The sequence below is a fragment of the Leptidea sinapis genome, chromosome 40 (assembly GCF_905404315.1).
Source record: "Leptidea sinapis chromosome 40, ilLepSina1.1, whole genome shotgun sequence".
Lineage (NCBI taxonomy): Eukaryota > Metazoa > Arthropoda > Insecta > Lepidoptera > Pieridae > Leptidea > Leptidea sinapis.
The window spans coordinates 8,777,069-8,843,944 of NC_066304.1; the positions used below are offsets into that span (position 1 = coordinate 8,777,069).

General features: G+C 38.8%; 3 protein-coding genes and 3 long non-coding RNA genes across 6 annotated transcripts; 1 reads left to right on the forward strand and 5 right to left on the reverse strand.

Annotated features, from left to right (window-relative positions):
- The first annotated feature begins 1,089 nt into the window (after positions 1–1,089).
- Positions 1,090–26,972, forward strand: LOC126976352 (very long-chain specific acyl-CoA dehydrogenase, mitochondrial). Its single transcript, XM_050824649.1, has 6 exons — positions 1,090–1,423; positions 6,103–6,286; positions 6,644–6,981; positions 7,779–7,920; positions 8,001–8,592; positions 26,437–26,972. The coding sequence occupies exons 1-6, from the start codon at positions 1,356–1,358 to the stop codon at positions 26,970–26,972; spliced, it is 1,860 nt and encodes a 619-aa protein (XP_050680606.1). The 5' UTR covers positions 1,090–1,355.
- Position 26,973: 1 nt separating this feature from the next.
- On the reverse strand, positions 26,974–31,228 carry LOC126976357 (probable malonyl-CoA-acyl carrier protein transacylase, mitochondrial). Its single transcript, XM_050824660.1, has 3 exons — positions 31,085–31,228; positions 30,739–30,810; positions 26,974–27,369 (listed from the first exon to the last, which is right to left on the reverse strand). The coding sequence occupies exons 1-3, from the start codon at positions 31,115–31,117 to the stop codon at positions 26,974–26,976; spliced, it is 501 nt and encodes a 166-aa protein (XP_050680617.1). The 5' UTR covers positions 31,118–31,228.
- On the reverse strand, positions 30,519–41,083 carry LOC126976355 (probable malonyl-CoA-acyl carrier protein transacylase, mitochondrial). The gene is made up of 4 exons (XM_050824654.1): positions 40,576–41,083; positions 33,226–33,631; positions 30,897–31,033; positions 30,519–30,622 (listed from the first exon to the last, which is right to left on the reverse strand). Exons 1-4 carry the CDS (start codon positions 40,923–40,925, stop codon positions 30,598–30,600), a joined length of 918 nt encoding a protein of 305 aa, XP_050680611.1. The 5' UTR covers positions 40,926–41,083; the 3' UTR covers positions 30,519–30,597.
- A 3,027-nt stretch (positions 41,084–44,110) lies between these two features.
- On the reverse strand, positions 44,111–44,659 carry LOC126976364 (uncharacterized). The gene is made up of 2 exons (XR_007731896.1): positions 44,540–44,659; positions 44,111–44,463 (listed from the first exon to the last, which is right to left on the reverse strand). It is a non-coding gene; the product is annotated as an uncharacterized LOC126976364 (long non-coding RNA).
- A 3,087-nt stretch (positions 44,660–47,746) lies between these two features.
- On the reverse strand, positions 47,747–51,595 carry LOC126976363 (uncharacterized). The gene is made up of 3 exons (XR_007731895.1): positions 51,345–51,595; positions 49,554–49,740; positions 47,747–48,686 (listed from the first exon to the last, which is right to left on the reverse strand). It is a non-coding gene; the product is annotated as an uncharacterized LOC126976363 (long non-coding RNA).
- Positions 51,596–57,614: 6,019 nt separating this feature from the next.
- On the reverse strand, positions 57,615–62,922 carry LOC126976361 (uncharacterized). The gene is made up of 4 exons (XR_007731893.1): positions 60,290–62,922; positions 59,489–59,557; positions 58,936–59,025; positions 57,615–58,219 (listed from the first exon to the last, which is right to left on the reverse strand). It is a non-coding gene; the product is annotated as an uncharacterized LOC126976361 (long non-coding RNA).
- Between the last annotated feature and the right edge of the window lie 3,954 nt (positions 62,923–66,876).

Consider the following 66,876-nt stretch of genomic DNA (forward strand, 5'->3'; position numbering starts at 1 on the left):
TCAAAAGAGGTAAATGGGCGCCGATTGTATTATCCATGGAATACTAGATATATCTATTAGAAGCAGTGCACAGACAAAGACATGTTGCGAACCAGAAGACTTATTGAATTTTCTAAGCTCCCAACGTACCATAATATGAGAAAATAATAAATTCAATAAAATATTTACTATTTCCATTCAATAGGAAAGTAGTGATAACATGATAGCTCGAACGGGTAACAATGCTACACCCTCAAGTGAAAGTTTGATGACTTGTTTTTATTGCCTTTCAAAGGGCATTGAGAGTAAGGGTGTCCACTCTAAATGCCCTAAACCCTCACTAATTGCTTAAAATGTCATCGGGCTGACCATAAAAATCATAATTGTAAACTAGAGCCATTGATCTAACAAAACGAATCTAATGAGACAGCAGTATCGATTTGACTATATCCAACTGCAATAACAACAGCGACAAATTTTACAAAACCGTGAAGGTAAACGATAAATATTTTATTGATTTCATTGATTTCGGCAGCGAGCGTAGTTTTAGTTTAAATCAAAGAATCTGATGCTCAAAATCTAAATTTTAAAATTCCACAGAGTTGTCAGTAACCAAAGAAAGAAAGATCAATATTTATTTGTGACGTTATAGTACAGTACATCTAAATACAAAAATTAAAACTTAAAAAATTAAACGTAAACAAAATTGAGGAATATTGTTTTATAAAGGTCACAAAGTGGTCCCAACTCAGCATGACTGCTGGAAACCTGCGCTGGTGTAGGCCATTTGGTAATGTCGCCTTAATGATAATATAAAATAATAACTAAGTTTAGGTTGTAAGCTAAAACTATTCGAGAACAAAAAAAAATAGTGAAATAATTAAACAAATTTAAAGAAACTTACACGCAATTAATTTAAATAACATATTATAACATCGCAGTGTATCTGGGTCTCAGGAGACAACGACTAACGAGTGGTTGTGGTTTTAGATTTAGAACTGGTTTACTCTGTGGGCGCAGGTGAAAATATTGTATGGCCGCTAAAAGTCACAGAGTACTTACTAACTACTTACTACCTTTGTAAGCTAAGCCTTTCAAAGCTAGGATTATTAATATTCTGTAACCTTTATTATTATTCTTTGCTTTCTAGTTTTCCCAGGTTTTTTATTTTTTTTCCTTACTTTTACATACTTTTTTTTTATTTTTATTTAGTATTATATTTTTGCCAGAGTTTCGTTAGAGTAAAAATATTATTTGAATTTTGGATACCTAGTTAGTAGCTGCCTAATAACGATAAGCAATTGTAAAGTTTTATTAGATACTTTTTTCGTTCAAGAAAAAAGTTTTTAATTTGAATACCTAAGTGTTATCTTAAAATGAACGGAACAAAGTTTGTTGGATATGCTAAGAGATGTTTGAACGTGAACTTTATCAGTATTCGTAGGTAAGTATAGAGTTGTTATACCTAATATTATTTTACATCCTTGGACTTTGTACTGTTTTTGAAATATATATTATAAACAGTTTTGTAAGTGCAAAGTGGTACAAAGTCTAAAGTCATTAATTATTTTAATTGAAGTAATTACATAAAATATACCTTTTTTATGTATACATACTATAAATATGGACTGAAAATATCTGAACACACAGTCAAATTAACATACTTCACACAATATTAAAGGAAATATCCTCATTGAAATTTCTTAACTAATTGTCTTACTAACACAATTAATTAAAGTAATTACATAAAAGATACCTTTTTCTGTATACACACTTTATGTATGGACTGAAAATATCTGCGACCAATTAGTGGTGCAATTTGAACACACAGTCAAATTAATATACTTTACACAATATTAAGTAAATATCTTCACTGTAAATTTTTTAACTGTCTTACTAACACAATCTATCTGAAAGATATTTAAATGTTGGTATTTTCACCTTACCTTACTTAACATGTAGGAATAAGTTACATCTATGTTACAAAGTGATTTTATTTTGATTTACAAAAAAAAACCAGTTCTTTGTTTCATCACTAATCTATTCATTTAAAGTTAACAATAGACATTTAGAATATTTTAAAATGTTTAACACACACACATTAAACATTTTAGGAGTGAAATAGGTACCTAGGTACATTCAGATTGATAAACACACAAGATAATGATTATGTTCTTACATTAGATCTCATCACATCACCTAACAAATTTTTATGGTTGTTTTTTGTATATTTTGTAAAAACTACAAGTTATGATGTAAAATACTGATTATGTAATCTAAATTTAGAAGAAAAGTTTTGTGTTACAACAGCTTATTTGGATAAACACAGACCCTTGGAATGTGTTAGGTGCCAGGGGTATTAAACTAGGTATAATCATAGTCTAGGTATAAACTTAGTCTGTTACAATTAAAAATAAACAAAATATTACATTTAAATTTTGAATCTGTCATTTTTATATGATTTTTCATTGAGTTTTCTCAAATTGCCACCAATATATTGTTCTTTCTTTTATGAAAATAAGGGACAAGACGAGCAGGATGTTCAGCTGATGGTAATTGATACACGCTGCCCATTTCAATGCAGTGCAGCTCAGGATTCTTTGAAAACCCCAAAAATTCTGAATGGCACTACAACTGCGCTCATCACCTTGAGACTTAAGATATTAAGTCTCATTTGCCCAGTAATTTCACTAGCTATGTCACCCTTCTACTGAAACAGTAATGCTTAGACATTACTGCTTCACGGCAGAAATAGGTGCCGGTGTGGTACCCATAATCTAGGCGGCATCCTGTGCAAAGGAGCCTCCCACTGGTATGGAGCTGTTCAATATTTTGCGATATTAAAATGGATTGGGGTGATAAAGGAAACCGAATCTCTGTGATTGCATTATACAAAGTAGGCACGGAGCCAAATGCAATTTTTAAAACTTTTCATATGCTTGGTATTAGGAAAATGTTTGTGTGCCAGGTTATTAATACCTTTATCCTCATTGGCTATATGTGTATTTTGATTCCCGACATGACTTGGCCTCATGATCATACTTAAAGCATCTTGTGATAAAAGTAAAGTCTCTCACAAGAGAAGATGACCAATTAACAAACACTCAATCCTTTGATATGAGGGCTTTGCATATGGTTGTGGTAACTTCAATAATATAATTGCAGGTTTCGGCATCTTTCCTGCCTCATTTATGGCTTAAATTAATTGAGCTTAAAAATGACTCGAGATAGGAATCTTGAAGGTCATTGGCTAGATTCTTAAGGAATAAAGGTCAACAAGTCTTTTTCCTGCAAAGATGTAGGCAATTAAATGACTATAACTAGGCTTATGTGTAAAAGGCTAATTGATTATAAGTCCTGAGTGCTTTAGCTGTTCTGATTGTTTGAGCTTCTGGATGACCTTCTTACTATCTGTGCTGATTATGACACCCCTATTCCTTGTCTTGTGCAGGCCATGTAATTTCATTTGTTCTGGGCAAATAATTTTTCTACAAGATATTTCGTCTCTTTGCTTGACTTCAATTTGTCATTGGGATAAATGGCAACTGACTTCACATTATTTGGTTGGATTAAATTTTTAGTGCCTTTTTTCACCATCTTAGCAAATGATATCCCTGGGGCAAGTTTACAAGACTCCTCAATGCTCAGCTTTAGGTCTTGAAGCCGCTGGGATAAGTCAAATTGGCTTTGGAGGGTTTGTGCTGAAAAGTTTTGGATTAGAGAGACTGGTATTGCAGAGCCCTCTGCAAAGTACCATGACTCTTAAGCAATAGAACATTTATTCAGTTCATGTTTGATTTGAACAATGACAGTTGACACACAACTAAGGAGAAAAGTGTGATTACATTGTATAATCACTTTGTATGATGCAAATGATATGTCCTTACAGACGACTTACGGCAGATCACAGCCCTGGTTCGATGCGTCAGTTAAAGCAGCATCTGACTGCAAAAAACAGGCGTATCGAACTTGGGTTGCGGCGCTGGGCACAAAGGATCTGAACTGCATAGTTCTTAAGAGGAAATACAACCGTGCTTCCAGATTTTTTAAGCGGCAAATCGCCCGTGCAAAGTCAAAACACGTCGTCAAAATCGGCGAGCAGCTTTCCAGTTACGCGACCGGAACACGCAAGTTCTGGTCGTTGTCGAAAGCTGCTCTTGGTAACTTCAGCCAGCCGTCCATGCCGCCGTTGCACGTGAGGAATGACACCCTGGCCCATACGGCAAAAGAGAAAGCCGATCTCCTGTGCGCTCTTTTCGCCTCCAACTCGACTCTTGACGACAACGGAAAAACACCGCCGACCATCCCGCGGTGTCAGAGCTCTATGCCTGAAGTACAGTTCAGACAGAAAACTGTTAGGCGAGCTCTGTTTTCGTTGGACGTCGGGAAGTCGAGCGGGCTGGATGGCATTTCTCCAATCGTGCTTAGAACGTGTGCCCCTGAGTTGACACCGGTGCTAACGCGTTTATTCCGGCACTCTTATTCCAAAGGCGTAGTCCCTGACTCATGGAAGTCAGCCCTTGTCCATCCGATCCAAAAAAAAGGAGACAGTTCGGATCCGGCAAACTACAGGCCTATTGCTATTACCTCCCTGCTCTCCAAAATCATGGAGAGCATAATTAGCCGTCAGCTCTTGGTATACCTAGAGGGTCACCAGTTGATCAACGACCGACAATACGGGTTTCGCCATGGTCGGTCGGCAGGTGATCTTCTGGTATACCTAACACATAGATGGGCTGCGGTTATTGAAAGCAAGGGGGAAGGCCTGGCAGTTAGCCTGGATATAGCGAAGGCATTTGATCGTGTATGGCACAAGGCGCTCCTCTCTAAACTTCCATCATTTGGGCTTCCCGAGAGCTTGTGCAAGTGGACCTCCAGCTTCCTCACTGGGCGCAGCATACAGGTCGTTGTCGACGGACATTGCTCGAACCCGAAGCCCGTGAATGCTGGAGTGCCTCAAGGCTGTGTGCTATCTCCTACGTTGTTTCTTCTGCATATCTATTATATGTTGGACACCTCCAACATTCATTGCAATGCGGATGACAGCACTGGTGATGCCGTATACACGGGCCATGCACGTCTCTCTCGGGAAATCGTAGACCAGTGCCGGGAGAAACTTGTGTCTTCTATCGAGTCCTCCCTTGAGAAGGTCGCGGAATGGGTTAAATTGAACCTTGTCGAATTTAACCCCCAGAAGACTCAAGTTTGCGCGTTTACCACTAAAAAAACCCTATTTGTCGCATCACCGCTCTTCGACAACACTTCCCTAAAAGCCACGCCTAGTATCGGAATACTGGGTCTCGAAATCTCGAGCGATTGCCAATTCCGTGGCCATCTGGAGGGCAAAGCCAAATTGGCTTCAAAGAAACTGGGCGTCATTAATAGAGCACGGCAATACTTCAAGCCGGCCCACATACTAGCGATCTACAAAGCGCAGGCCACACATGGAGTATTGCTGTCATCTCTGGTCTGGCGCACCCCAGTATCAGCTCGATCCATTTGACCGCGTGCAACGCAGAGCAGCTCGAATTGTCGGGGACCCAGTGCTCTGTGAACGGCTGGATCACTTGGCGGTGCGTAGAGACGTTGCTTCATTGTGTGTCTTCTACCGCATTTATCACGGGGAGTGTTCCGAAGAGCTGTTTAACCTGATTCCTGCCGCCGAATACAACCTTCGCACGACACGCCACAAGTTAGGATATCATCCTCACCATCTGGATGTGTGGCGGTCCTCCACAGTGCGGTTTTCAAGGAGCTTTCTTCCACGTACTACAAAGCTGTGGAATGAGCTTCCTTGTGCGGTGTTTCAGGGACGATACGACATGGGTACCTTCAAAAAAAGCGCGTACACCTTCCTTAAAGGCCGGCAACGCTCCTGTGATTCCTCTGGTGTTGCAAGAGAGTATGGGTGGCGGTGATCACTTAACAACAGGTGACCCGTACGCTCGTTTGTCCTCCTATTCCATAAAAAAAAATGTTGAACCAGCACAGAAATGAAGTCGATATTGGGACCAATATTGGCGTGTGATACAAAGTAAATTGTAACTGCAAGCGATCAGCGCTCCCGTGTTCAACGTGCTTGCTCCGTGTAACACTACGATACTACTAGGACCGTTGTTACAGCGCGGGCTCGGCGGCCCCGGCGGCCAAGGCGGCGGGCGCTCGCGTCAGCGCATCCTTCACCTTGAACTTGTTCCGGGGCCAGCTCGAGACCTCGCAAGTGTTCCCGTTCCCTGAACCGCTCACGGAAGACCAGAGGCAGACTCTGGCAGAGTTGGTGCCGCCTGTTGAGAAGTTTTTTCAAGAGGTTTTTATATATCATTTCGTTTATATCACTAGAGAACCTATGGAAACTTATTGGATAATCCAATCACAATGTAAATAATTATGTTCCTACTTCCATTAATAAATAAATGAAACATACCAATATAAAATTAAAAATAAGACATCATTACACAATCAATTGTAACTTGCTGAAGCTAGAGTACTAGTAGTAGAGACTCTGCTCATCAACAAATATTTCCATGCCCAGCTTTGGCGAGGGACGTAAGAGTTCCCGTGGAAAGGCACCCAAGTCTGCACGATTCTGCCTGTAGTGTGTGCTTCGATTTCGCCTCAGCAATAACTCTCGAGGAACCTGGAGCCATGATTGTACTCTCGGCAGGTGAACGACCCGGCCAAGAACGACGCGGACGCGCAGGTGGACGAGCGCACGGCGGCGGGGCTGTGGGAGCTGGGCGCGTTCGGGCTGCAGGTGCCGGTGGAGCTGGGCGGGCTGGGGCTGTGCAACACGCAGTACGCGCGCCTGGTGGAGGTGGTGGGCGCGCACGACCTGGGCGTGGGCATCACGCTGGGCGCGCACCAGTCCATCGGCTTCAAGGGCGTGCTGCTGTTCGGCTCGGAGCGCCAGCGCGCGCACTACCTGCCCAGGGTCACCGCCGGCGAGTACGCCGCCTTCTGCCTCACCGAGCCCTCGTCGGGCTCCGACGCCGGCTCCATCAAGTGAGTTCTTGTATTGACAGACTGTTGTTCATTGGCCAACTAACTGGTCATCCTGCAGATATATCAAAACGACGTTGTGAATGCTATTAGGGGAAGGGCGGGCAAATTGGAAGGCTTAATCTTATGAAAAAAAATATATTGAAAACACAAATTTATTTTGATCAGTCTTGAACGTGTTAAGCATGAGGACACGAGTGAAACAACTGCTTGCTCGGGACGCACAGCCGTTTAATTAAACATTATGCGAAGGCAGACGCCGCATACACAACAGAAAGAAAGCTTAGCTTATAAAGTGATGTACTTCAAAAGAATTAACAAGTAGAAAATCTGTGAATACTCATGAAACAAAGTCGTCAAAAATTCCATCTTGCCCTTACTCTGTTGGCAGAATGGAAACCATGTTCAGGCAAGATGTTATATTAGGAATCCTTATCTAATATGTAAATTATTCTTATATTTTACAATTTACATATAAAATATAACCATTTTCTGTATTTACAGGTCGTGTGCCCAACAACAACATACTGGACACTATATTAGCAATCATATCCAAATAATTTTTCCACATAATATACATAACAATATACATAACAGTCATTTTGTGGGCACTGTTCCAAAATCTACTAAGTATATTCCAGGGGCGTGCATACCATATAGGTATTAGGCAATATTAGGCAATGCCTACCGCATCGAGAGCCGTAATAAACTGTATCACTAATATACACTAGATTTCACTGGAGGTCAGTCTCGCACCGACAAGTAAACACATTAATAACGAAAGTGAATTCTGTATGTAGATCGCGAGCGGTGCTGTCTCCCGACGGTAAGCACTACATCCTCAACGGATCCAAGATCTGGATCAGTAACGGCGGCATCGCGGAGATCATGACCGTGTTCGCGCAGACGCCCGTTCAGAAGGACGGCAAGACTGTGGACAAGGTAAGCGCGGGCCGCGGGACGGGAGCGGCGCGGAGCCTCAGTCCGGTGGCGGTGGTACATCCGATGTGTCTGTTCCGCAGGTGACCGCTTTCATCGTGGAGCGCGGCTTCGGCGGCGTGTCGTCGGGCCCGCCCGAGAACAAGATGGGCATCCGCTGCTCCAACACGACCGAGGTGTACTTCGAGGACGTGCGCGTGCCCGTAGAGAACGTGCTGGGCGGCGTGGGCAACGGGTTCAAGGTGGCCATGAACATCCTCAACAACGGCCGCTTCGGCATGGCGGCCGCGCTCGCGGGCACGCAGCGGGCCGCGCTGCGCCAGGCGGCCGAGCACGCCGCCACGCGCCAGCAGTTCGGGCGCCGCCTGGCCGACTTCGGCGCCGTGCGGGAGAAGCTGGCGCGCATGGCCATGCTGCAGTACGTCACGGAGTCGCTGGCCTACATGGTGAGCGGCAACATGGACGCGGGCGCCGCGGACTACCAGCTCGAGGCCGCCGCCGCCAAGGTGTTCGCGTCCGACTCGGCCTGGCTCGTGGTGGACGAGGCCATCCAGATCCTGGGCGGCATGGGCTACATGAAGGCCACGGGCCTGGAGCGCGTGCTGCGCGACCTGCGCATCTTCCGCATCTTCGAGGGCACCAACGACATCCTGCGACTCTTCATCGCGCTCACCGGTGAATATCGTATTGTTAATGTAAATTATCCTTATCGTGTCTGCCAGTCTGGCCCCCTATCAGCCGCCTGGGCATTGCTTCTAGCTTTCTTCATATTGTCCACAGCTGTTGGCCCTAACAAAAAAAGAAAGTTTCATCCAGGACCCATCCAGCTAGGTTTCGTGAAGTTGGTACTCAAGGGGTGTAGGTTACTGTCCAACTAAGAGAAGTTAACCCTAGGTGGTACAGTAACTATATATGTATAGGTGGCTATACTGCCGCAGGTGTCCGTGGTGCTCCACACCGTTGTCGCCCGAACACCGTGTCTCTATCTATCAAGCCGGGTGACAGCCGACAGGTTGGCCGGTGCAACATGCCACACTTGAGCCGAGACAAGCTAATATTGAAGAGACCTTGTGTCAGTCTGGATATAGCGAAGGCTATTGATCGTGTAGGGCACGAGGTGCTTCTTTCAAAACTTCCATCGTCGTTGTCGACGCTTATTGCTCGAACCCGAAGCTCGTGAACGCTGGAATGCCCCAAGGCTGTGTGCTATATCCTACACTTTACTCAAGTCAAGTAGGATTTGATAATTCGTGTTAATTGAGTACAGATTCCCATTGAAACCAGCTTATGCAGAAGGCCTTGGTGCCAGACCGTGTCAAAAGCTTTTTCAATATCGAGTAGGAACATTCCTGTAGACTGCTTTAGATTAAGATTGTAAGACACGGTTTCTGCAACTCGGACAAGCTGTTGCACTGTAGAATGGGCCTAACGGAATCCAAATTGTTCGTCGATCAGGAGGTTTTCTGAGGCTCTCGTTAAGCGCTTGTATATAATTTTTTCGAAAAGTTTCCCAATGCATGGGAGAAGACTAATGGGGCGATATGAATATGGGTCTGATAGATCTTTGCCGGGCTTAGGTATAGCTATTACTTTCGCTGTTTTCCACGGCGATGGAAAATAGCGAATAGTAAGGCATGCATTAAACATTTTTACCAATAAAACGATACATTTTCGGGGGAGATTTTTGATTAGTAAATTTGAAATTTCGTCCGATCCTGGAGACTTTCGAATTTTTAAGGATGAAATAAATTTTTTCACTTCCTTCGGACGAACTAGCATGAAGTTGCTATCGGAACTGATATGGTTATTAGTCAGTAGCGATATAGATCGCTCGACTGCTTGTTTTTCAACGCTATCCCAATCATGGGTCAGTAGCATGTTGTTTAAGAAAGCATTAAGCTAAGACATTACACTGTTCTTGTGGGTTAGTGGTATGGGACAAAATATCCGCCTTGAGAGGAGGAATAGTGGATTGCTTGGGGTTTAAATTTTTTACAAGACGCCAAAGGTCGTTACCAGGGTTGTCAACTTTATTAAGTTTATTATTCCATACTTTGTCATTGTGTCGACTGATAGCGTCATTGATCCGTACTTTTAAGTGGTTAATTTTGCTGAGTAAGAGTCTGCGAAGGTAATAATTTGGTTCTTTTGATAAATTTCTACGTAAATAGTTTTTTTGATTAATCATCCTTTTAAATACATCTAGGTAAATGACAACTGTTCCAAGGCTTAAGAGTTGAAATTGGCACACTAATGTCTCTTGCCTCTAGCATTGAACGTTGCAAGTCTATAATAGAAGAGTCAATATCGTTTATAGATTCGTAGACTTTGGAAGAAAGTGTGATATTGTCGTTAAGAAAACTCCGATATCTCGTCCAATCGGTTTTTGCATAGTTAAATTTTTGCATAAAATCACGAGAGGGATTACTATCAAATTTGACAAGGACAGGGAAATGGTTAGAGGATTGGATGGACTTGGTTTCAATGTCGCTAGGTGGAAAGTTTTTGCTTAAAAGTATATTTATCTTTGACAAAGATAAATATTTCGTATATATACATACAGGGAAATGGAAGAATACGTAATTCTTTAAACAGTGGTTCACACGAATCTATGTAAAAAGCTCCTGTCATAGCTGTTAAGCATCACTTTTGGGCTATGAAATCCCTATTAGCCTCGCTAGAGTGTCCCCACAAGATGAGTCCATATCGAAGTACTGATGCGACATAACCATGATAAGCTGCCAGGACTGTACTTGGTAAAGCCGTTTTACGCAATCTATATAACACATAAACATATCTATCAATTTTTTGGCATGTCTACATGCTCTTTCCATTTTAGATTTTTATCTAGAAGTACTCCTAAAAATTTAACATGCAGAGCTTCTTCTATTTGGCTATTTGTATAATTTATCTTAAGGTTATAGATATTATTTATTTATTTAGATAGTTACACCAACAACACATCATTATAAAATAAAAATTTAGCAAGTACACAAGGGATAGTACAATATGACATGTCTTAACAGGCGTAAACAACATTTACAACAGTGCGAAAACATTAACATAGTTGAACAATTAAAATTAAAGAAATGAAGAGTTAAACAAAAATGATGATATTAAATGACTTAAATACATTACTACTTTCAAAAAAGAGATTTATAAAATTTATAACTATACAACAATACATTAATTTATTTGTTATATTTAACTTACATAACTAAGATCTTAATATTTAATGCAGTCGGTTTTAAATTTATTGATAGTCATATGAAAAATATCTATATCACCATTTTTTGCAGTGATATCGTTATAAGAGCTCACAATTCTGTTTAAGGGGGCGTTTTTACCTATATTAGTTCTGCTGATTGTTGGGCTGAAAATATTTTTAATAGGGAATCTTGGTCTATTTCTAGGGACTGTAAGATTTACATTTATAAGACATTCTGGGGATATGATTCTACCATGTATAATTTTATGTAAAGTGGACACATCAGTTATTTTTCGTCTTATCTCCAACGAATTCATATTGAAATGGTCCAGTCTTGTTTTATCGTCTGCACGATAAGGACAGGTTTTGTCTTTAAAAGCTAGAAAGCGAGTGAAATTACGTTGAATACGCTCTAATCTATCAATATGGACATTATATTGGGGATTCCAAACCGGTGAAACGTATTCAAGTGCACTTCGTACCAATGCATTGTAAAGACACACAATTGCAAATGGATTTCTGAAATCTTTGCAAGTACGCTTAATAAAACCCAGAAATTTCCAAGACTTAAGTATGATGTTATCGATATGATTTATAAAATTTAGTTTTTTGTCTATAACTATACCAAGATCACGAACTGATGACGCCTGTTCCAAAGGAACATTATTAACGACGTAAGATGATGCAGTCTCAGTTCTATTTCTAGTGATCTTGATATGTATACATTTTTCCGGATTTAGTATCATTTTGTTTACATTACACCAGTTGCAAATATTATCCAGGTCAGTTTGAAGAAGTCTTATGTCATTCTGAGACTTAATTTCTTTATAAATTTTTAAGTCGTCTGCGAACATAGAACATTTACTAGATGTTATTTGATCCAAAATATCATTTATAAAAGCGTTAAAAAGAACAGGACCAAGATTTGAGCCCTGAGGAACGCCTGATTTAGGAAAAAAGGTATGTGAAGTGTAACCATTTGCAGTGACCCTCTGCCTTCTGTCTTTTAAATAAGATTGTAACAAATTTAATAGTTTACCATGAATCCCATAGAATTTTAATTTTGAAAGAAGTATTTCATGGTTCACTTTATCAAAAGCGCTGGAAAAATCTGTGTATATGCAATCAATCTCAGCTTTGTTGTCTACGCCCGAAGAAAGATCCGTTACATAACCAGGAAGGTTACTTAGAGTTGACCTGTGTCTACGGAAACCATGCTGTGCATTCGACATAACGTTCTCCAAACATCTCCGTTCTCCGTTCGACAAATATTTTTTTCGAATATCTTAGGAAATATGCTTAAGATTGATACGGGCCTATAATTTTTGATATTACATTTATCACCTTTTTTGTGTATGGGTACAACATTCGCAATCTTCCAATCAGTAGGAAATACACCAGCATTAATAGATTTTTCAAAAATAATTTTGAGAGGAAGTGTTAACTGCTTTACTGTCCTTTTAATAAATATTGGAGGTATCCCGTCCGGTCCAGCACCTTTACTAACGTCAATTAATTTTATAGTGTTCTCGATTGCTCGTTCCGTTATGACAATGATACTAAGTGATAGCTGAGGAAAAGAGTCACCTTTGTCAAGAATAATAGAATTATAGGACGTAGAATAAACAGATGAAAAGTGCTGAGCGAAGAAATTACAAATATCTTCTCCTGTATGAGCTTTATTTTCATTTAAAAACATTTCTGCAGGCTTATTTGAAACACTACCTCGTTGTTGTTTGACAAAAGACCAAAACTTTTTAGGATTTTTTAAATTTGCTTTTTCAGTATTATTTATATAATCGGAATAACAAGATGAAATCATGGAATCGACCCGCTTACTACATAATTTTGCTTCTATCTTATCCCTAGGATTTTTATATATCTTATACTTTTTGCGAATTCTATCTCTTTCAGCTATTATTTTTATTTAATCACATGTGAACCACAATGGATATTTAAGGTTACGAGTTTTAATTTTCGGTTTAGTTGATTCGATGATAGAGTATAACAATTTATAAAATTTTGCAACGGCAACATTGACATCTTTAATAGGTAAGAGCTCTGACATCCAATTAATTCTTTTCAACTCTGCAATAACTAGTGAATAGTTTGCTTTTCTAAAACTATAATTACAAATTTATTTGTTTATACAATACGAATATGATAATTTTGTGTCTATTTCTACATTTAATGCTGGATGATGAGGATCGAGTTTGCTCAATGGGCTCCCACAATGTTCTACAGATGGTATATCTGTTCCAAATTACAGAGTTTTTCTTTTTTAGGTTCACTAAACGGGATACACTCTTAATGTTGTATAAAACAGAAAAATATGTTAACACGTTGGGGCGAGTGCCTCCTTCTGGAAGTGAACACAGCATGCTTTTAAATGTGTTCTAGATTTTATATAAAACTAAAAACATTAACTTAAGCTAGATGAATACAATTCAACCCCACAGTCCCCAAGCCAATAATCCGCTTTTTCTAGCAGAAGTCTTCTGAACCTAGGGACTGACGGATTGAATGTCTACTAATGAAAATTTAGTTTGTCTAATCACAAAACCTGAAAGACGAGATGCCTTTTTGGAAATGTAGTCAATGTGCTCTCTAAAATCTAATTTTGTGTCAACCATGACAACCAATCTCGCATTGTAAAAACTTCTGTTAGTGGACACGCATTTATGAAGTAAGAAAGTAGTGAAGAATTTCGTTTTCGAGAAAAGTTTAAGTAAAAACATTTTGAGGAATTTAAAACCATCCTATTACTAACACACCAATCGCAAATCGTATCAAGATCACTTTGTAATATGATCGTATCTTCTGTAGATTTAATTTCACGATAAATTTTTAAGTCGTCTGCAAACATTTGAAATTTGGATTTTAATTTAGTCGCTAGATCGTTCACAAAGACCAAGAAAAAAAAGGGGCCCCAAATGGGAGCCCTGTGGAACCCCTGATGGCACGGCTCTTGAAATTGTCTTAAAGCCTTGTCGCACCACCGCAGTAGAGAGCCACATATTCCTGCGTGACCAAGTTTTTCTATGAGCAGTACGTGGTCAACCACATCGAAGGCTTTTGATAAATCAGTGTAAATAGCATGCAATTCGTGACCATCTGTGAAAGTTTGAGTAATGTCACTAACAAAATCCACAAGATTCGATGTAGTTGATCTACCAGGTAGAAATCCATGCTGTTGGGGTATGAGCAAGGGTTTAAGGTGGAAAAAAATATTTTTCTGAACGAGTAATTCAAACAGCTTACCGATAGCAGACAAAATTGAGATGGGCCGGTAGTTAGTAATATCTCCAGGATCTCCCTTCTTGTGAATTGGACTGATGTGCGCAATCTTCCATCTCGAGGGAAAAGTTCCACATAGTAAAGACTTATTGAAAATGATTCGTAGCGGTTCAGCCAATTTTGTGCCACAGGCCTTTAAGAAACTAGGAGGTATAGAATCTGGACCAGGACCTTTATTTGCATCTAGGCTTTTGAGCGCTGATATGACATCTGAGTCTGTGAAACGACATAAACTAAGGGACATGTGGCATTCGACGATTTCATTGTGTTTAGTTCTTGGGTTTGGGTCATGCTGATAGGTTGAGTGATTAGGTCTGACATAAATTTAACACTATCAGTCAATTCCTGAATACTGCTGCGAGTGTTAATGTTTTCAGTGCTGATGTCGCGTCTTATCTCTCTAAGAAGATGGGATAACGTATCTTCAAGCTTTCTGTCTAGATATCGCTTGAGCTCCTCGTTACTATTCAGTGGTGGGGAGTCGTCTCTAGGGCTGAAGGCTACGGCCTGACAAGGTGTAGTAGTTGAATTGTCGCCTCGTTTATTTGTTTTGCAGTCGGGGCACTTCCACGACGCTTTGTATGTCTTGGACTCCTTTCCAAATGTTTCCGAAGGCACTCCAAGGCACTGGTAATGGTAGGCGTTGCTGCACTTGCTACACAGTTTGATATCAGCCGGCTTAATTTGCTTGTTGCACTTAATGCAGAGACTCATTTTAATATTACCCCGTGCAGTAGGAGAAAATTTCTACGCTGGCAATATTTTACGCTTGTCAGAACCGAAAACAGAATGTCAGATGAATTTGACAAAGTGTCAAAGTCGAAAGTTGAATTGTCAATTGAATTTGACAGTATATTTACTAGCCGGTTGAGGGTGATCGCAGAAAAATATTGACAGCCACAAAAGAAGTCCGTTTTGAGGTTACATAAATCAAACTTATTTTACTTGATTTCTATTGCAAATAATTGGAACTTATCTGAGATAACGCCTAAGCAGCTTCTTCGTAGATGTTGCTTTCCGCCTGTTACACTTTCCACGTGAAACTAGCAGTAATTTTATATAACAAGATAAATCTAGAAGCACTGTATCAATAGTAGCAGGGTTGCCAGATATTGTCAGTATTAAATCTAATAATCTATTGTTCTGATTTCTTACATCATTATACTGAACCAAGTTGTTTAAGGACATAAAATCGATTAAACGGTATCCTATATTACTTTTATTATTAATTGGTTGCAAATGAGAGGAGCTGTACTATCATATTTCCAGTCGAGAAATCCCAGATTGAAGTCACCTAAGATAATGATTTTGCCAGAATAAGACTGCATAACGTAACTACAATTGTCTAGAATATAATCCAGTGTGGTGGCCGTAACCGGAGGGGGTAAGTAAAGTGTACAGAACAGTATTTCCTTGTAGACTTTATCATTGTCGAAACGACATTTCACTGAGACCCATAAATCTTCGCTGGTGCTTTCGAAATGGTTGACTCTGTTTGAAATTAAATGTTTGGAAACAGCCGTAATAACACCTCCTCCATTTCCTTTCGATGAATTACTAGAACTCCGATCTCTCCTGTATACAACATATTTATCTCCAAACAGCTCACTATCGTGAATTCCGTCATCTAACCAAGTTTCTGTTCCAACAATAATATCATAGTTTGAGGTCAAGATCGCTAGTTACATTTCTTTTACTTTGGACTTGAGGCCTCTAAAGTTTAGGTAGTAGATATTGAATTTAGTAATTTAGTCTACGGATTATTATTGGGATGGACGGATAGGCTGATCACAATTTGTTAAGCGAATCGTAACACTTTATTTGTTTAGCGGGTGATTGATCATTTTTTCTAACAAATATGCGGCCGTTGCGTACCCATGTATATTTATATTGTTTCTCACGAGCAATTTGTCTTGTACGAGCATGTAGGGCTTTGTAAACTGGAGCGAGGTGTTCCGAAACAAACACTGGCACCTTGGTCTAACCGTAGCCTAAGTGTGCAGAATTCAATTTATTAGTGGAATTACTTTTTTTGAATTTAGTCACTGCAGATAGAATGTTATCTCTAATTCTTGTTGTAGGAAGCTTAACAACAACAGACCGTGGTCTGTTATTGGATTCATTCATCTTCCTAACTCGCGTGCATGAAATAATATCCATGTCCTGTATAGGGTTTGAGACTGTGGAACATAATTGTTTTACGACGGTGATCAAGTTTTCACTTTTACTTTCCGGTATACCACTTAATTCAATGTTAGTTTCTCGCGAATGTTGATCCAGCAAATTAACTCTTGTGGTTAGTTCGTCTATTTTATCCTTTAGCAACATGTTGTCCTTACAGAGAGAAATTACTTTTTCTTCGGAATCCAAAAGTTTCTTATTTATTCGGTCGTATTCGCCACTAAGAAATTCTACACCAGATTTTAATTCCTGAAGGACAGAGAGATTCTCTATTATAGGTGCCAATTCTCGTTTAATAATTGTTTCGACATCAGTTTGCAATGAGTCATTGATCGCCGCTTGGATTTCAGTCCTGATCACAGATAAGATGGCCATATCATTTGGAGGTGATACGAGTGAACTTTGTTCTGACTGAATGATTTTTTTACGGTATGTTACATTGTCTTCCTCTGGTGTTTGAATGCTGTTGCAAATTTTTTGCTGAGATGTAGAATGAATTGGAGTGTTCGTGTTATCGACCTTTTTATCCTTATTTCGGCAACCAGGGCATATCCATTTATCTTTTCTTTCCTTATCCATTGCCGTGAAACGTAAATTTTACAGATCGATAACAATATATAATAAAATATAGTTTCTAAATTCAATAATTTTAAAATAAACAAGACTTGTGACAGTAATTATGAGAAGAAAAAAAAATGTTCTTTTGGGTGAGGATCGAACTTATGTCGCTACGATATCATATATAATGAGCAAACTTTATAGTATAGGATCCCGCTATACAGCGACCTTCACCGAGATGCTTATTTAATGAGACGTATTTTTATGTTATTAAATATGCCAATAAATATATCCTATATGGGTTGCCTAACAAATTTCAGTCCAGAGTATTTTTAATTAATAATTTAAAAAAAAAAATTTTTAAACATTGCACCGGTGTGATTATTAAATAAATTTGATACCAATCGAAAGTTTGAAGCCCATAGAATATGCAAACGTTAGGTTGCCTATTTTTTTCCGGTCACAACCACGGGTTGCCAGGTGTAAACAGGTAAATCTATACTAGCATTTTGCAACGGTCTGATGATTGAATCAAACTTAAATAATATGAAAATTATTTCATAAGAAACACGGTGGTATAGGGTTGCCTGCGAAAAATCAGTCCCGAATTACGGTTGTCGAATTTTAAATAATAAAATATCGCTGCGAGTGAATGTGTGTGAGAGAGAGGTCCCAGACCAACCATCCCATGCGGTAGAAAAGGACGCAGCGTAGCAGCTGTTTAAAGTCCGCCCATTTAAAGAAGGAGAGTGCGCATGCTATTTGTGCTTGGAAATGAAAAGGATAGCGATAGACTCGTATATGCTGTGCATTATTTTGGAGTAGTTAATTATTAATATACAGAAATAGTTATTTAATTTTTTATTTTTTAATCAATTAATTATTTATCTATGTTTATTGTTTATGTGACACTAAAGTATATACACATCTTTAGTAAAAAAGACAGAGTAAAACATATATATTACTTATCTGGCAAATTTTATCTTTATTATTGGGAGCCGAAATAAAAAACAACAATTAAAAGAATACTTCTGTTTATTGAAAAAAATTTAAAATACAATTTTTTTTTAAATTATTCAGGTACCGAGTCATCGGACATATAACTGTGATCTCCAACTTCTGAATCTTCTTCGTCATCACTCTCCGTTTCAGTTTTTTCGACAATGTCTTCTATTTTTAAAGGTGTATGATCCCCAATAAATCCTACTGGTTTTAAATATTCATCTAAGAACCAACCGCAGTTCTCAGGCTGAAGTTTCACGCATATTGGATCCGTTGCATTAAGCCACATGGAATTTACGAAAATAGTTCGTAAAATTTAGAGTAGAGTTTAGAGTTAATGATATCCAGCATGGTGGTATGGAGTTGGAGTCGAAGCCTTTTATTTTTTTTAAAAAGTGCTCGCTGTCTTCTTTTGCAGAGTAATTCTTCAAAAAAATGCGATGTCTCGCATCATTCACACTGGTACAGTTCCTGATACCATACATAGTAGACGTAAATTCTTGAACAGTCTTCATTTTTTCACCAATGACAATATCAGCAGCATCTGTTAATTACGCAAAAACTGTTTGATATTTTTCATTTTTTGAAAATTGCTGAAAAGGTTTTACTTTCCCTTTGTTGTAAAATGCTGCCGTGTAATCGCAACCTGTAAATGCATGGAATGCTGGAAGACTTTGGCATAATTTAATTCCTAACTCCAACGCTAAATCGGTGCAATTAATACAATCAACAGTTTGATTATTACTCTTTTTTGTAGCTGAACTGGCAAGCCAAATTTCTGATCCGATAAGTTTGTGCATATTTCCTAACAAAATAATCAAAACGTCAGTATCAGGCTTTAATTAAAACTCTTGAGCCTGGTTCCGCTTTAGAAGCATGAAAAATAATCCTTGTATCTGCCTCTTCGTGATGACATTCATAATTAGTTTCTTCAGTTTTTTTACGGAATTTTCCTGAACTTGATAAGAGTAACAGTGATGGTCGACGGTTAAAAAATTTTTTTTGTTTTGGATTATCGTTACCAAATTGTCGTTTTGCCAATAATCAGCCAGAAACTGCACCAAAGGCTTTGCAAAAAATTTTTTGGTCTAGTTTGCTGAGCTCCTGAAATTTTGTACGGAATATCGAATTCTTTTCTGCTTTCACGTTCGGAATCTTTGATTGACGGTGATAAGTAGCGATCAAAAATTAAATGTATTTCTGTCGCGTTTGTTGAACATATTTTTATGAGTATTGACTCGGCAATTTTATCAAAAGTTTGAGCTATAGCAGCTCCGATTATATGCAAGTAATAAAAACCATCTATTATTTCAACGTTGATATGAGTTGGCTCAACCATTTTAGTTTTGGATTTCAAAACCTTTGCTAACGTTGATTTTGAAGTTTTTAACATCTCTCCAGTACATGCAAAAAGAGCAGGGGGCAATGGTGCTAGTGGAAAAGTTAGGCAAAATTCGAGATTAATTTTTTTGTTTAGACTTATTGCCAAAAGTCGCCCAAATACATCTCGTTCCATTTTCAACAATACTTTCTTGTTCTTGTCTTTGGTACTCAAGACTTTAGTCATACATTGAGAAGCAAAATTGCAGATTTTGTTTCGTTTTATTGGTTTATCGAATCTTCCGGGAGTTGAAGAGCATTCCGAGATAAAAATTTAATTTTTGTTGAGAGCCTGCTGTTTTTACGTTCAGCAGAAAATCAGTAACTTCTTTCGATGCAGCTTTACCGGTTGAAATGTTGAATAATGTATCTTTGTCAATAGTGTCATCAAATGGATTCATCGTACATTTTATTGCTTCAATGATACTCTGAAGATTTTTCTTGTCTTTCTTAATTTTACTTCGTTGCAATGAGTGCGAAGTATCATCCTTTTTCGTTAATCCGATTTTTTGTTTGATAGATGTTAATATCTTCGTCCTCATGCTATGACTGAGTGCCCATCTTTGACGTGCAGATATTGAATCCGCAGCAAGGTTATCAGCCAATTGATTGCTAGCATCAGCATTGATGGTTTGCTCTAGCGTCAAGTCAACCGGTGATCGAGCGAAATTCGCTGCAGTTCGTCTAATTCCAAAGGCACCTCGACGAAATTCAGCCACCAAAGATGAATTATTAGTATACAAATTGATTAAATTGCTCAAATATAACAAGGACCATCTGGCATAATTGGGCTGGTTTAACGCAAAAAAAATATCAGCCATGTTGAAAATCGAGTCCACGTACAGTTCAAAGTTACTGGTGCGGATACTTCTGGAAAACCGATGGTATAAATTAATTAACTCACAGTACTGGTAATAAAATTGAGCAGTTTTCCCTTTTTCTCCGATTAAAGTCTGATTGCAGAATTCTTTATAACCGTTAACAATTCGACTCAATACATCTGGTAACTCGATAGTTTCGTAGGCGTCATAAGCAGTTTGATTTGATGCATTCTGTATTTGCGTTTGCAGCAGTTCATCCATCGCCTCAAGTGTAACATTAGTTGTCGATAAATACTGTTCAAAATGTAATATTTGTAATGCGGCAGCGGTTAGCGGATGTAAGCGCTTGCAACGATTGAAGTGCTTGCTGTCCAAAAAGCTATTCATGGAGCCGCCGGCTAATACTTCAGCTTGCACCAGTATTTCCACTAATCCACTGGAGTCAATATATTTTCCGATGGCTCTAAAAAATGCCATCTCTGTGTGAAACGCTTCCAAGTTAACAAAAATTTTATTGTATAGCGGTTTTTCTTGTTCTTGAATTTGCATAGCCATTTTTGCTATCGCTAAATCATATTTCACAATAATTTCTGGCTGCTGACATTTTTCAGCGATTTCTTTAGCCATGTTTAATGTTTCATTGACTACTGCATACGACGTTGGTGATGAATTTATGGGAGGTAAATATTCAACTCTTTGCTTCTCACTGTGGTCTAAAGATATCATACAGTTATAACCCAACCACATAGGAACAGAATCAATTCTTGTTAACGACATTATCCATAATAAATCTTTATCTGTAGCTATTTCTGTAGCACCTTTGCATAACTCGGTTGTATTGGTAAACGAATCTACAGTAATCAGCTGCATGCTTGCCTTAGGTTTCGAATAATATGGTCGAATTTCTCGTGATATTTCATTGAAACGCCTTCTCTTGCGGGTAGGCCCTTCTTCATTTGTGTTGTCCTTTACTTGAGGCGCTGGTGAAGTTGTAGCTTCACCATCATCAAAATTATCAGATCCATTACTAGAGAATTGATAAATAATGCCAACTGTGTCGTGCATTATGTCCTTTCCAGAAGTTGTGTCAACGAAGCGGTCGAAATTATCGAACGCTACGTGGGTGCTGTGTCCATTTGCTGCAGTGATGCCTTTTGGTATAACTTTGTTATCTTGGATCGATGTATACGTCATTTCGGTTTCCAATTCTTCTGCCAAATTATTTCCAATTGTATGGCCATACCTATTAAGTATCGTAATTACTTGCCTAGAGTTGGTTAAAGACTTTACTGCCAATCCAAGAGATAAACTTTTTGCGGGCTTACATGCACCCCTAGTGACAGCATAAATAACGTCACTACATATTGACGTTATTTTAGCTTTCAGTCCGTTCGAATCTTCATCAGAATGATTAGGTCCTTCAATAAGGTTTCGCATAAAATCTATTAATTGCTTAGGAATGTCACATTCTCCACGAATGACATCATCAGCAGTTACGTTGCGAGAAAGCGGATGAACATCTATATTTTTAATGCAACTTCTCAAATAATATGCTACATTTTCAAACTCATAATCATTTCTTGTCTCCAAAAATTTAAAATTGTTAGCCATTACAGAAACGTCCATGTCTGTTTTGTACACAATTTTTTTGTAACGTATTCCCATTGACGCTTCAATCGTAATAAGATTACCAAATTTCTTCATTAACTTTTTTTGCAAGGTTTCACATCGGTAATCTTGAATATCATTGAAATCAATTTCATGATTTCCAAACTCTAGCAATAAAGCTTGGTATCTTAAAAATAATTGAGCCAAGTACATAACTTGGTTGTTTTCAATTATTTCTGTCTCAATAAAATTTGATATGGATTGAAAAGCCAACTGATGTAACTGTCGATATTTACTATACGTGGAATCGGTAGATTCTTCCGTGGACCGCTTATTTTTCGATTGATACAGTGCGTAACAAGGCAGATGGTACGCTTGTGCTTGATGTCGATGCTGTTGATGTCGTTGCTGTTGATGTCGATGCTGTTGATGTTGACTGCTCCTAAAAGAATTTAAATCATTCTTTGAGTAAAAATGGAAGAAAACAAATATAAATGAAAACACAAGTTCAATTAATAGATTTTCATGTCACTTTTTTAAAAAAGCTTAAAAAAAAATTTTTTTATTACCTTGTCAAAGCCCCCAGAAGTTTGAGGCAGGTCTTCAACATTACTCGTTTCATCCTCAGCAACTGTAGCACAGGAATCGACACTAGGATTCAACTGTTGTGGTTCTTCTTCAGTAGTAGATACATCGGTATGCTCCTAAAAAAAAACAATTTTTGCGATTAAATGAAAATGTTTGATTATAAATTTAAAAAAAATTTTGATAAGAATAGTTGATTTAAAACATCCTCATTTAATTATTCCAAAAAAAAAAGGAAATCAGAACATTTTCTTGTTCAATTTTCAACTACCGTTTTTTAAGTAAATTACAAATAAAATATGTGTGTCGAAAATTAACAAAACCATAAGTGAGTTTTACTAGCAATTACTTCAACATGACAAAAATATAGAAGATGTATTAGCTTAGATAATTTTAAAGATTGAATTATTATGTACTTACTGTATATTCCGCGATAAATTTAAGAAATTCTTCGTTATATTTTTTATTCAAAACAGTCACTTTTTTGTAGCACGTGGTATGATAACCTACAAATTGGAGTGACGCACTGGGTAGCTCAACAAAATTGTATTTAAAATTTTTTTTTTACGAAAAGCTAACTTTAATGCACAGTTTTCAAAAGTTTCATCATCAAAATCAATTATTCCGTCATCCGAATCACACAAAAAACACTTTTTGGCCATTTTTTCCAACAATAAATAGCAGCACGTTTTTTCACTTGTATCTATAGCGACAATCTACTCCAAAATAATGCACAGCATATACGCGTCTATCGCTATCCTTTTCATTTCCAAGCACAGATAGCATGCGCACTCTCCTTCTTTAAATGGGCGGACTTTAAACAGCTGCTACGCTGCGTCCTTTTCTACCGCATGGGATGGTTGGTCTGGGACCTCTCTCTCACACACATTCACTCGCAACGATATTTTATTATTTAAAATTCGACAACCGTAATTCGGGACTGATTTTTCGCAGGCAACCCTATACCACCGTGTTCCTTATGAAATAATCTTTCATTTTATCTAAGTTTGATTCAATAATCAGACCGTTGCAAAATGCTAGTATAGATTTACCTGTTTACACCTGGCAACCCGTGGTTGTGACCGGAAAAAAATAGGCAACCTAACGTTTGCATATTCTATGGGCTTCAAACTTTCGATTGGTATCAAATTTATTTAATAATCACACCGGTGCAATGTTTAAAAAATTTTTTTTTAAAATTATTAATTAAAAATACTCTGGACTGAAATTTGTTAGGCAACCCATATAGGATATATTTATTGGCATATTTAATAACATAAAAAATACGTCTCATTAAATAAGCATCTCGGTGAAGGTCGTTGTATAGCGGGATCTTAGACTATTAGATGCAGTTTAAAAGTACCTTCACAAATTACACCAACACAAAATTTACTCAATTTGTTTTCAAGCACAATTTAGTATCATTAATCACTTAAGCTTGGAATATCGCCTAATTGGTGGTTACGCGTATTATTATGTGATTAATTTGATTATATTCACCAAACTCACTTTTGTATCACTTTTTGCAAACCTTTAATTTAAGCAAACCTTGTAGAGTGTGATCGGATTTCAAATGTAGTTTCAAAAGTGCAGTAACTACTGGATTTTCTATGAGATAACACTTGTTGTTAAAGCTCGGACACTGGACTGCCTTTTAAAACTAAGGTAAGACAGAATTATCAACACTAATAATTTTAAACTTTAACTTTTTGTGGAGACTAACGCACCGGGCACCATGACATTTACACTATTAGAGCGGTTACTTAAACTAAATTGCATAAATGAGGTTTTTTTAATATTAACTTGAAGATTATTATCCTCTAGCCAATTTACTGTATTAATTTCATTGTTAATTTCACTTTAATAAATATCAATCTCATTTGTATTATTACATGTCATAATTATTGATATGTCACCGGCGAATAAATAACAGTCATTTTTTTGTCACACTAGGCAGGTCATTAATATAAATTAAAAATAATAATGGTACAAGGACGCTTCCTTGCGGAAATTAATTATTTATCTAATTTAGTATGTAATTGGATTTATGTTTATAAATTTCTGCCAACAACACTAATACAAATATTTTTATGTATTGTAAATGTATATTATGTATTGATACACAAAACAAAGAAAATAATCGCCTGTGACGTTATATGAACTCGAAAAGAGCACCCTCTATAATATAATAGATCACAAATATTATGCTGTACGTGTGTTGAACGCATTACTGTCGAGGACACATACGAAATTGTAAGCAGTGGCGCGGGAAACACACAGCGCGAACAATTGCCGCCCTGCAATGTTCATGTTCCCTTTCTGAATTAGCAGTGAATGTGTTAAGGATTAAAACGCGTGTATTTGTAACTGGTTTTACATCAATTTTTTCGTAAAAGTTACATTTTTATTATTTTTACTGTGTATGCTTTCTTCAACAGGTTTTTTTTACTTCGCGATTGTCCCCCTTGTCAACAGTCACATACTTATCCTTCATGCTATTTAAATTCGAGTCGGATTCCTAAGAGCTTTGATCCTTTATTGTGCGAACGTAGTACACCCATGTTAACAGTATGTAGTAGTATAACAAACGACACAATTATAGGACGATGTTACGCCTCCTGCGCACAATTCACTGTCGTGGTTTGCAACACTACACTATCCGAAACACGTCTATCGCTCACGCGATTACATATATTTACTGCATATTGTGGGCTCCAGACCACAGACCCAAACTACAAAACACTGCGAACATTCCAAGCTGTTTGAAATCCCTGGAAACTATGCTATCAACTATATGGTATAAAATGAAATTTGCAGTCAATCAAAACACCAACCTTATAACATCAACCCGCTTGACCACAACACCAATTATTGCTTAGGAATGGAGTGGCGACAGTGTATTCTTTGCATCAGTGATTATTTTCTCAGAAATTTTTCCTAATTCGCAAAGTTTGAAGGTCTATACTCCTTGACATCTTGTTTATTTCCTCCATTTGAGATGGGCGTTATTAATGCTAGTTTTCAGATAGTGGGAAAACAGCCCTCTGCCAAAGATTTTTTAAATATTATTGTTAGGGGGATTTATAATTTTTTCACTAATCTTGACACAATAATAGGATTGTTTATGTCTACACCTTGTAGTAGCTTCATGATTATTTTCCGTGTAATATTTCTCTAAATTTCCTGAGGACATGTCAACAGTGGATGAGTCCCCATCACTGTGGGAACAAACACGGAGTTAAAGTACTCGTTAAACATATTACTCATTGTTTCTGGGTCGTTTGAGGAGACTCCATCAATAGTCATGTGAGACGGTATAACGTTATTACGCAATTTAGACTTGATAAAAGTCCAAAAAGGTTAAGACTATTGTGTGTGAGTGCGTTCTTACGGGTAAGTTTAATAAGAGCACGTGAGAACCTAGGTGGACTGTAATTACTAGAAGATATTCATTTTTTAGGAGTATAATTATCAATCAAGATATGTAACACAGAATAGAAATAGGTTACTGCTTGTCCGGGAATTGGAATAAAAATATTTAACGTCATGATAGTCTGCCTCACGGCAAGCCAAGCCTCGAGTGACTTGTGAAGTATATATCGTTTGTCGGACGGTACACGGGGCCCGAGGCCGTCCGCGGGGGCGCTCCTAATTCCGGACTCTTCTTAACCCGTCCCGTGTCCGACCGGGTATAGAATTGTTTCATAATCACCACTGCTCACTTCTGTTAGTAGTAGTATGTAGGAGGAATTAAAATGAATAATGAAGAACTGTAACTATCGTCAAAGGTTATTTTATTTACACTAACGAATAGCTATTAACAATAAATCTTATAAAAATAACTCTGAACCAAATGACAACGTTCACGCGGGGCGACAGGCATCCAGTACGCCGGCTCGCACCTGCAGGAGCTGATGCGGGCCTTCAAGAACCCGGCCGCCAACCTGGGGCTCGTGTTCAGCGAGGCGGGGCGCCGCGCCGGCCGCGCCGTGGGGCTGGGCGCCGCGCCCGCGCTCGAGCCGCACGTGGCGCCGGCGCTGCGGCCCGCCGCGCGGCAGCTGGCGCGGCGGGCCGCCGAGCTGGGCGCGGCCGTGGAGGCGGCGCTGCGGCGCTACGGCCGCGGCGTGGTGGACGAGCAGCTCGTGCTCAACCGGCTGGCGGCCGCCGCCGTCGACGCCTACTCCGCCGCCGCCGTGCTGGCGCGCGCCTCCCGCGCCGCCGCGCGCGCGCTGCCGTCCGCGCCGCACGAGCTGGCGCTGGCCGAGGCGTGGACCGAGGAGGCCTGCGAGCGCATGGGCGGGCTGGCGGCCGGCCTGGCGCCGCGCGCGCTGGCGCACGACGCGCGCCTGCTGGCGCTGGGCGCCGCCGTGGCGGCCGCGGGCGGCCAGCCCACGCGCTCGCCGCCGGGCCTGTGAGCTACACGTCCACGAGCACGGACGCGTCCCAGGCGCGCGCGTTCACCTGGCGCAGCGTGGCGCGCAGCGCGGCGCCCGGGCCCAGCGCCACGGTGAAGGGCTGCGGCGCGGAGCGCGGGCGCGCGTACAGGCGGTGCAGCGCCTGCTCCCAGCGCACGGGCGCGGCCGTGAGGCGCGCCAGGCGGCGCCGCGCGGCGGCCGCGTCCCGCACGGGCGCCGCGTCCACGCACGACACGAGCGGCACGCGCGGCGGCGCCAGCTGCAGCGCGCGCACGGCGTGCCGCACGGCGTCCTCGGCGCGCGCCATGAGCGGCGAGTGGAAGGCGCCGCCCACGGCCACCCGCGCCGCGCGCCGCACGCCCAGGGCGCGACCCTCGCGCTCCACCCAGCGGAGAGCCTGTCGACGAGTGCCTCCTCTCAGTACATGTGACGTTACCGCGACCGCAGCTCTTTATATAAATAGTACCTAGGTAATACTATTTCATTTATTGTATAAATAATTAAAAATAATAAATTATATATTTGTATAGAGAATTAAATAAAACATATTTATTAACAATTCGGATGTTTTTATGATTTACCGAATTTATTTATTTATCATAAACACCCCAACAAGCTACTCTTCACTAAACAAAAATAAGAAAAATATAAAACGAACATTATGAACAGAATAGCTATCTTACAGGTATTTCCAGCTCTGTTGTATTATTTAGGATAATGTTAGTACAAAAAACGAAAAGTTGTTTAAAGAATAATAAATGTTAAAAATACAAATTACTTCTTATGTTGAATATGAGTAAAACAATGCAGCAGTAAAACAGCTGCGCGTCGGGCGCCAGCCGCACCGTGAGCATGTTGATGTAGTATTACAACAACACGTTCAGTGCAAGACATAAACCTCCTTGAAAAGCAGTATTCGACCTCATCTAATTTTGAAAAGAAATTGAAAGGATCTACCCCTCAATAAGCTATTAGGTACAGTTTTTGTTTCTTTTTTCCTTACATTTGATAAAAAAGTTCATTAAATTCTCGCCTGTATAAGTATGAATTTATATTAATATATAACATGAATACACATATAAAAGAAATACGAGATTGTAACACACTTAATAATTTTTTACAACATATACCGCCTAAAAATACTTTAAAACTATCATGTCTACATTTTAATATCAGGTCTTTAATTAAAAATTTTTCGGGAACTAAAAAACGTAAAATGGTCTCTGACAAACGACATGAAATCGCCGAATGATATTTATAATTTTATTTGTCGATCCTTCCATAATGCTAACAATGCGGCTACAAGTTCTATAAAAAAAGGATAGGTTTAGATTATGGTAAAAATAAATTAAAAGCTGCCTTGGATCGATAATAATATCAATGAACTTTGTAAAAAGCGTGAGAAACTCTTTCGCAAATGGAAAAATAATGATTACGATCCTAAATTAAGATTAGAATATAATAAAGTTCGTAACAAGATACACAAGGTTTTAGAAGCTAAAAAAATTCATATTACCTAAAAGAAATTAGTAATAACTTTAGAAATACAAAAAAAAATGTACCAAATAATAAACCAAATGTTAGGTCGTGTGTCATCATCTATTGATTCAGCAATGCGCAAGGGTTGCATACTGAAATCATTGCAGATAACTTTGCGAAAAGCTTTGATAATGCAGTGAATGATATTAGTCCAACATGCAACATAAAACTATATAAACAAAATAAATGCCGCCAGCCAAATGATTCCAGTATCTTTTTAAAGCTTCAAGCGTTTCGATCTATAAAATTATAAAAAACTTAAACTCACGTAAGGCACCTGGTCTGGATGGTATCAAGGTATCAGATATTAAATTAATTGGAAGAGATGTCTCCACGGCTATTGCAAACTTAATAAATTGCAGTGTAAGCAAAAGTCATTATCCAAATGAATTAAAAGAAGGCTGTGTGAAATATAGGCCATTTAAAAAAGGTAAACATAGTGATTATGATAACTATCGACCCATAACAATACTATCATCGATTGATAAAATTGTTGAAAAGTTTATATGTGAACAAATACATGGTTTTTACAGGAAACATGAAGTACTACAACAAAATCAATTTGGATTTCAGGCTGGGAAGAATACTTCAAACCTTTTATGAAAAATTTACTGACGAAGTGAATAGTCACTTAAATCTTAAAAAACACGTTTTAGTATTATTTATAGACTTCTCTCGCGCCTTTGATACTTTGTTGCATAATCAACTTATTTAGGAGTTAGATTTTTGTGGAGTCCGTGGTCCATTACTGGAATGGTGCAGTGACTATCTAAAAAATCGGACATACAAAGTGAAAATAGACAATAAGTAAAATAGTAAGCCAGTCATGGTGAAAAAGGGCACCACTCAAGGTTCAGTATTAGGGCCGCTTCACTTTCTTTCATACGTCAATAACATCCAAAAATTGTATAAAATACTGCACTTGTTTCCAGTTTGCGGACGACACTTGTCTCGTAATCGCGGACAAATATCCAATGAAGGCTTGTGATTTTATACAACAGGACCTCAATAACCTTACCCGGCGGTGTCATGATGTAGGCCTTGTTCTTAATCCAAATAAAACTAAGCTCTTATTGATAAAATCACCGTTTATTAAAAAATTACCAATAAAAAACATAATAGCTCACGAACATGTCTGCCTACATAAAAACCCTTGTAAATGCACACCCTTGGAAATAGTTAGATCTCACACATATCTTGGGTTAATAATAGATGATAAATTTAAATGGAGTAATCATGTGGTGCAACAAACTTAGACAATTCCTTGCAAGTATCTCAATTCTTAAAAATCGAATACTCTATAAAGTCTGAGCAGTTACGGTCGTACTTACAATTCGTACCTTGACAAAATTAATAAAATTCAAATTCTTAAAAAAATAGTATCAAATCGAATTAAACGTAAATTTCAGAGTAACGAAAGCGGGCTATTTAAGCATTGTCAAGTGTTGTCAATATTTAAGCGAATTGAATATTCAATACTAAAAGAAAATTATTTTAATAATAAATTAAAAACAGCCACAGATCACCCCGTGTATACGCGCGCTGTTAGTCTAAACCGGATGCACATGCCTCGGGCATCCAATGCGTTCGGTGAAAGAACAACAGCTTACATAGTACCTAAACTGATTAATAAACTGCCACGTGACTTGACCGACTCGTTGACTGAGACTAATTTAAAACAGAATTTTCAACTTATCGTGCTTAACTATTAATTGTATCAAGTACTTTTACTTTTATTTGTATAATTATAATGTATTACTAAGTTTCAAACGATTGTGAACTATTTTTTTCTTTTATTAATTTAACTCTGTGGTGTAGACTTAATTTAGCAATTGTACAAACCTCAGTGGCTTTTATTGCTTTGAAATCGCAACGTAAAATTTGTTTTTTAATTAATAAAATATATAAAAAAAATGAGCATGTTGATGTAGTATTACAACAATGACGGCTCACCCGGTCGTCGCCGGCGAGCACCTTGCAGCCCGGGTACAGGTAGCTGGCCACCACCAGCACGGGGTCGGGCAGGTCGGGCGCGGGCGCCAGCCACACCGTGAGCATGTTGATGTAGTATTACAACAATGACGGCTCACCCGGTCGTCGCCGGCGAGCACCTTGCAGCCCGGGTACAGGTAGCTGGCCACCACCAGCACGGGGTCGGGCAGGTCGGGCGCGCGCGCCAGCCACACCGTGAGCATGTTGATGTAGTATTACAACAATGACGACTCACCCGGTCGTCGCCGGCGAGCACCTTGCAGCCCGGGTACAGGTAGCTGGCCACCACCAGCACGGGGTCGGGCAGGTCGGGCGCGGGCGCCAGCCACACCGGGAGCATGTTGATGTAGTATTACAACAATGACGACTCACCCGGTCGTCGCCGGCGAGCACCTTGCAGCCCGGGTACAGGTAGCTGGCCACCACCAGCACGGGGTCGGGCAGGTCGGGCGCGGGCGCCAGCCACACCGTGAGCATGTTGATGTAGTATTACAACAATGACGGCTCACCCGGTCGTCGCCGGCGAGCACCTTGCAGCCCGGGTACAGGTAGCTGGCCACCACCAGCACGGGGTCGGGTAGGTCGGGCGCGGGCGCCAGCCACACCGTGAGCATGTTGATGTAGTATTACAACAATGACGGCTCACCCGGTCGTCGCCGGCGAGCACCTTGCAGCCCGGGTACAGGTAGCTGGCCACCACCAGCACGGGGTCGGGCAGGTCGGGCGCGCGCGCCAGCCACACCGTGAGCATGTTGATGTAGTATTACAACAATGACGACTCACCCGGTCGTCGCCGGCGAGCACCTTGCAGCCCGGGTACAGGTAGCTGGCCACCACCAGCACGGGGTCGGGCAGGTCGGGCGCGGGCGCCAGCCACACCGGGAGCATGTTGATGTAGTATTACAACAATGACGACTCACCCGGTCGTCGCCGGCGAGCACCTTGCAGCCCGGGTACAGGTAGCTGGCCACCACCAGCACGGGGTCGGGCAGGTCGGGCGCGGGCGCCAGCCACACCGGGAGCATGTTGATGTAGTATTACAACAATGACGACTCACCCGGTCGTCGCCGGCGAGCACCTTGCAGCCCGGGTACAGGTAGCTGGCCACCACCAGCACGGGGTCGGGCAGGTCGGGCGCGGGCGCCAGCCACACCGGGAGCATGTTGATGTAGTATTACAACAATGACGACTCACCCGGTCGTCGCCGGCGAGCACCTTGCAGCCCGGGTACAGGTAGCTGGCCACCACCAGCACGGGGTCGGGCAGGTCGGGCGCGCGCGCCAGCCACACCGTGAGCATGTTGATGTAGTATTACAACAATGACGACTCACCCGGTCGTCGCCGGCGAGCACCTTGCAGCCCGGGTACAGGTAGCTGGCCACCACCAGCACGGGGTCGGGCAGGTCGGGCGCGGGCGCCAGCCACACCGGGAGCATGTTGATGTAGTATTACAACAATGACGACTCACCCGGTCGTCGCCGGCGAGCACCTTGCAGCCCGGGTACAGGTAGCTGGCCACCACCAGCACGGGGTCGGGCAGGTCGGGCGCGCGCGCCAGCCACACCGTGAGCATGTTGATGTAGTATTACAACAATGACGACTCACCCGGTCGTCGCCGGCGAGCACCTTGCAGCCCGGGTACAGGTAGCTGGCCACCACCAGCACGGGGTCGGGCAGGTCGGGCGCGGGCGCCAGCCACACCGGGAGCATGTTGATGTAGTATTACAACAATGACGACTCACCCGGTCGTCGCCGGCGAGCACCTTGCAGCCCGGGTACAGGTAGCTGGCCACCACCAGCACGGGGTCGGGCAGGTCGGGCGCGGGCGCCAGCCACACCGGGAGCATGTTGATGTAGTATTACAACAATGACGACTCACCCGGTCGTCGCCGGCGAGCACCTTGCAGCCCGGGTACAGGTAGCTGGCCACCACCAGCACGGGGTCGGGCAGGTCGGGCGCGCGCGCCAGCCACACCGGGAGCATGTTGATGTAGTATTACAACAATGACGACTCACCCGGTCGTCGCCGGCGAGCACCTTGCAGCCCGGGTACAGGTAGCTGGCCACCACCAGCACGGGGTCGGGCAGGTCGGGCGCGGGCGCCAGCCACACCGGGAGCATGTTGATGTAGTATTACAACAATGACGACTCACCCGGTCGTCGCCGGCGAGCACCTTGCAGCCCGGGTACAGGTAGCTGGCCACCACCAGCACGGGGTCGGGCAGGTCGGGCGCGGGCGCCAGCCACACCGTGAGCATGTTGATGTAGTATTACAACAATGACGGCTCACCCGGTCGTCGCCGGCGAGCACCTTGCAGCCCGGGTACAGGTAGCTGGCCACCACCAGCACGGGGTCGGGCAGGTCGGGCGCGGGCGCCAGCCACACCGGGAGCATGTTGATGTAGTATTACAACAATGACGACTCACCCGGTCGTCGCCGGCGAGCACCTTGCAGCCCGGGTACAGGTAGCTGGCCACCACCAGCACGGGGTCGGGCAGGTCGGGCGCGCGCGCCAGCCACACCGGGAGCATGTTGATGTAGTATTACAACAATGACGACTCACCCGGTCGTCGCCGGCGAGCACCTTGCAGCCCGGGTACAGGTAGCTGGCCACCACCAGCACGGGGTCGGGCAGGTCGGGCGCGGGCGCCAGCCACACCGTGAGCATGTTGATGTAGTATTACAACAATGACGACTCACCCGGTCGTCGCCGGCGAGCACCTTGCAGCCCGGGTACAGGTAGCTGGCCACCACCAGCACGGGGTCGGGCAGGTCGGGCGCGCGCGCCGCCTCCCGCGCCGCCGCCAGCAGGCGCGCCAGCTGCGCGTCGGGCGCCAGCCACACCGTGAGCATGCCGCCCGCGCGCTCCGCGGCCGCCGCGCGCATGGCGGCGCCGCGCAGCTCCGTGAGGCGCAGCGCGCGCTCCAGCGAGAGGGCGCCCGCGTACACCAGCGCCGTGATCTCGCCCAGCGAGAAGCCGGCGGCGGCGCGCACGCGCTCCACGGCGCCGCGCCGCCGCTCGCGGGCCAGCTCCAGCGCGCCCAGCGACGTCACCAGCACGGCCGTCTGGCAGCGCCGCCGCAGCTCGTCGGCGGGCCCGCGCCGGCACACGCGCGCCACGTCCCATCTGACGGCGTAGTACAGGGTGGGCCATAAACTTATGCGAATTTAAAAAAGTATAAAAAAAAATTCAAATTTCTTTCATCGCCCAGCCAATTTGAGGAATCGATTACCCGTTATCTGTTATCCCGAACTGCGGGCCTACCATGAACTCTTATTGCGATTCAATTGACAACCTAAAATGAACTGCCTTGCTATTTCGTCCCACGACGTGATTAGAGCTATCTAATTTAGGCTGACGTCAAATCAACTGATTAAATCGCAATGATGTCAATTGAATGTCAAAAATGATGTCAATTGAATAGCAAACTGATTCAGTTCGTTCACTATGTTCTTGATACCAGGAAATAAAGCAGGTCTAAATAAACTGGACAAAATTCAGGCTAAATGCTTACGCATAATATTAGGAACCATGAAATCTAGCCCCATTAATGCCATGCAAGTAGAGTGTGTGGAACCTCCCCTTTCACTTTCCGCCGTCAATTCCTTGCCAATAATTTTTTTCTTAAATTAGCTGAATGTTGTGGACATCCCTTGCTTCCAAAATTAGACCAACTATTTGCTTTATACAATAATAATAATATTCCTGAAGACACAAGACCCTGCATTCTCCACAGTTACTTATTATTCTCTCACCTCTCTTACCCCCTCTTCCAATATTCTAAATTGCCTCTATTTACTTTGCCTTAAAGTGCACTCACTTTCCAACCATCTGTAATTTTAAACTTAGGTATAGATTTCCATAGAAGCCAATAAAACTTTTTCTCAGATAATGTACTCTGATTTTCAAAATTGGCATAAAATCTACACTGATGCTTCAAAAACAGACATGAGCCCTGTTGGTGCTGCAGCATGGATTCCTTCAACAAGAATTATACTTAGTTACAGCTGCCCATCTATCACTTCTGTTTTCACTAGGGAATCAATTGCCATTCTTGAAGCTTTTAGACTCCAAAAGTTGCCTTCAATCAATACTGTCAATCCATTTAGGTCTAAAAGTAATTTTCCAATTATATTTAAAATAAGGGAATCTTTGAAAGAATGCTATGACCTCAATATTAGAAACCCAAGTTGCATGAGAGTTGGTCCAGCATTTGGCAAGTTTCCAAAAACTCTAAAGGCAAATTTTATGGAGATCTACAACCCGTAATTCCTCAGAAACCTTGATTCTCTAAATTTAAAATTCCCAACAAGTCAGTGATTTCAACTATTTGTCGTTTACGTTTTAATCATGCTTATACCCCAGTATTTTTGGCTAAAATAAGAATTAGGGACAATTCCTTGTGTGAATGTGGTCTAGATGAGGGAAACGTGGATCATTTATTCTTCAATTGCCCTTTAATGCAACCTTCTTCATACAATTTTTTACCTCCAGAAATTCCCCGCCCAACTTCCATTAAATGTCTCCTCTCCCTAGTTTTCACTCCTTTTGTATATATTTTGTGTAAATATATTAAAATAAATAAGATTAAGTTGTAAATAGCACTAAGTACTTATATCAAATAATTTAAGTAATTATATTTGTGTATGTCCCTTATAGTCCTAACAGCATTTATATTTGTTTCAGGTATAAGAAAATAAAACTTGTTTCAATCTTAAGCACCGATCACTACCATTAAAATTAGTAAAAGAATACTCTAAGCTTGGTGGTCTACCTTAACGTGACATTGGCAAACTTGTGGTATACCTTCCACAGGAGCCATAGTAGGAAGAATAGAATAGAATAGATTCAGTTCGTTCATTCATTCGTACCATGAGGTAATATTTCAACCTAAACTGGATAGCTTATGTGTCAAAGTGAGCGATTCGAAAAAAGTTGCTACTTCCTTAGACGAAAGTGAATCGTGTTGTTAATAACTTTTAAAAAATAGTGAAAACATACAGAAACGGAAAATTTTATTGATGAAAGATGTGATGAGAATACTTTATTGGACTTTTTTGTAAAACAAAATACTGAAAATAAATACCAAAAATAATATAAACATCGCTAAAATCATATCATTTTAGGTTTCGAAACGCAACGCATATGGTTCGAGTAATAGAGACAAACTTATGCAATGACTGTAAAGCGTCACCTCTTTCTCACACCGCGGACAAATTTATTTCGTTCATTTTGCATAATCAATCCAAACGCCATTCAGTAAAAGGCACTTCATGGTACGAATTTTAGCGATTCAGTTTAGGTACATAAACTGAACTGCATCGGAATTGTATCGCTTATTTAAAGTTGATAGTAGGCCCCCTGATACGACTTAGGGACCTTCAAGAAAAGAGCATACACCTTAAAAGCCGGCAACGCATCTCTTGACACCTCTCCATGGGCGATTGTCTCGCCACTCCCCATCCCGTGAGCCTCTTGCCCCGTCATATACCTAGTCTTGCTATAAATGATAAAACAAAGAAAAAAATCTTCTATTGCAAATAACATTTATTACTTTTACAGTGTGTTAGTTTAATACAAAAAAAAATTAACATTAAAATATAAAAAGCTTATTCGAAGTGGTTTCCATTGGCTGCAATTCAGTCCTTTAAACGTTGAGGCCAGTTTCAGTTATCAATAGAAGCACGCACTCCATGGGAAAATTCATAACTGCCAATCTTACTGATTGTTTTAGGGTCTCCAAATTATCATGTCGTTTAGAGCAAGCCGTACTCTCTAAACCTGAGCTAGGCATCAGTATGCGTCGCACTGCAAGAATGGTGGGTGTGACGATACGAACGGTCCAGAAGGTAAAGCGAAGGTACGAAGAGACTGGACACCATCTGAGGAGACCTTGTAATGGCAGACCCAGGTGTACCAGTGCCCGAGAAGATCGTTATATTATTTCCACTGTGTTAAGAAATCGCCACCAAAATGCAGTTGAAGTCCAGCAACAGCTACTTCAGACCCGGAGGGACTACATTAGTGACAGTACAGTGAGAAGAAGACTTGCTGAAGCAAATTTGAAACCCCGAAGACCAGAGAGTGGCCCAAAACTCGAGAGACAGCATCGAGTAGCGAGACTGCGATACGCCCGTGAACACATGCAGTGGGATGAAGAAGAATGGTCAAGAATTTTGTTTGCAGATGAGTCTCGATTCTCCCTTTACACTTCTGATGGAAGGCGAAGTGTTTACAGGCGACCTGGTGAGCGATACCTTCAAGCCTGCATCTCAGAAAGAGTCCTGTACGGTGCAACCGCACATTTCTCAAGTCAGCATTTTTACGCGACACGCGCGTTTTAATAATTACTTTAAAATTGCTTCAGTATGCATCGATCCGCCAAGGGATTCGTTCGTGCTCATAATCCTTAATTCTCCATCAAGGGAGTCGCGATTAGCCATAAATCAGGCCATAAATTAATTAATATCAACCTATAGTTTTGCCACCAATCACCACCACAGTCATTAGCTCATTCGAATAAGTATTTCGGACAATATACTTTTTTCCTTACTGACTATCGTAGTTTCACTCATCTTCAACATTCAAAAGAGCCCGTGGAGGATACAATAGGAATACGGTGGAGGCAGTGTACATGTATGGGCTGGCATATCTTCAGAAGGTCGCACAGAGCTAGTAGCCATAGAAAATGGCACCCTCACTGGGCAAAGATATGCTCAAGAGATTCTCAATGAGTATGCAGGGCCGTATTTAGCAAATATGGGTGATGGATCGATGCTGATGCATGATAATGCCCGGCCACACACGGTTCATATCGTACAAGAGTATATTCAGGAGGTTGGTATCAGCGTGATGGCTTGGCCATCAAGAAGTCCTGAACTCAACCCGATTGAACACACCTGAGATGAGCTTGGGAGGCTAGTCAGAAATCGCAGACCACCACCTACTACCCTCAGGGCGCTAAAGCAGGCCCTGGTAGAAGAATGGGAGAATATTCCCTAACATCCACTCCGAAACCTAGTGTTCAGTATGCCAAACCGGCTCGAAGCTGTAATCAGAGCTCGAGGAGGCAATACCAGTTATTAAAAATTAAATAACATGTAATACATTTCAGTTGAATTTTTCTACACTAATCTAAAAATGTCTATTTTCATTGTTTTATCTTTTTTAAGTTAAAAATGTTACTTATGTATAATTTTAGTTTCTAAGAATTAAAGCCTATAAAATTTGCAACAAAATGTTTTTAATCTTAAATCTCTACCTTCTATAGTTAAGAAAAAAAATTAATTTGAAAAGTGTGATACTTACTTTTGCAGTCCAGTGTAGAATTAGATTTATTAATTAGATTGTATAAAAATACGCAATTTTTGGTGCATATTATATCTATTGTTTTGGAATAGTGTTTTTGAAGTCGGGTGTTTTTTTAATATCGCAAAATATTGTACAATGTATTGGCGCCAAAATGAGAAAACTCAATGACCAATCATATAAAAATGACAGATTCCAAATTCAAATGTAATATTTTTTTTGTAATTGTAACAGTATTTATGACCAGACTAATTAATTATAAAAAAAACAATAAGTACGATAGATCATTTATATTGTAAAAAAGGTAGATAAGTGCTCAAGCCAAATGTAAATAGAGGGTACCTACACTCGCCATGCATGACTTTAAGCGGAATTGTTGGTCTAGAACAAAACAACCCAAGCGGGCAGGCATCCACTTAAACCCTATCACTAGGTAGTATTTTATTAATATTAAAAATATCAAGTTTGTATAAGAGGTGTATTAAATTAAATCTTTATTAAGTTATTTTATACTTTTAAATTTTTGAAGTCGGTTTTTAAACGAAGTTTTTTAATTTTTTTAAATTAAGTATTCTTTTCTTATTTAACCGGGTCCTGAATTGGTTTCTCGGCAAGTTCGAAATTTACAATTAAAAACAGAACTCCATAGTTTTACCCACTCTCCATTATTTTTCACCTAGAGCCTATAAATATGTATGTACTATATTTAATTGTTCTTTACCTCTTCCGCAAACATTAATGAAATGGTATGCAAAGATAGGTGGAGACCCAGGTTTTACTAGAGGAACGTTTGCAGCATTGAAATTTACGCAAGAATCATCGACAGACATCCTTTATTAGCTACATTGGTACAGAAATTTTACAGATACATTGACATGGGAATGGGGTTGAATGGTGACCTTCTAGCTGAAGCGTAAAGGGTTAAGTTATTCTTATTACTGCCATTAATGGTAATTTTAAGTTCGCGGTAGCCTTTTTTCTAATAGATGGAATCACAGGAGCTCAACGTGGTGAACTAGCCAAGCAATGCATTGAACGTATCCACCAGGTAGGTATCAAAATAGTAGCACTGACATTTGATGAGTGTGCTGCGAATGTAGCAATGATGACACATCATCAGGGTTGTTCGTTTCAGAATGGAAATGTGAAATTTGAACACCCTATTACAAAATAATTAATTGTTATAATAAGATCCGTGCCACATTCTAAAATTATACGCAAAATTTTTGAAATTTAACTAATATTGATTAACAAATATAAAAAATAAAGTACAGTTGCATCATTTAACTATGACAAATGAAATGCAAGAAAATGAAAAATATCATCTTTCTAATAAAGACAGATCACTATATCAACTACCATAATCAAATAATGAAGTAAAGTTTGCAACAAAGCTATTTAGTTCCAACGTGCCAGAAGCTATGCAATGTCGGAAAGATTTAAATTTGATGTGAAATGATTGATCATCATGGTTGGTCCCCGACAATTCGAGCTGCTCTGCGTTGCACGAGGTCAAATGGTTCGAGCTGATACTGGGGTGAGCCAAACCAGAGATGACAGCAATACTCCATATGTGGCTGGACTTGTGCTTTGCAGAGCGCTAGAATATGGGGAAATATTGCCGTGCTCTATGTATGACGCTCAGCTTCTTTGAAGCCAATTTGGCTTTGGAATTGGCGATCACCCAAGATTTCGAGATCCAATTTATATTTAAGCTTTTAGTATTTTAATTATTGATTTACAAGCTTTTTGAGACTGATTTTAAGATTAAAGATTGATTTAATTTATATCCTTTCATTTAAATATACCCTATGTCTTTCATAAAGGACAAATACATAGGTAATTTATTTAATTGTACCCAATGTGCTAACAAAGGGACGAAATATATCAGACTTTGGAATTACCCTAATGCATTTAGAATAGTCCAAGGGTATCCGAAAAAATTGTTCAAAAAGTCTACATACTCATAAGTCAAAAATAATGTCTTTACTTGTCTTGGGCAGGAAGCACGTGAATATTCATGTCTTTTATAAATGACACCGGGCCAAATTACAAGGCATTTGGTTAAATGCCTGGGCAGGAGGAGGATATCTAAAAATATTACCTAAGCAGGTTGCTGTGGTAGAATTGATTCTAGTAGGTTCCCGAAACACAATGAACAAATTAAAACTTTGAAATATGTTAATAATAAATTGTATATTTTAAAGATTAAGAAGTACAATTGACAGAAGGTTCAAGTAAGTTTATATTAAAATCTCCATACACAATAATTGACTTGCTGGTTTTACTAAATTTTGATGGGATCTCTTCCATTCTTTGTTGAAATAGTTCATATGATGCAGTGGGGGGGCAGTATACACTTACTATAATATAATTGCTCTAATTCTATACAAGCTATCTCAATTAGTTGTTCTTTATACAGGTTAACAATATATCTTCTATTTTTACGTTATAATCTGTTATTAATAATAATTAGGGAACATCAATGTATTCCCCTACTTATACAAAATTAACTGAATACTTTGTTACCTAAAACTAAAGCTGATGACTTTTACACCAATGTTCTGTAATACATAATATATCTATATACAGCAGCTCAAAAACAGTTTAATTTCTAATTCCTTACTTGAGGTACCTCCTATGTTCTGGTGAACAATTTTAGAAATAACTTCAGGATGTACTTTAATTTAGGCAAATACATTTTGCCCTGTAATTATCCTGGGCTTAATAATAAGAAATTACTATTATATTCACATAGTTACCCAACAATGCTGGATGCAAATTCATACAGTTCTTTGGCAGCAGGTACACTGTCTAAACATTGACCCATCCCTACCCATTCTGATCCTTGACCAGGAAAGAGTAGGACTGTGGCTTCAGTAGGATCTACACCTCTCGTAGGTTCTTCGCTTGCCTTCACCGCGTATGGCTGAGTCGCCCATAAGAGATCTCCATCGGGAGCTTTGTCGATTTGAATTTCACCGAATGAACTTGAATCACGAAGTAGCTTGCGCAATGGGCTCTCTGATCCAGAGCAATTAAGACGTTTTTGCACCTGAGCTCTGAAAACTGGACGTCTCAGTTGTGATTTAAGAAGCGAATATATTATCATGATGAATGTTTTATTTATTTATTTCACACATAGGTTATAACTATCACTATTTTCACATTAATAAAATATTATCAATATAATCATAATAAAATAAACTCGTTATTTAAAAAATACTTTATCGTTTTGATTTGGTTGTTTTTGGTAGGTACTAGCACAGACTAATATGATGCTTAAGATGGGTACTAGGCCCTATATATTATCATACTCTTTGGTACGAAAAAGCGCGGGAACTCTTGATTGCTTAGGGCGGTCTTTTTAACTATAAAATTAAATATTTCTATTATATTGTATATAATCCTCATATTTTTGAAAAGTAGGTATATAAGTATTTGTATATGTTTATCATTTAATTTGTTTAGTATAAGTAAAAGTCTATATATTTAGTGATTTAGGTTTGTGCTAAAAGATGTCGAAAAGGCGGAAAAAAACCAAGCCGGAACGAGGTAAAGGTGAGTCTATTTTAGATTCCACCTCTGAAAGTAGCGAATACTCAGATTCGCGTACAGTTTCGGAAGACCACGAGGACTTTTATTTGCCATATAGGGTGGCCGACTATACGCAGGTGCCGGTCATGAATTTATAGTCTTCGTTTTTTTTTTTCGGTAGCTAACACGCGTGAGTCGAGTGTTATTACAGTTTATAATTACATTTTCTCACAGTGCCTATTAATAACTTGTGTATAGCAGTTTTTATTATCTTATTGGTGGTGGAGTATTTTTACTAGTAAGTATTTATTAACAATTTAACATAGATATCTAATTGCGTGCTTACTAACTTAGACTTACTACCAACTTATCCATTATGGATATAACCCCCCCAGAACCTCCGGATCCTCCGGATATTCCATTACCTGGATCGAAACGTCGCTTACAGGACAGCGCAACACATAACGCAAATGCAGTCTCTAAAAAGACAATTATTGATACCGATATGGCTTCTGCATCCATACAGAATATATATAATCACCCAACTTTAGTTGTGGGGATTAAAGAATACACTTCATTAGATAAAGGTCCATTTATTATTCATGTTTCCCGCACTGAAGAAGATCCCTCTTCAGGTTTAACAATAAGACCTATAAAATTTGGTCAACTTTTACACAGACATAAAGTTGCCAATATATGCCCGGATGGTATTCAAAAAGTTGGTAGGAATAAAATAGCAGTAACCTTCAAATCAGCATCAGATGCCAACAAATTTTTAGATACCCCACTTTTAACTGCAAACAAATATGAAGCAAATATACCTAATTATAATATTACAAAGATGGGTATTGTCCGCCAGGTTCCGGTGGACTTATCCATGAATGAGTTTGTCGAGTCAGTTGATCTTCCCACAGGTTGTGGAAAGATTTTAAAAGCTCGCAGACTCAATAGAAAAGTTATTGAGGATAATAAAGTTTCCTGGATCCCAACCCAAACTATAGTTATTACTTTCCAAGGACAATCACTCCCTACCAGAATATTCCTATTCCATAACTCCCTTCCAGTAGAAACTTACCTCTTCCCCACCATTCAATGTCAGAACTGCAGCAGATTTGGACACATTAAAACTACATGCAGATCCAACTCAAGGTGTTATAAATGTGCCCAATCCCACTCTGGTGACTCATGTAATATACTAGAAAAAGATGCAAATTGTATTAATTGTTCTGGACAACATTTTTCCACCAACAAAGGTTGTCCTGAACATGGTAGGCAAAGAACAATTAAAATAATAATGTCACAAGAGAACATCTCTTATGTAGAGGCAGCAAAGCGTTGCCCAAAATCTACAAGGCCATTCACAGAAATTCTAAGTAATCCTTCCTCATCTCATAATGCCCCTACAACCCACACGAGCCAGACTAGTATTCCTTCTGCTCCAACTACCTCATATAGGAAAACTGTTACTTCTCTTCCACACTCTAGAGCCCCATTAAGCAAGTCCTATGATAAAGCTGCTCATCAGGCCATTATTGCTGAGGTACCTTCAGTGTTCCCCAATGGCTCAGCATTAATGCATCAGTCTATTCCCTCCTCTACAGTACAGAATGAAAACCTCCTGGAGGTTCTCCTTTCACTCATTCTAAGTCTCATATCAAGTAACACTCTTAACATACCGTCCAACGTTGCCCATAAACTATCTCACATCTTATCCCTTTGTAACAATCATGGCCCCAGTGACCATCCTTCAATGGAACACCAGAAGCCTACGTCCTAGGAAACCAAGCCTTATTCATCTTATAAATAAATACCTTCCCTCTGCCATCGCCATATCTGAGACATGGCTGGCCCCTGGATCACACTTCAGGGTCCCGGGCTATGCATGCCTCAGGGATGATCGAGCAGATGGTGTTGGTGCAGGCTGTGCCTTATTTATAAGACGCACCCTTCCCTTTTCCCCAATAATCCTTCCAAACCAACATCCTGGTATAAATATTGTTGCTGCAAAAGTTTTGAACATCTCCATGGTCTCTATATACATCCCTCAACCTCATTCAACTATGATTGCAGACATCCTCCATTTAATCTCGTCTATTCCCTCTCCTATGATTCTAATGGGAGATTTTAATGCACATCACATGTCTTGGGGCTCTAGCACTACTGATTATTTTTCTCTTTCCCTTCTTGATATTTTTGATGAATGTAATCTCTGCATAATAAATGATGGCTCTCCAACCCGCAGGGTTGCTCCTTCTCAAAATCCAAAAAGTGCAGTTGACCTGACCCTATGTTCTCCTTGTCTTGCTTCTCTTATTTCTTGGAACATCCTTCAAAATTCCAATGGCAGTGATCACTATCCTATTATCATTTCATTACCTGATAAAGTAATCCCTGCTCAAAATTTTTCCCCTTCTCTCAAATACAGATTAACAAATGCTAATTGGCAGCAATTTTCCACTTGCCTTGATGAAAAAATTTTAAGCTTTCCCAATCCTAACCATTCAAATGCTGTTGAAAATTATAATAAATAATATTTAGTGCTGATTCTATTATATAGTGACAATTCTATTATATTAGCAGAGGCCATGATATTTAGTGCTGACCAAAATTTTCCCATAAAAAAACCATCCAATAGTAAAATTTCAACTCCTTGGTGGGATTCAGATTGCACCAAGGCTGCTAAGGATAGAAAATTAGGCGAAAAAACATATAATAGGAGCATGACTTTGACCAACTTCATTAATTATAAAAAAGCTGCTGCCAAGGCCACTAATTTATTTGCCAAAAAGAAAAAACAAGGTTGGATCAATTTTTGCCAGAGCTTATCTCCCTGTACTCCATCTACAACTGTATGGAAACAAGTTAAAAAATTTAGGGGTTCTTACAATCCTTCAGAGCATGACTCAAGTGTAGATCCATCTGTATGGCTTGAATCCTTTGCAGATAGGTTGTCACCCCCTTCAGTTCCTAATGAAGACTATCTCCCTTCACCTCCAATCCCTCTCTCATCAACTCATAGTTTAGACTCCCCTTTCTCTTTTTCAGAACTCCTTCTGGCATTGGATGGCTTAGTTGACACTTCTCCCGGGGCCGATGGCATCCCCTATTCTTTCCTTAAACAATCTTCAATCAGATCCCAAGAATATTATCTCAAAATTATCAATAACCTATTTGATGTCGGTGCCATACCTCCATCTTGGAAAAATCAAGTGATCATTCCTATACTCAAACCAGGTCAGAGTCCATCTAAAGCCACCAGTTATAGACCTATTGCCCTATCATCTGCTCTTGCAAAAATATGTGAACATATGATCAATCATCGACTTGAGTGGTTTGTTGAATACAATAACCTCATTTCCGATTCCCAGTTTGGATTCAGAAAGGGGAAGAGCTCATTAGATAGCTTGGGTATCCTTACCACTGATATAAGATTAGCCCTTTTCCAAAAAGAACCTCTTTTGGCAGTTTTTCTAGATATAGAATCCGCATATGATAACGTGTCTCTTCCTCTGCTCAGGAGCAAACTCATTCAGCTGAGTATTCCAGCGAAGTTAACTCGATTCATATGCAATATGCTAATGGAGCGAACAATTACCATTAAAGGCCCATCCTCATACCTACCTCCTAAAACAGTTTGGAAAGGTTTACCTCAAGGTTCTGTTCTCAGTCCTTTACTATACAACCTGTATACCTCTGATATTTCTAGCACAGTTACCCCCTTTTGCCAAATCTTGCAATATGCAGATGATATTGTTCTATATACTTCTGATAAGTCTATACAGGCTTCTTCTATTCGTTTGAGTCATGCTCTAGAATATCTCTCATCATACCTCTTGCAACATGGGCTAACACTATCACCTTCTAAAAGTAGGGTAGTTTTATTCACCAACAAAAGACGTCTCCCTGTAATCAAAGTCAAAATTTACAATATTGAAGTTCCTTTTGTCGATAATGTTAAGTTCTTGGGTGTATGGTTGGACCAAAAATTGACAGGTGTAAAGCACTTTAACTACATCTCCCAAAAGTGTGAAAAAAATATTAATATCCTTCGCTCATTATCTGGCGTTTGGTGGGGGGCTCACCCCTTCACCCAAAGATTGCTATACAATGCCATAATTCGTAGCCACATGGATTATGGCACGTTACTTTTGGTTCCAGGCAATAAGGCAGGTTTAGATAAGTTAGACAAATTACAGGCAAAATGTTTGCGCATTATATTAGGAGCTATGAAATCTAGTCCTATTAATGCTATGCAGGTCGAGTGTGTAGAACCTCCCCTCTCGCTTCGTCGACAGTTCCTCGCTAATAAACTGTTTTTTAAATTTGCGGAATTCCGGGATCACCCTTTGCTGCATAAATTAGATCAATTAGTTGGCCTATACAACAATAACTAAATTTCTCAAGATAAGAGATCATGTCTTGCCCATAGTTACCTATTGTACTCTCAACTCCTTAACCCCTTTTTTCAACTTTCGAAATTACCGCTATTCTCAATGCCTTTCAATGCACTCACCTTCCAACCCTTAATAATTTTAGATCTGGGCATTAATAAGTTCATCATAGAAGCTAACAAAACATTTTCTCATGTTATGATGTCATTCAGATTTCCAAAATTGGCATAAGATTTTCACTGATGCTTCTAAAATACACATGAGCCCAGTTGGTGTTGCAGTATGGATCCCCTCCACAAGAATTGTATTAAGTTATAGCTGCCCAACTGTCACTTCGGTATTCACAGGGGAAGCAATTGCTATACTTGAAGCTATTTTATTTATTAAGTCCCATGGCCTTAACAATTCTATTATATTATCAGACTCCAAAAGCTGCCTTCAATCCATCCTCTCAAATCCATTTCGCTCAAAAAGTAGGTTTCCAATTATACTTAAGATAAGAAAAAACTTGAAAGAGTGCTATGATCTCAACATCAACATAGTTCTAGCATGGATACCAGGCCATGCAGGTATAATGGGCAATGAAAATGCTGATGCTTGTGCCAGGTCAGCTGCTCATACAGGTTCCCAACAACATTCTCAAATCTTCTCTCATGACTTGTGCTCCACTTTGAAAATAAATATGTTTGAGAGGTGGTCAAACATCTGGCAGGTTTCCAAAACTGCTAAAGGCGTCTTTTATGGTGATATACAACCTGTAATCCCTTTAAAACCGTGGTTCTCGAAATTTAGATTCCCCAATAAATCAATAATATCAACAGTTTGCCGGTTACGCTTAAACCACTCTTGCACTCCAGTATTCCTAGCCATATGAAGAATTAGAGACCATTCTCTATGTGAATGTGGACTTGATGAGGGAAATGTAGACCATGTATTCTTTAATTGCCCTTTAATGAAGTCTTCCTTGTACAACTTTATACCTCCTGAAATCCCCCGCCCCACCTCCATGAAATGCCTCCTCACCTTTGTTTTCACTCCTTTTGTAAATACTTTATGTAAATATATTAAACAGAATAATATTAAGTTATAACTAACACAATAAATGTTTTATATAAGTAATATTATCAGTGTTTGTCCATTATAATCTAACAGCATGTATATTTGTTTCAGGTATAATAAGAAAATAAATCTGTTTTGATTCTGGGCAACGGTCATTACTATAATCACTTATAAATTCGTTTACACCGATCAAATTACACACTCTAAGCTTGTTGGTCTACTGAAACGTGACATTGGCGAGTTGTGGTGCCCCTTCCACAGAAGCCACTAGAAAGAATAGAATAGAATAGAATTTATAGTCTTCATAGAGAGTGTCACTGAACAGCCACTTGGTAGTGGTGACATGCTAACTCTTAGTAGCTACTTATCGCGCTTCATTAAAGGCATTAAATATCCTAAGAAACTCAACAAATATAAGATAGGAGTAGTGTTTGAACGACCCAATTTGGCTAATACATTCCTAGACAACACGACATTTTTAAAGGAACTAAATATTAAGGCGTCCATCCCAGCTGGTGCCACTGAATTGTCTGGAGTGATTTCCTCCGTACCCATTGATATGTCCAACAAAAAAATTTCAAATCTTTGTCAAGTACAAAAAAAAATATTTCTGATCGGCGTATAATGAAAAAAAAAAACAAATCCGATAGTGGTTTTATATTACTACTTCACTCCCAGATTACGTTCACTTAAAGATGTAGCGTCTACCAGTGCGACCTTATGTGCCGCCAGTTAAGCAGTGTTTCCGATGCCTTAGGTTTGACCACTTGGCTAAATTCTGTAAGAATGCTCAGCGTTGCTCAATCTGCACTGAAAATCATTCATATAAAGAATGTACTATACCTATTGAAAAAGCAGTATGTGTGCACTGTAAAGGTAACCATCTTGCAGTATCAGGTCAATGCCCTATAAAACAAAAAAAGATATTGGATAGTAAAAATAAAAGTAAAACACCATTATCAGATTTATTTAAACATCCAACAAACTTTCCATCACTCAATAAGACAGAGAACACACAAGACATTATTAATTTAATTTTATCCAATCCAGCAGCAATGAACCTAATCACAGAATCAATAGTAAAAGTCATTACACTAAATAAAACACAGAATCAAAGCATTAGCTCACACGCAATTAGTTCAGCTATTAAAGATACCATACAAATTAAAAATAAAACTTAACATAGTACAGTGGAATGCTCAAAGTCTGTTGAGTAACAGACTTGAGCTTCAAAACCTACTTTATGAGCAGGACATACACATAGCACTTATATCAGAAACTTGGCTTAAACCAAATATACAGTTTTCTATCAGAGGTTATACAATACTAAGAAATGATTGTGGTAAGGATCACAATGGTGTAGCAATTTTTGTTAGAAATGGCATTTATTTTCAAAAGTTAGCAACATTTTCTGATAACTCCTTGCAAAATGTAGCAATCAAAATTAAATACAAACAAAAAGACATCTCAATTGTTAGCTTTTATAGTCCTGGCAACAGTGTACCTAACTTTGACAAATCTAAATTTAATAGACATAGCATCGTATTCCAAAACCACTAATAATTGCTGGTGATTTTAATGCTCACCATACCATTTGGGGTTGTAATAGAACCAATTCTAGAGGTACAGACATCATGGATGTAATGGACGATAATGACTTAATGCTCTTAAATAATGATCAACCAACTACAGTGGGTACTATTTCTTGGAGACCAAATGGACTACATCTAACAATAGTATCATCTTCATTATTCCTGTGCTGTGAATGGCAAGTTCATCAGGACTCTATGGGCAGCTATCACTTGCCTACAATCACAAAATTTTCCATGGTAGTGTCGGAAACTGAATCTTCTTCAATTCCATCCAACATTCCTCCACACAGTAATCTGAAAATAGTAAATTGGGAGCAATATGAGAACTTAGTAAATGACTTGTTAAAACAATTTGATATAAATAATTGTAATCTACAGAAGTCTTACAATAACTTTTGTTCCATAATTCTTAGAGCGGTAGAAAATTCAGTACCTAAAACCAACTACCACTGTAACAATATTACTAATCTACCTAAAAGAAAGCCACAACTTCCCTGGTGGAATGGGCAATATACTAAAGTGGTAGAAGATTGCAAACAGGCTTATCTGTTAATCAAATCAAATTGCAATATCCAAAACTACATTAATTTTAAGCAAGCTCAAGCAAAAAAAAATGTATATTAAGACTTGAACGTCGTAAATCCTGGACAGATTTTTGCTCCACCATAAATAGGTTAACACCAATGAAACTGATTTGGACAAAAATGAGGAAATTTAAGAACTAATATTCTAATAATAATTGTTTACACAAATATACTCCAGATACAGTACCAAATTTGACAATTATTCACAATAATTATTCTTTAAATAGCACCAACTCTTTTATGATTGCCCCTTTTACTATTGAAGAATTAAAAGCTGGTCTATCATCAAGAAAGGACTCTGCATGCGGTTTGGATTGGCTCTCCTATAAAATGTTTAAACTCCTAAACTCTTCTAACTTAAATAAGTTTCTAAAAATATTAAATCTCCTATGGAAGAACTCCACTATTCCAGAAGAATGGAAAACAGACTGTCTAATTCCAATTTTAAAGCATGGGAAAGATTCTAGTTCAGCTGATTCATATCGTCCTATCACACTAAGCTCGTGTGTTGGTAAAATTTTTGAACAATTAATAAAACAGAGATTAATATTTTATATTGAAAGTAACAACCTCTTACCTAATAATCAAAATTGGATTTCGATGTGGTCGTTCTGCTTGTGAGAGTATACGACATTTATGTCTTGACATCCATAGTGCCCAGATTGACAATAAGATATTGGCTGGTGTTTTGTTGGATGTTGTAGGAGCATTTAATAATGTTGATTTAGAACAATTATCATCCATTATTCTATCCTTAAATGTCCCTGAAAAAATTGTTAGTTGGATATTCAATTTCTTGCATGGTCGTAAACTTTATGTTAGAGTCAATAACCAATTAATAGGTCCTCGATATTCATATAGAGGCGTATCGCAGAGCGGAATTTTGAGTCCATTGCTCTTTATAATCTACATAAATCAAATAAATATTGTTTTGGGTAATAGAGTTCCTAACCTCCAATTTGCTGATGATCTAGTAGTGTATAGTTCAGGACTTAATTTATCAAATGTTGTGTTAGATCTTAATGTAGCACTCAAAAAATTGGAGCTTTATTTTCAATATCTTAGTCTTGAGGTCAGTATTGACAAAAGCAAAGTAGTAATATTTTCAAAGCATTCTATAAGAATAAGAGATGCAAAAATATATTATGGTACTCAGGAAATTTCAATAGATAATTCAATAAAGTTTTTAGGAGTTACGTTTTTAAGTAATTTTAGATGGCACAAATATGTTGAAATATTAGAAAATCGAGCATTAAAGGCCTGCAATAATCTGAAATCATTAGCTGGTACATATTGGGGTGCAGACCCACGCATCTTGCTAACACTATATAAGTCATTAGTCCGTAGCCATTTCGAGTATGCCTTCTTTTGTTATGGTGGAGTAATTACATTAGTGAATAAATTAAAAAAAATACAAAATAAATGCTTAAGGATCATAACAGGCGCTTTTAGGTCTACTCCTATTATATCATTACAAGTAGAATGTATTTTTCCCCCACTAGCTCTTAGATTCAAATATCTACAAACAAAATTCTTTCTCAAATTAACTTCTATTAATAATCATCCACTCCTATTAAAGATACAGGACTATATTAACCAAACTGACAGTAATTCCTACTATCAAGTAGAAGGCATCTCTGATTTGTTACATTTTTCTTGTGATCATAATCTATTTTCTAGTTTTCTTTGGCCATGTTATTTAAATTCTTATAATTCAAAATATACACCTATTAAAATAATTATTAATGAATCATTAAAATATAAGGAAGATGTATATAGTATGCTGTCAGAGTGGCAAAATTATAACCAACTTTATACTGATGGATCTAAAAGTAATACTGCTGTCTCTATGGCAGTTTATGACATACAACTGCGGAGTGGGTTTGGTCATAGGTTAAATACCTTGGCTAGTATATACACAGCAGAATGTGCTGCCATATATGCTGCTCTAGAATATATTGGAGAACAGTCATATAATAATTGGATTGTTATAACGGATAGCATGAGTGTTTTAAAAGCTTTACAATATCCTAAATGTAATGTTACAACAAATTTCATCATTTACAATATTAGAGACAAATATCAATGCTTATCCCTAACAAAAGATATTGTTTTATTCTGGACTCAGGCGTGGAAGGAAATGAACAAGCTGATTATCTTGCTAAATCTATTGTGAATATTAATCAGATACATACTGCTTTGAACATTCCCATACCACATACAGATGCACTGTCTCATTTTAAAGGTACATTCTTGCAAGACTTTCAGAATTATTGGCAACAAGTTGTTCAAACAAAGGGCAAATGGTTATCCGACATTAAAAACAAAATCTCTCCTCCCTGGTTTGTTAAAAAGAAAAAATACTTACACAGAAAATTTTACACCACAATTTGTCGGTTACGTCTGGGACCGTCTCGTAGTGGTGCTCATTTATTTTGTCAATTCTGTAATTTATCCATCCAAACTCTTGATCACATTTTTTTTGACTGTCCCCAATATAATCTTCAAAGATTTACATTGATAGACTGCCTCTTGGATATTTATAAGAATGCTGAAGACATCCCGCGCTCACTTCAGCAGTTATTGAAAACTTATGACTGCTTCGTGCCGCTTTACAAATTTATAGTTTCAACGGTAGGCGAAATTTGAATATACAGCTTGGCTTTTGACACAATCCCTTACACAGACTTAAAACATATTCGTCCATAAATTATTATTGGACTTGTGTTTATAATGTAAATTTTAATGTATAAATGTAAATATTATATTTGTAGTTATACCTTAAATTAGTTTCATATTATCTTATAATTATATTCAACTAATATTCATCATTATTACTTATTATTCATGTATAATATATTTCTTATAATGTATATGAGATTTATATTTTAGTATTATATCATAAAAGTTTAATATTAAAAATAAGGGGCTAAGCTTGATCTTCATTGGAACAAGAATATTATCAATAAAAGACTTGGCTTCGGCCTTTCATGTTTCATACCTATATGTATATGAAGAAAATGAAACATGAAGAACACGTTTGAAGATGAAGATTATATAAATACTTAGCTTGACTTTGAACAAGCTGTGTAACGTGAAGAATAGAAAAATAAAAATGAAGACTTGGCTGTATGGGCTTTTGACCCCTTTGCCTGTCCAGATGGACGAACAGAACCAAAAAAAAAACTCTTTGGTACTAGGTAGTTTTTTTTATTTATTAACGGCTTTGGAGTTTGGACACAACCCCTTTCAGGTTATTATGGTAGGTAGAGTCAGGCCAGCGAGTCGTGGGAGTCGAAATACGCGAGAAATTAAAAAAAATTGAGCCCGCAACTCTGAAAATTATGTAGAAAATTGTTGTGATACTTTGATTTTTCTAAGTTTTCTTAACTTGTAATATACGTACTTTATTCATTGACAAAGGAAACAAAAGGTAGATAACGTTTTTTTAATCAAAAAACGAAATAATACTTAAATCTATTTTTATGAATATTAATTTATTCGGTTTCATAATCAAAATCAGATTCCAAATTATTAAAATCAGAAAATGAATCATAAATATCATACGTGCTGCACACAGAACAGAAAAAAGTAGTAGAAGTGGCATCATGTCATTTTACTATGATAACCGATGTCGCCAAACTCACACATTTATCTATTAATTATGAAATACACACACTTAATTCCTGCTTTATGATTTTTACATTTTTTTTATATTACGCTTATCTTATATTATTAAAGTGATTATGATAACCTCAGAATTTTTTCGTATTAAGTTTATTGATGTTAAAATAGTTTATAAGTTTATTAACCTTTAAAATCCTTTTTATTATATTATATTGTACATGATGTGCATAAAATTATTTAAAGCCTAAAAATTAGGGTTAATTTATTTCTGTTAATATGTATTCTGTTCTAATTTAAGATTTAGGACCCACGCCTACGTCTTCAAAAACATTTATTGCAACATCTGAGAAATGAAAACCAAAGACTGTCAAAACCGAAACTACTCCACAAGGCAAATAAAACTATTGATGAAATATTAATAATGTAAATTGTTTTTTTGTCTGAGGGAACTTTGGAGACTGAGCGTTTGGAGATTAAATAAAACAACTAGTATGAAGAATGTGAGGAATATGTGGAATATATATTTTACTTCAGTTACACGATATTTATACAAAATCCTTAAAACTAGTAAACCAATTACAATTGTTACTTAAAAAATATTTACAAGTTTAGAAATTACACACCAATACTAAAGCTTACATTTTGACCAATAGTTAAACGTTTAATTCAATAGGAATTGAGAACTAGAAATGTAACTGATTGTGGCGGCGAGGTGGGACCGTTCGTCCCCTTCCCTAAAATATGGTCGAGGGAGGCTACGGCTGGCCCATGCGTCATGCTCGTGAACGGGCACTACTTGCAGTGGCAAGATGATCCTGTAGCCGGAAACTCTACCTCATGGTTTTAAAATTAAAAATTATATTTCTTATAATAGCTAATAAAATGGTCGCTAAATACCTTTATTTATTTACGGTGTGTGTGGATTGATGCATGTACCATGGCCTAGTATTATTGTTGATACAGTACCTAGTAGTCGGCCGTGACTGTACTCAATAGCTCTTGTTTTTACGTATTAATTTACATTTTTTTGAGTATTTGTAGTTTGAGTATTATTGCTGCATCACTTTACATATATTGTAACTGAAATGATTTGTGAGTGAGTGATTGTCACAAAGAGTTTCTTGCCACTTCTTCTTATTAAAGCTCAACCCTCAAAGGAGGTGGATATATAAAGAAAAGACATTTCCTTGACCTGCCTGAATAAGGTGATTTTGATTTGTTTACCCTAAAGGATTGAGCTTTTGATTACTGTTAGTAAAAATATTATATTAATTACAAGTTTAAGTAGAATTGTCAAATTGATGGCTGAGGGAGGCGATGGCTGGCTCATGCGTCATGCTCGTGAACGGACGCTGCTTGTGATAGCAGGATGATCCTGTTGCCGGAGACTCGGTTTCAGATTCTTAAGAGTTATTGTGTGTATTTTTTTTTATGGAATAGGAGGACAAACGAGCGTACGGGTCACCTGTTGTTAAGTGATTACCGCCGCCCACAATCTCTTGCAACACCAGAGGAATCACAGGAGCGTTGCCGGCCTTTAAGGAAGGTGTACGCGCTTTTTTTGAAGGTACCCATGTCGTATCGTCCCTGAAACAGCGCACAAGGAAGCTCATTCCACAGCTTTGTAGTACGTGGAAGAAAGCTCCTTGAAAACCGCACTGTGGAGGACCGCCACACATCCAGATGGTGAGGATGATATCCTAACTTGTGGCGTGTTGTGCGAAGGTTGAATTCGGCGGCAGGAATCAGGTTAAACAGCTCTTCGGAACACTCCCCGTGATAAATGCGGTAGAAGACACACAATGAAGCGACGTCTCTACGCAACGCCAAGTGATCCAGCCGTTCACAGAGCAGTGGGTCCCCGACAATTCGAGCTGCTCTGCGTTGCACGCGGTCAAATGGATCGAGCTGATACTGAGGTGCGCCAGACCAGAGATGACAGCAATACTCCATGTGTGGCCGGACCTGCGCTTTGTAGAGCGCTAGTATGTGGGCCGGCTTGAAGTATTGCCGTGCTCTATTAATGACTCCTCTTTACCTTAAAGACAGATTTGAGTTACTAGGGTCTCAGCATGAGCTTTCGTTGCGCTCTGCTGCGAAACAAATACTAAATGTTCCTTTCCATAAATCTGATAGCTATCACTCTTCTTTCACCATTAATGCCATTACTCTTTGGAATCAACTGCCGCTTACAATCCGTCAAGCACAATCATTAGCATCCTTTAAAAATTAACTAAAAAAACATTATCTGTCCTCTATTTGATAGAATCTATCTGTATGTATCCACCAACATACATAATTCAACAATTCTGAAATGTTAATTATTGTTCCTACTTTTTACATATTTTACTTTCTTATAAATTTATCTATATTTTAGTATAGTATATATTATGTGTGTCTATATTTTTGACACTTCTTACCCTTTTAATGTACTGCCTTTCTCTTTTATTGTATTAAAAATGGTTGCCTGGAAGAGATCACTATATAGTGATAAGGCCGCCATTTGCACCACATCATGTAATTATGTATGTTAGTAATTAACTTATATTTTGTTAATGTGGTGTCAAAAAAGTGTAATAAATAAATAAAATAAATGACGCCCAGTTTCTTTGAAGCCAATTTGGCTTTGCCTTCCAGATGACCACGAAATTGGCAATCGCTCGAGATTTCGAGACCCAGTATTCCGATACTAGGCGAGGCTTTGAGGGGAGTGTTGTCGAAGAGCGGTGATACGACAAATGGGGTTTTTTTAGTGGAAAACGCGCAAACTTGAGTCTTGTGGGGGTTAAATTGGACAAGGTTCAATTTTCCCCATTCCGCGACCTTCTCAAGAGAGGACTCGATAGAAGACACAAGTTTGTATGTGTATATATATGTATCGATATATATTAATTTATTTATATATAATCACTTATAAAATGCTCACAGAATACCTTTATTTATTTATGGTGTGTGTGGATGATGCAGCTACTGTACTCAATAACTTTTGTATTAATTTACATTTACTTTTTTTACTTACTCGTGTAAGACATTGACTATTTCACGTTTGAGTGTGTTTGTTGCATCATTTTACATAGTATATTGTAATTGAAATATCTTGATATAAAAGAGTGGTAATGAGTTTCTTGCTACTTCTTCTCATTAGCTCAACCCTTTACGAAGTAGCGGTAGATTCATTAAGAATTTTTTTTTTGACATTCATAAGTGTCATTTCCGTGTCCTACGTGAATAAATTGATTTTGATTTGATTTGAATACTATTATGTGTTCTATCTCACTCTAAAACTAATGCTATCGCAGTAAGCCGGCCAGCGAGCGCTTGTGTAAACTCGCGTCGATGCTCGATCGGCGGATGTCAATGAGCCCCCACTCCTGTCGCTCATTGAATAAAATTGAATGAATAGTGAAAAGTGATCGACGCGCTTTGGTAGAGTACGCTCGACCTTGCTGTGAGGTTGTGTAACGCGGAGCATATGACTGGTCACGTGAGTATATCTGCGGTCTTCGAGAGAACGTGACGTTGCTTGTACTTCGATGAGAGCACTACTGGTGATCTGCATGATTCTATGACTTGATGTACAGCATTATGAAATGGTTCTTATAAGAGCTAATATTACGGTATATAAAATAGAGGCAGGAATAAAAGGCATTTATTTTCTCAAAATTGATTCCTTTAGAATTATTTTTGATGTCATTTCTAATAATTACTAGATACTACTACCGCTTCGGAATCAAATGGCGCTCTGAGAGAGAAGAAGCGGAGCAAGAACCTCTCCAAGCATTCTTTTTAATAAAATGTTCTTTTAAGAATGAATCTTTCGGCATACGTTTATTACAGTTAATATTCACGATTTATATTTCTACGATCTATAATGCTATGAAGGTATTACGTTACAAGTTAGATATTAGACATTTGTATTAATTGATGTTATTGGTTGTAGGTACAGCTACAGAACTAAAACGTATCCTAGTATAAACCAAAAGTTAAACTTGGCTTAGGTCCATCTTAAAATTAACAAATGAGAACCTTAAAATTAGACAGTATTTATATTCATTTAACTTTCGATATGCATAGTATATACCTATATATATTACTAGTGAACTCGACACACGTTTTCCTGTACTCACGTCTTAAATTTGGAAAATCGGTCCAGCCGTTAGGAGGAGTTCACTAACATACACATGAACAGGAGAATTATATTATATGGACGGTATTGAGAATCTAAACCAATCTCAAATTCTCTGGAACACACAAAAAAGGTCATCAAAATCGGTCGGTAAATCGTTAGCCGTTTAGGAGGTAGTTTATTTGTGAATCTAAACCATTCTCGAATCCACCTGAAGACACACAGAAAGTTTCATTAAAATCGGTCCAGTCATTTAGTAGGAGTTCAGTTGCAACAGACGCACAAAAGAAAAATATATTAACATATTGAATTATCGATAAAAATTATGGATTGAGTCCAACCCTATAGATGTTTATTATATTGGCAGCTCTGATATTATGTCATTAGTTTATTATGTTGGTATCCGTATTTAGGACGCGTTTCATACAAGCGACATTTCTCATCATTTTGTATGGCACTCCCGTCTCTTGAAAGCAGTGTTTAAATTCTCTTTGGCTATGCTGAGGCTGGTTTGCAGAGTTGCAGTCAAAGAGAATTTAAGCACTACGTCTCGTTACTCCAAAGAGTATAATAATATAGGTATAGGGAAAAGAGAGCCCTCTCTACGCGTTATGAGCTGTCTATTTGAAGACTAACGCCATCTGGAGATTGGCCCCGAAAATAACTACATATAAGCTCGAAATTATAAAATTATTTTTTACTGTTGTGACGCAATTAAATAACTAACTCCACTTTTTAATGTAGGTATTGCAATTTTTTATCATGTTGAAATTGCGCGTAGAGTTAGTTATTTAATTTTGCCACAACATAGAACATAAAGGATAGGATTTAGTAGTGTTGGTATGAGTAATTGAGGTAATTGGGTGGGAGAAATAAAAAGCAATGTTTGCATATTATTTTTTATTTTTATAATGTTTATGTTTATTATAATATTGTTGGACAGCTGTTTTTGTTTCGTCTTCACCCACATATGTTAATATTCCGGACAAAATTCGATTAATCGATTTGCACCAACTATACAAAATAACATTTATAGTTGTGTTATTAAAATATTGTTTTAAGTTTTCTTTATGTGTGGTGCAGTTAAAAGGATAATCTACCATCACATCTGCTATTAATATAATATGCTTTTTTATATTTTTTTGGGTATATCTGTTTTTAAGAACCCAGTTATTAGATTTTGAATGTCATGGAAGCAATTTTCTAATTCTTGATTTGGATAACATAACCATTTTTTATTGTTGTATTCTTTTGCTTTTATATAATCATTGTTATTTCTATCATTTTTGGGTTTTTTGATGCTTGCAACTGCAAACTTAAAAATAATTGAGCTGGTTTCTTAAATTTCATAGCACAATGTTGAAATACATTGCTGCTGGACAAATCTTCAGCACCTTTTAACCTTGCTTTGAAAGATTGTCTTTTTTTTCGCAAGCGCGATATGTCTGCTTGAAGATGCTTGATCTTTGTGCGCTGTGAAGCCATTAGATCTGTGAAAGAATGTTTCATTTACAAATTGTATAGTAGATTCAGTCTTAAAGTCTATGTATATAAAAATGAACTGCTGTTCGTTAGTCTTGCTAAAACTCGAGAATGGCTGGATCGATTTGGCTAATTTTGGTCTTGAATTTTTTGTGGAAGTCCAGTAAAGGATTTGATAAGAAGAAGAATTTAATATGTACAGCACGACGTCTGTCGGGTCAGCTAGTAATTAATAAAAATATATTCAAAATTTAATTCCCACACGGACATTAGCTGTTCTCAATCCTATCAGGTCCCAATGCAGCCTTCATTAAAAAAGACATTTGGCTAAATAGTCTTATGTCATGTCACTGCTGTTATAAAATTACTGTCACATTTATGGTTAATGTTTGTTAAATAAAGACCTTTCAAATTTCTTATTATGTTTAATTTCTATGTGTGTCGTAATATTACATCAAAGTCCGGTGTCAGGTGTGCTACTCCCTAACTTTGCTGACTCACATACTACAAAATAAATGATAGGCCATTACAATAATCTTGCTGATTTTTGTCCCCAGCTCCGGGACTATGAGGGAACTACTTTGCCCGCCCAGACAAAAGATTATAAACTATGTCAAATTTCATACAAATTCAGCACTTTTCTGATAAAAAAGTATAAAAACAATATTTTCAAAAGAAATCAGAATCTTTCCCATTTGTAATATTAGTATAATAATATTAATACCTTTTCCAGCTGTTCTTTTAGGCTTGCTAATAACACTATAATTATGTTCTAGCATCAAGCACTTTGCTGAAGCAAATTGTTGAGATGCATCTGAAATTGGAAATAATACTTATGTTTGCGTATGTGTTTGTTGCCCACTTTGGCAGAGTGAATTTTAACTATACTTTTCAAATTATTTCAATCATCAATTTCAATCAGACGATAATGGAGAAAAATTAAAATAAAACCAAAAATCAAATTATAATGAAGTAGCATTCAGAAAATGTAGAACCAGGGCAGCAATTCTTAAGAGTCTAGAGCTCAAATTAAATCACAAGTTGAAATAAGCTGTCAAAAAAACCATTATAGAAAAAAGACATACCGACACTACTCGGCAAAATTTAAAATTATAAAATTTTGGTTTTATTTTTATTTATGGTTTAGTTGTGTATAATAGGTAGAAATATATAATATAATATTTTGGTATGTGTTCAAAACAAAATATAATCATTAATTTATATATTTATTATTATTGATAATAGCCAAAAAATTGAAAAAAATATGTGAATTTTACCTGCAGCCACAGGTTGGAATGTTGTTGAAGTTGATGCTTTTCCAAAAATAAAGTTGCTCACATACGGCTCTGTAAATAATAAATATAATAATAGATTAATGATTTTTCAATCAATAACATTTTATGGGCCTAAGATTTTAAAATTACAACCAAGATATACATCAAAATTTTGTGTGTGTGTGTCCATAAATATCAATAATTTTAAGAAGATACATAAAAGACATGGGATTTAAAGCAGAACAAAATCAAATTGTCAATGCCCATTTCTAGGCTAAATTTTGACAGATTTTTATCAGCAATTGAGTTTGACTTTATATTCTTTCTGAATATTTTATTGAAAATAGGATATAATATCACTTACAGAAAGACAATACTACCTATTGGAAAAAGTATACCCCAGACCTGAGAGGAAAGGGCATAAGATACTCATCGGGCTTTTTTTTTGCATAAAAATGTGGTTACAATGTTAAATCATACAATAAAATTTATTATTTAATACCCTGAGGGTGGCCGCTCCATGCCATTTCTGTGGTATCATTAAGAATGTCATTTATGTTATAGTACCTTTACAACACACACATTTATTAATAATTACAATACTCTTTTGGTATAAATTATATCATGATAGGTCAAGTTATAAATTTTCATTTAAAAGTATGGGAATGAGTTATCTGCCACTTCTTCTGATCTCAAGCTGTTTCAAAGTAGTGAAAATGGGAAATTTTCTATTGGAAAAATGTATAATTTTTGTCATTCATCATATATAATAAAGTGAATAAAATATTGTAAATAAGCACTTACCAGGCAGATGAAGCGTCGGAACTGCCAATGTGTTTAGCCGTTTATTACGATTTCTATGTCTGTCAGAAAAGTGTATATCACAAATACTCTTCTTCTTATAATATTAAAAATCAGATGTTTCAGGGTTTCCACCAACAAGACTGACCCAAGTTTTAAACTGCTTAGGAAATTTGACAGCATCTGGGAAACAATGCATTGGAATCTCTGAAAATAATAAATAACATTATTAAATAAATTGAGTGACTATTAAAGCCATCAGACAAATAGTGATAACCTAGTGTTATGACCATTGGGCTAGTATTAGATTTTGGACTCATATATTGACTTTTCACTTGATAAAAACGGTGTCAGAAGCCAGCTGTCAATTATTATTAAGTGTGTTAAACCATATAAGTCAGGGGGAGTCTGAAGTCTGACATAAGGTGATTTGAGGGATTGGAGTTTAATCTTTGGGGCAAGATACAGAAGACCGGTATGTTTATAATAGTTTTAACCATGATTGCAAATTCAATCTACAGACCGGTAGTAGAACCTGAGAGTAGACCAACCTTATATGATACTTTATTTATCACTAGATTAGTCAATAAACTATAGGTACTGATAAGATTTAAGAGAATAATTTACTTACCACGGAGCGCACAACCAAATGCACAACGTCTCGGCATTACACCAAAGTTCAGAAATTCCACAAACAAAAGTGTCTCTATCACAAAAAGTAGAAATTCACAGAATAAGGAGATTTTTGGAGTGAATTCGCAACAGCAAGGCGGAGGAACACAAGTCTCGACTCGACGCACTTACACTTCGATTTCAATACCAAAAATATGCAAAATGGAACACGAGAGCTACATACATGCGCAAACGCTAGAAGTAGCCGCCATTATATGACCAGACCAGTGGGCAGTGATACATTTCAAGAAAAGTTGAAAGATTTCAAAGCGAGTGACAGCTGACAAAGCTTTCATTTTAGGGCCAACTAATAGATGGCACTACAGTTTTCTGAAAACGTCACTTTAAGGCGACTGTCCTACCCCTGCGTTACTTACTCGGGCTCATCAAACTTAACCCCCAAAAAAAAAGATTTTTTTTCAATTTTCAATATCGCATATCGTTAGTTCGTAGTTTGTTCTTAATTGTTCGCTATAAATAATTGTTTGTTCTTTTGTTGTTTATTTAAAAACAATTAATTAAAAACATACCCTTTAGTTAGCCTCCGCAATCAAAGTTATTAATATTTTTCTCTCAATATTAGTTTTAAATACACATTGACGTTTGTTCTTTAGTAAATTATGTTTGTTCTAGCATTTGTTTTTTTTTTGTAAAATTAATAATTTTTAATTACCTTAATACAAATTTGCAAAAACTTGCATTGCGCATGCTTCGCCTTTGCGTTCAAGGCGGTCAAATTACTTGTCACATTTTTATGAGATTGTGTTTGACTGTAAATTTAAATAAATATATTATTTATTACTATCTATATATACAAATTATTTAAGTTTTCTTTAGTGTTAATTCCGCCAATATTTGTCTTTAAAACAATTCGACACGTGTTTCGCCCCTACACGAGGCATCCTCGGGACGTGTTGTCTCTCCAAAATCTGGCACGAGAGCCGCTCTTTTATACCCTCGTCCCATGAAATGACGCGCTGTGATTGGTCGGCTGGTGTGACGTATTACCCCCGGAAGATACACGTAAGAAAGGTGATGGGACTAAATTTGTTTGTTCATTCAACAATGTAAACATGTTATTTTTGTGTTTTATTATTTCTAATTGCTCTAACACATTTAAGCGAAATCCTTTTTCACATGTATGTAAAATATTAAAATTATTATTGTTTCCGAGTGAGTGACCTGTATCAATTAAATGTTTCGCGAAATGTGATTTTTCGGATTATTCGTAAATGCGGCAATATGTTCCTTTAATCTAATTTCGAAATTTAGACCTGTTTGACCTATATATACCCCGTTACAAGTGTCACAACTTAGTTTATAAACGCCGGATTTTTCGGAATTATTTAACCGATCTTTGCCATTACATATTCGACTGACATTGTGATTCATTCGGAAGGACACATTAATATTGTTTTTCCTAAATATTTTTGCTATTTTATCCGATATTGGACCAATATATGTCAAACTACCCACATATTTGGTATTTGATTGTGGTGTGACGGGATGAAGTTCTGAATTAATTAAATGTTTTTGTTTATTTTTAATCAATTTGTTCACTAACTGTTTTGTATAGCCGTTGGAAACCACGATTTGGTATATTGTATTAAGTTCTTTCGCGAAGCTGTCACGGGACAGTGGGACTGACATTTATCTGTGAACATAGCAGCGGAAGGCCGCTAGTTTATGTTGTACGGGTTGGCAAGATGACGCGGGAATAGCAATATCTGTATATGACGGCTTTCTATAGATTTTGAATTCTAATTTATTATTTACTCTTGTTAATGTTAAATCCGAAAAATTTAGAGATTGGTTTGATTCGAATTCCAATTTAAACTTTATTTTTGGGTGGATCTTATTAATTTAATTAATGAATAGATCGATTTAACGTTCGGTACCTGTCCAGCAAATTATTATTTCGTCATCGTATCGGTAATAAAACAGGATATGTGGGTCTCTCACCACGTAATTACACTCAAAATTATCCATAAATATTTCAGCCATAATTGGACTTAATGGTGATCCCATTGCTAATCTAATAATTTGGCGATAGAATTGCTTTTTGAATTTAAAATAATTTTGTTTCATACATAACCTAGTAAGATTAATGATGTCATCCTTTTCACCGGGATGTATCCTCTGTTTTTCAAAGAGGTCATCAAGGATAATTAAACTTTGTTCATATGGAACATTGGCAAATAAACTATCTACATCGAGAGACAATAACAAATTATTAAGCATTAAGCATTTGGTGGAAGGTTGGTATTTTTTACTTTATTTATCAAATCTAGACTATTTTTCAAAGTATACTGAGGATTGAATAATGATTTGTTTTTTATTATTACGTTAAGTTTTTTGGCAAGGTCGTACGTCGGGGCACCGATATAAGAAACTACTGGACGGACAGGATTATTTTCTTTGTGAATTTTAGGTAAACCGTATAAGATGGGAGGTCGCGGGTTCATGGGATCTACGTATTTTAATTTACTTGGAGAAATAAATGACGAATTTTTAATGGACTCTTTTAATTCTGAAGTAAAGATTTTAGTGGGGTCCAAGTTCAGACGTTCAAAATCGTCGGTTTGTATTATATTTACTTTCTGTTCATAATCGTTTTTATTTAGAATAACAATGCAATTACCTTTATCGGCTTTTGAAATGACCAAATTTTCTTGATTTAATTTATTTTGTAAAGAAGTAAAAACATGTTTATCTGAAGTGTTTTGGTTTTTTTTTTGAGAGGAGGAAATACGGTTACGTATTTACGCCCCGGAACGGGGCGTAATATGTCGGACTCGAGTGTCCGCGTAAGCGGACACCCCATACCGACTAAAACCTCCTCTGTGCTGTTAGCAGCCCTGGCTTTCACAGCGAAGTAGGACGTGGGCCGTGGAGGCCGCAAAGACTACGCAACAACAGTCGCGGGGCGTCTCCTAAGGAGACTCGAACCTCAGACCGGCTGTGTGCTTGTGGGAAGGAGAGAGAATGAAAATGAAGATGAAAGTTGAAAAGGTGATAAGAACACACTTGCCGGCGAGTGTGGTGATGTTTTGTGTAATGTATGTAAGTGTGTATGTATGTGTTTATGATTGTATGTATGTGTGTTTGTATGTATGTACGTAGTGTAAATGTTTATGTGCATGTATGTTTGTGTTTGTGTCTGTTTGTGGAGTGTGTTTGTGATTGTGTAAGTGGTGTATGTCAGTCCGTCAGTCAGTCCGTGTGTGAGTGTAGTGAAGCGATTACAGGACGAGGACTAACGTCTCGTCGGGTATCAAAACAATGTGTGGTGTATCTAGGGTGCGGGCCGCTGGCCATCGTCAGAGCGACGAGTGCCAGTGGTTTGTGGTGGTTGACCGCGCCTACGCCTGCGAAGGCGGTGTGTGCGTGTATGTGTCGGTGTTTGTGTGGGTGTCGCGTTCGCGATGGTGATGTCGTCACCCGGGTCTACCGTTACGTGTCTGGGACGTCTTATTGGGTTGAGACTATGGTGAAGGGTGGTGTACCCGCATGCCTTCCTAACCAAGATGTTGGGATGGTTAGGCGCCTTGTCAAAGAAGCGTCGCGAGATCTCTTTAAAGTGTTGAGCTATCGTCGGAAGCTCTAGGTCGCGGTGAAGGTCAACGTTTCGGATGAACCACGGGGCTCCGGTTGCCATGCGCGTGAATTTATTTTCAACTACTTGCAAACGACGTAAGTAGCTCGGTCGGGTGTGCGCGAAAACGACGTTTGCGTAGACAGTATGGGCCGTACGATGGTTTTGTACAGCGTCACTTTGTGTTTGAGCGGAAGTTTGCTTCGCCCACACACAAGTGGATAAAGGCGACTGAGGACAAATCGGGCTCTATTGCATACCGTATCAATATGTTTCTTGAAGTTCATATTGCTGTTGAACGTGACTCCTAAGTATTTGTAATCCTTCACCCACGGTATGGGTGTTTCATACAATTTAATGACGTCGGTCGGTCGTTTTTTAGCGCGGATGCTATTTGCGTTACCGAAGAGTACCGCTGCACTCTTGGTGGGGTTCACTTCAATCCGCCATTTTCTGAACCAGTTGCCTAGTTCATCGACGGCGGCTTGAAGCCCTTTAATGTTCCTACTCAAGGTTGAGCGGTTCAATAGAGCGGAGCCAAAGTAGAGTGCCGTATCGTCAGCGTACTGAGCGAGCTGGACACTCGGAAACTTGGGAATGTCGCTCGTGAAGAGCGAGAAAAGAGTGGGAGAGAGAACTGAACCCTGTGGCACGCCAGACCTGATGGGTCTGGGTGAGGATAGGGTGCTCTCTACTCGATATCGGAAGGAGCGATCAGTAAGGTAGGCTCGTATGATGCGCACGAGCCTGTCTGGCACTCCCAATTGATACAGCTTGAATACTAAGCCGTTGTGCCATACCTTGTCGAATGCCTTCGCGACATCGAAAAACACGGCTGCCGTGGTAGCGTGAAGTTGACGCCGTACGAGAATGTACTCGGTGAGTCGGTGAGCCTGCTGGGGACACGAGTGAGCGGTTCTGAATCCGAACTGTATGTCGGGTATCAGGTTGAGCTCCGCGATGTAATGATTAAGACGCGCGAGAATTAATCTTTCGTAAAGTTTCCCGATCGAGTTAATTAAGCTAATAGGCCTATAGCTACTCGGATTAGCTTTAGGTTTATTGGGTTTTGGGATACCGATAAGAATGGAATCCTTCCATTGTTCGGGGAACGCGCTGTTAGACAATAGAATATTAAAAATGGTAACCAATAAAGTAATAAGAGTCGAGGGTAGGATTTAAAGAACCCTATTGTTTATAGTGTCGGGCCCCGGGGCCTTCTTGGAGTTAAGCTCCTTAATGATTAGCTTCACCTCTTCGTAAGAGGTGGGTTTTATATCATCGCCTGAAGGGCTCAGAGCGGAGCGACGTTCAACTTCACGATCAACTTCGTCAACGTGTGTCGGGTCGGCTGCTGCCTTTGTCGAGCGCCGGCTGCAGTCCCGGTCTGTCCAAAGGAGGCATAACAGTGGGCGGCTTCTGTTTGAACGCGCGAGGCAGCTTCCAGAAAGCCACATGTGATGGCTTAAGGTTGCCGAGCAAGCGGTCCCAACGTTCGCCGCGGAGTTCCGCGATACGTTCCCGTACCACCCGCTGTAGGTAGCGGAGGTGGCGCCTATTCTCGACCGACGGATACCTATCGTAAAGTCTAGTGGCTCTGTGCTTCTGTGCATGGTTGCATCGTCGGAACCTGCCTGGAGCAGGCCTTGATCCTATTCTGTATATGTGACGTCACATGAGAGATAGCACTGTGAGCCGTGTCGACCGAGTCGATGACGTCCGGTATAAGGTCAAGGTCGTCGGACTTGATAGACTCGAGATCCTTTTCCAGCCGTTGCCAGTCGATCACTGTTTTCGTCGGTGGTTGAAAGTTAACCGGTGGGCCTAGATTTAGGACGACGGGCCGGTGGTCTGACTCTAATTCGTGAAAATTCTCGATTGAATTTACATTGAGCGATACGTTCTTAAGTAACGCAACGTCTAGAATGTCGGGTCGGTGCGCGACGTTATCCGGATAACGTGTTGGTTCGTAGGGTGCTATTACTGAAAAGTTCAGCGTGTCTGTGAGAGAATCTAATAAAATTCCGTTTCTATTTGTGGCTCTTCTGTTCCAGCTGGAGTGTTTGGCGTTAAGATCGCCGCCCACTATGACTGTGGCCCCGAGGCCGAGTAATGCTTCTATATCTGTGTATAATACTTGTTTGTTGGGTGGAAGATAAGCTGAAATAACAGTGATCGGCTGGTGATTCGCCATACTGACCCGGATGGCAGAGGCCTCGATGTTAGTGAGGACCGGAGGATCTATAGGTATACAGTGTAGAGACCTTTTAAAATAAATGAGGGTGCCGCCCATACGGGTGGTGCGATCATTCCTGACTAAGTT

Bases quoted from the DNA above. Each gene is read 5' to 3' on its own strand.
- LOC126976357 (XM_050824660.1), bottom strand. From the start codon at position 31,117: ATGCTCACGGTGTGGCTGGCGCCCGCGCCCGAC. The intron at 30,811-31,084 runs CTACCCGACCCC...CCCGCGCCCGAC, and splicing joins GGCTGGCGCCCGCGCCCGAC to CTGCCCGACCCCGTGCTGGT. The intron at 27,370-30,738 runs GTGAGTCGTCAT...ACTCGTCGACAG, and splicing joins TGCTCGCCGGCGACGACCGG to GCTCTCCGCTGGGTGGAGCG.
- LOC126976355 (XM_050824654.1), bottom strand. From the start codon at position 40,925: ATGATAATATATTCGCTTCTTAAATCACAACTGAGACGTCCAGTTTTC. The intron at 31,034-33,225 runs GTGCTCGCCGGC...CCGGGCTGCAAG, and splicing joins ACCTGTACCCGGGCTGCAAG to GTGCTCGCCGGCGACGACCG. The intron at 30,623-30,896 runs GTGCTCGCCGGC...CCGGGCTGCAAG, and splicing joins ACCTGTACCCGGGCTGCAAG to GTGCTCGCCGGCGACGACCG.
- LOC126976352 (XM_050824649.1), top strand. From the start codon at position 1,356: ATGAACGGAACAAAGTTTGTTGGATATGCTAAGAGATGTTTGAACGTG. The intron at 6,982-7,778 runs GTGAGTTCTTGT...TTCTGTATGTAG, and splicing joins TCCGACGCCGGCTCCATCAA to ATCGCGAGCGGTGCTGTCTC. The intron at 8,593-26,436 runs GTGAATATCGTA...GCGGGGCGACAG, and splicing joins ACTCTTCATCGCGCTCACCG to GCATCCAGTACGCCGGCTCG.